We start from the raw sequence: 71267 nt of genomic DNA on the forward strand, positions 1-71267 counted from the left end.
AAGGTGAGCAAGTGGCTGAGGCTGGGATCTGCATCTGTCAAAAGCATCTGGGGTGATCCTGGTACAGGTGGTCCCTTACCTTGAGGAAACATTGTCCTAAGGACCTGGGCATTTCCTTTCTAATAAGTGAAGAGTATTGGCTTGAGCCTGATTTGACCACATTGAGTTCAGTGTTCCCAACCCCCGGCAAGGTGGGTAGCCTGGGCTCAGGGACCCTATATCCTACTCCAGTGCTCACCCTAGCTAGCTGTGTGACTTTGGGTCAGTTATTCGCCTTCTCTGGTCCTTAATTTCTTTATCTGTAAAATGAGACGATTAGGCTAGTCCAGTAATTCTCAAACCTTTTGGGTTTTTTTTTTTGGACTTCACTTCCCCGCAGCACACACATCTTACCAGCACTTTCGCTGCCTCTGTCAGCCTGCATTCTCCTCTCCTCTCTTCTCCTCTCAAAATAAAGTGACTTCAAGAGCCACTAATGAAGGGAGACCCACAGTTTGGAAAACTCTGGACTAAATGATCTCCTGACATTCTGTGAGTCTATAACCCAGGGTCCTGTGCTCAAATCCCCCGGGGCCAGGCTGCTGGGGTTGGGGGAGGGGGAGGGGGTGACCCAGCAGCCGCCGCCCACAGCCAAAGGGTCTGCAATCTTCAGATGCTCTTAAACAAGTCCCAAAATACAATTTTTAAAGTGAAATCCCCTAATTTTTCATTGTTAGCAGTAATAACTTTGGTTTTAGACCAAATGTTAGAAGTTTATTATTTTGGTTTTTAAATACTGTGCAAGCAAAAAAGAAAGAAAGAAAAGAAAACAAAAAGCCTGAAGGGCCAGAAGTTTTAGTTCTCTGTGTAAGAGGTCAATCCTCTTTTTTTTTTTGTTTTTGTCCCCCCACATTTGCTGGCCTGTCCTGAGTCAAATCAATTCAGTGGAATCACACAGAAAAGCCTGGGTGCTAGAACAAGTTGCATGTTTGCTTAATTCACTGCCAGCCCTTCCGCAGCCCCCAGTCTCCTCTGCGAGACAACCTCTCCCCCGTATCCTTGAGTTACTCTGCAACCGTGTACTCACGGGGGAGTATGTGTGGGAGGGGAGAAGCATGCCTTAGGCGGGAGCAAGTAGAAAATGCTCCCTGGGGAGACCTCTCCACCCCATCCCCATCCCTATCCTGAGCATCTGTGGGCACCCAAGGTCTGCCTCCAACGGGCACAGAGGGAACTCCTCCCACACAGCCCAGGTGCTAAAGACAGGCTGGGGCACCCAAAGCCTAAGCAAGAGGCAGGAAGAAGCCAGCAACCGTGGCTTCCCTGGAAGGGGCCCTGCAGCTGTGCACAGCGACCGCTCCCCTTCCGCCTCCATCCCCACCCCCGAACCCTCACACTCCCCTCTGCTTCCTCCTCCGCCTCCGGTCCTGCCCACCTTACAGCGGCTTTTCTAGAGTGAGGCCCACCTACCCTAAATCTCCCAATTGGTCTAATGCTCCAAGCTGGCCACCCACCTTAATCTCCCTAACCCTAGGGTTTGGTCTCAGAAAACTAAAGATGCAATGTAAGAGCACACTATAACCTATTTTTAAAAAATTATTGTGGAAAATTTCAACAGGCACACAATTAGAGAACAGTTCAACAGGCCTCCATGTACCTATTCCTGTGCTTCAACAGTTGCCAATAGTCTATCAATTTTGTAGAATTGTTTAAAATGAGGGGTTCAAATTATGCTTATTGACGGGAAAAGATGTTCCTGATTTATGGAAAAAGGCAGTTTGAAAAGAATTAATAGTCAAGTGTAGCATGATCCCAAACGTGTTAAAATGCAGTTTTTTTTTTGACGTTTGGAACTGCAGATTAGCCACAAGATAAATTTGTCCAACTGACCGCTGCTGAGCCCTTAGTATCTGTGGCCTGTTCTGGTGGCTTCTTTCAAGAAAGCTTGTCCTGCTTAGAGGGACAGGGTGAAGCAACCTCCTGTCCTGGCCAGAGAGAGATGCACAGCTGTATGTCACACTTTTGCAACCCGCTAGGCACCCCCTCAGTGTTGTGTTTCTGGAGCTGAAAAAACATCACAAAGAGAAAAAGCCGCGAGGCCTTCAGTAACACTGCAAATGAAATTCATAAATGACAAGCAGTTACTTAAAGTCGTGGTGTCAAAATCTGAGTAAGATGTTTGTGGTATATTCTTGCTAAGTGAAAAAAAAAAAAAAAGGTGTAATACTGCCAACAGGGTGATCCTCATTTTGATTTGACAAAAGAACAAATGCCTTAAAAAAAAAAATGCCTGGGGGACTTCCCTGGTGGCGCAGTAGTTAAGAATCCGCCTGCCAATGCAGGGGACACAGATTCGAGCCCTGGTCCGGGAAGATCCCACATGCCGCGGAGCAACTAAGCCTGTGCGCCACAACTACTGAGCCTGCGTGCCACAAGTAGAGAAAGCCTGCACGCCTAGAGCCCATGCTCCGCAACAAGAGAAGCCACTGCAATGAGAAGCCCTCACACCGCAACGAAGAGTAGCCCCCGCTCACCGCAACCAGAGAAAGCCCACGTGCAGCAACGAAGACTCAACACAGCCAAAAATAAATAATAAATAAATAAATAAATTTTAAAAAATGTCTGGGAAGGTGGCCTGGAAGGCTGCCTACATATCGGTGATGTGTGGAGGGTGCTTATGGGGGTGTTTTGGATTCTTCTTGCTTATCTGAGGAGTCCACTTTTTTCCCTATGAGATGCATATAGAAAAATAAGCAATTTATTTAAAAGCAATTAAACCACTCAAAATAAATACATTTTTATTTTAGTAATCCCAGTATCATTGCATTTGAAAACAAGAAGTACCACCAAAAAAAAAAAAAAAACTGGACTTCCCTGGTGGTCCAGTGGTTAAGACTCTGTGCTTCCACTGCAGGAGGCATGGGTTCGATCCCTTGTTAAAAAAAAAAAGAAGTACCACCAACTGGGTTCTACATTCAAAGAAAGTTCCAGAGCTGGGAGAACCTGTCTGACAAAGACAGGTTGAGGGAGGGCACTGAAAACTACCTGGTCTCCTCAGGTGTGAACGAGGGTGGAGGTGGGAGATCCAGGTGTAGGAGTTGTATAGAAAAAACAAACAGGACCTGGGGAGACTTTGGACCTCCTGTGTGTGTCAGGGTGGGGGCACTTTGGACAAGTAGCCCTGACCCAGTGCAGCAGGGTTGAAATGAGGGCTTGGCTCCTGATAAAATAAGGTTCTCTTCTTCAAGGAGCCTTTAGGTGATTTGTGCATGAAAAATAAAACAAAGTCCAGAAGTAAAGCCCCGACAGAGCAAAGACAGATGTCTTAGGTAAGGCAAGCAGTGGTCACTGGTAAAAAGATAACTCGTGGCTCTGGAAAGTGTTAGACACTCCTAGACCAGGAGCCTCTGTGGTGCTTCTATACGGAGCAATCCTGTGTGGGCTAAGATTTAAAGAAAAACTGTCCAACTTTAACTGGCTGCAGCCCATGCAGCAGAAGGAAAGGATAATTTTACAGGAAACCTAGATGAATAACACTAATGCTAACAATGTTCCTACCAACAGTAAGAGCACCTGCCATTTATTTATTGAGCTGTTATTATGCACCAGGCACTTTGCATATATTATCTCACTTAACCCTTGTTACCATTAGGAACCATAAAACCGATTGTGTTATTTAACATCAACAACATAGGGCTGAGAAACACCGTTCTCTAAAAATCCATGTACCATGAGAAATTTTACTATGTGAAATCTTTTCCAGGAGAATGGAATGTCCCATTCTTGCCTGAAGGTTCTGAGCTATGCAGGTCACTATAACACATAGCAACTGTGATTTCCAACCTAGGTACAGAGCTTGGGATAAAGGGTTTGGGGATGCAACATCCCACAAGTAGCTTCATTTTGTAGTAAGGAAACCAGGTCCTGTGTTCACTTCCTAGCCCTGGTGGTAGTCAGACAAAGTTTCTAACAGGACCTAAAACAATGTTGCTAAGGGGCCCTGGCCAAGGCCACACAACCCCTGTTCCTTTTGAATCATTATTACTTTCTTACCAATGACACCCTTGTTCCTCCACTGAAGGAAGCTTTCTAAAAAAATAGAAAAAAAAAAAAAGCTAATTCAAAGACTCCTTTCTTGGCAGAGACATTTTAAAAGGAAATAATAAAAATGTTTAAATCTGTGCTGTCCAATATGGTAGCCTCAAGCTACATGCAGCTGTTGAACACTTAAATAAACACAACACTGTACATCAACTATACTCCAATAAAAATTAATTTAAAAAAGATGTGCTGAAGTGTGGAATACACACCAGATTGCCAAGACTAAATTTGGCAAAAATTTTAAATATCACATTAATAATTTTTATATTAATTGCATATTGAAATGATAATATTTTGAAGATACTGAGTTAAATGAAATATATTTTTAAAATTAATTTCACCTGTTTCATTTTACCTTTTAAAAAATGTGGCCACTGGAAAATTTAAAATAATATGTGTGGTTTCCATTTGTGGCTTTCATTATATTTCTATTGAACAGTGTTGGTTTAGATAATCATTGTCATACTGGAGGCAAAAAAGAGGAGAAAAGAAGAGAGGAAGAGAAGGGGAAAGGGAGGAGGAGGGGGTGGGGGAGAGGGAGAGGGAGAAAGGAAGGGAGAAGGAGGGGGAGGGGAGAAGGATGTCTGGTTAAAGATTATCAGAAACCTCCTAGGACTGGTTAAAAGTCTGTAGGCTCCTCCCAAGACCATGGTAGGGTGGTGAGGTTCCAGAAAATGTACTAAAGCCTGTTAATGTCTATCAGAAAATTGCTCAAGTGTTTTATCAAGAATGCAAAATTCTTCTGAGAAAGAACAGCTATTTATACCAGACCAGAGAGTTCCACTCCTGCTTAGATTTGGGACAGTTTCTTCCTCAACCCCCAGAGAATATGATTCCATGGGTCTAAGGAGGGGCCAGAAATTGCATTGTTAAGCAGACCCACCAATGGGGTGACTCTGGTGTTTCTCTGAGTTTGAGAGCTGTTGACTTAGAAGGTGGTTGTATAGACTTGGTGACCCCACTGGAAGGGCTACAGGTGCCACGAGAGGGTCCTGAAATGGGCCTTTGAGAAAAGCCCTGTGCTTCATAGAATGTCACCTGAAGGGAAATGGGGGAGAGGCTTTAGGGTGAGGCCAGGTCTCAGTCTCTCTGGGGGTGGGGTAACTCCCAACACTCACCCTTTTAAATCTAACCCCCTGTGCTCATGTTTTGAGTTCGGTGGCTCAGGCCTGTGGTCTTCCGATCTTACTGTTCATCTAGCCTTTAAACAAACTTTGAAAAGCTATGTACTTTTCCCCACATTTTTAAGTAGGCATCTAAAATCTTTCGTCATCTAGTTAAATAGTTGCAAAGGATGTAATTTCAGGTGTAATTTCAGTATTGACATTTCAAAATGAAACCATTAGATCACTTTTAAATAAATCCATTGGGAGCTGCATATCATTGCAATTTGATACCCATCATGATCCATTTTAATACACAGGAACCAGCTCTTCTAATGGGACAAAAATTTATATCATTCCTTTTCTTCTTGAGCTCACTTCCATTCCACTGCCCCCATAGAATTTTACCCCACTGTAATGTGTTTTTATGTCTGAAAGTATTTTTAAGCACTGCTTCATATTTCTATGCATCAAAATTAGGTGTATAAATAGAAATTTTAAAAAATTTAGTTGCCTGTGATCAAAACAACATAAAATATTACAAATATATTACAAGTTTTGATAGTTATTCCATTTCGAAAGTAATTTTACTGGAAATACATCTCTTAATGGGGTGGATAGGGCTATTTTTTCCATATAACCTTGGATGAATAATATTAATTGCAAGAAAGAGACATCTATACATTTAAGTGCTGAAGAACATTGTTTATACAGACAAGTCGATGGGAATGGGTGGAGTTTTGTTGCCGTAATCCCACTCAGTTTGTGAAATTCCTTCTGAGTTATACATAAAAAACCTTTTTATGAATGATCAAAAATGATGCTTAATGAGGTGTTAGCTGGCAACCTGCTTATGTCCCCCTCCAATTACTCTGAAAGCAAAGGATTGGAAACCATTTGACTCACAAGGGATTTGTAATCCTGTTATTAGACACATCGTTTTTTCGATACCTACCCAATAGTATTTCTAATGATCCCTTCGTTTGATACCTCGGAGGTGCTCCTCTCCCACTGGACAAAAGAAAGTTAACCTCTCACTCATCCGGAATCTTTGTCTAGTGGGAAAGGGGCTATTGGAAAGGAGATGCCTGAACCAACGGGAAAGTTCACAATCAGATCAACTTGGGAAGGAGTTCACATCAAATTGGAGTATTGTCACAGATTGTTAGGATTGCGATCCTAACCCTCAAAGAGGTGGTATTTGGAGGTGGGGCTTGGGGAGATAATTAGGTAACGGGATCGGTGACATTGTAAAGGAGACCCCAATGAGCTCCCTCGTGCCTTCATCCACGTGAAGACACAGTGGGAAGACGGCCGTCTACAAACCAGAAAGAGGGCCCCCATCAGACACCTAATCTGCTGGTGCCTTGATCTTGGACTTCCCAGCCTCCAGAACTGTGAAAAATAAATATTTGTTGTTTACAAGCCACTCAGACTATGGTATTCTGTTATAGCAGCCCACACTATGACAAGGATCTTGAATGGCAGGTGGGCCTCTTAAAATGGAATTTAGTGCCCAGATATCCCTTGGGAAGTCTCGGTGTGTCCCCCCAGGGGTTCACATAGCCCAGGCATTCACACACAGGCAAGCTAGGTGCAATAGCTGCTGCAGCTGAGAACTCGACGTAAACATAACCTCGACTCACCCGCAAGGAGGTGGCAGCTGCTCCCTGGTGTTTTTTGGGGCCCATCACACCCAGAGCTGCCTTTCAGTTCAGCTGGTTTCCCCTCCATGGGAAAGTGGCTTCTTAGCCTCATACACCCCTTTATGTGCATTCTTCTTTCCTTAAACTTCTCTGGGTAAGTCCTTAAATTTTTCTTCAGCACATATCCAATATTTATTGCTTTGTCATGGTAGTAAAAGTTTGAGCTCTCTGAGATAAACAGCTTGAGTTAAAATATTTACTTGTTGTGCATGCAACCTTTGGAAGTTACTTTCAATAAGCCTCATTTTTCTTTTACGAAAACTTGTTTTGTTTTGAGGTTTAAGTGATTTAATGCACACGCGGTCCTGAGCACAGTGTCGGGAGCAGTGAGCACTCAATAAATGCGAGCTAGTATTATTATTGACAGTTGCCCTGCATTCAGCCTATCTTTTAAGTCTTCCTGGAACAGGTGATGCTCATAAAACGCTTTGTGACTCAGAAGAGAAACCACTGCACAGGTCTCAGGCCCTGTTGTTCCATCACGTTAGCTCTGCTCCTCCCTGGCCCCGTTTTCCTGGGGAAGATTGGGGCAGAGAGGCAGAGAGGCAGTGTGTTGAGTTAGGGCTCGGGGAAGTCAGTGTCAGAGCCTCAGAAAGGAAGGGGGGCACCCACAGCGTCTGAGCTCCTCAGCCTGAACTCAGTTTCACCTTCAGCCTCTGCTTGCAGACGCACATTGCTGAACTCTATCCACCCCTCCACTCCATAATGAAGGTGACCTTGGCCGTGGAAAGAGTTTCGACCGACTTGGGTTTGAATCCCCGGCTGTCACTAATAGTTATTGAACTTGGAAAATAGACCTCTTGGGACATAGCTCCTCTCCCATAAAATAGGCTCAGCAATACGCATCTTAGGGTTAATGTGACGGTCAAAGGAGATAAGTCTATGAAAACCCTAGCACAGTGCTGGGCACATAGTAGGCCCCCAATTATTCCTAAATGCTACCGGGTACAGTAGGTAATTATAAGGGCATCTTCCTAGTTAGACATAGTGAGGAAAACAGGCATGACTCAGGCAGACAAGGTGGTTTCACACACCCTCACCCGAGCAGAGCCTGGTGTAGGAAGACAGATAAGCCAGTTTGGCTTGCTCTGGTGGAAGGGTGGTGGGTGGTTGTGAGTTAGATCCAGGGCACACTGGGCCATTTTGAAGTTGAGCTGCTTGTTTGTTCAGCATTGGGGGTGTCAGCCTAGTTTACAATGCCCCTCTTAAACTTCATCCTCATCTATGATGCGGGCTCTCTGATGGCCATGCTTGTGCCGTGGGACATCATTTCCTCCGATTGGACCAGGATACACATCTCCCAAACTGGGCTAATCAGATTTTCCTCTCCAGGGAACTTGGAACTGGGACAAAGAGGTTCCACTCATGCTGGGATCTGCTTGTGGACGGAGGAGATATAAAACCTGGGTGATATGATGTGGCCATCTTCTGCCATATGCATTGAGAGATAGGGAAAGCCAGGCTGCAGGAAGAGAGGAAATGAAGTAAAAACAAAAACAGAAAACAGACAGGAGAAAGGAGACTATAGTCCTGAGTTCTTGACAGTTCCCACTTCCTGTTTCCAGACTACTTCTCAGACCTGGGCACATTCTTGCCCTTGGATTTCATGAGACACTTTCTGAGTCCTCAGTGATGAACCTATCTTTTGCAGCTTGCACTGGATAATGTTGCATGTGAAGCTATTTCATGCTCAAGTTACAGAAGTCAACTTGAGCTAGCTGAAACAAAAAGAGGAAATTAGTGCAAGGTGCTGGGACAGCTCATGAAATTCAGGAGGTTTAAATCCGTTTCAGAAGGTGCCAGCATCAGGGCAGCTCTGGGAATGCCAGCCACAGACTGGGAAGCCGACTTCTTTCCGGCATGCTGCCATTAAGATGCCTCAGGGTGCGGTGTTTCAGCTCAAGACTCCAAATTCCAGGGGTGGAGAGAACCTCATTGATCTGTGATGAGCGTATTAGTGATGCCTGTGGAGTAGCTCCAGGCAGCAGCAATATAACTGCTGAGAGAACTTACTATGAGGACAGGATGTGCTGCTTCCCAAGGACAAGGAGTGGGCACTGACCAGCCAGTGCAAGTGACGTCCTGTGAAAGCTGGTTCCTACAGTTTACGGCTCATGGGGAATCGTTCTTCTCACTGAGTGGGCTGCGAAGGTTTATAAAACAGTGTCTCTGACATCAAAGAATTTATAATCTGCCCACAAATAATAATACTCCAAGGCAGTCTGTGACAGCTGCTAGAGGAGATGTACAAAGATGAAATGCCACAGGAGTTTAGAGACAGGCGAGATGCCTTTGAGCTGTGGGGACTACAGCCCAGACTCCGGGCCATGTCAAGGTTGGCAAATGACTTACTGAATGAAACACTAAAAATACACTTAACGTGCCTTATGATAACAACCAGGAACATGTATTTACAAATAAATGTTAAATGCAATAAAACAAGAATGTGTTTTTGATGGACTAATCCAGAGTATGTGAGCCATGTTGACATATGCAAATGTATAAGGTGAAAAGTAGACACACATCAGCTGGGCCAGGGTCTTGTCTGAATTTGAAGGCAAATAAGTCCTATCCCTATACTTTTGGCCCCAGCCCAGATTGTAAGTTTCTAGTCCGCTAGTCTCCCCAAACCCTCGTCCCCATAGTGTTCATGCTTGGGATTTTATAGGCTGATGGGCTTTTCTCCACTGGTCACTGGAAAGCTCCTTCCAAGACAAACACATTCTTAATCTGTTCACAAAATACTCCCTCCATGTCTTTGTCTCAACAAAAACCTGAGTGGCTTTTTAAATTTTCCTAATCATATATATGGGGATTCCTTTCAACTTGATCTTAGAAACTGCTCTGACCCATATCTGTCTCCTATGCTTCAGACCTATGGGTCCTGCTGCCTGATGGAATCTCCTCCCAGGATGTTCCAACTCAACTAACGTGAGTGAGCGCACGGGCATTACCCCTTCTTCCTGTATCCTCTACTGCACCCACTCTACAGCCTGGAAGTGAAATTTGATTCTTATCGCCCTTACTCTCCATGTCAAATCAATCACCAAGTTGTTATAATTTGCCTCCTCAATATCACTCCCATTTGTCCCCTTCCTTTGCCAGTGCCCCGTCAATCCCATGATTCACTTCATGCACAACTGTTGGTTTTGCCTCACCATGTGTGTTATCTACTGCTATGTGACCAGCTACCCCAAAACTTAATAGTTTGAAACCACAAATATATATTATCTCCCATAGTATCTGAGGATTAGGAATCTGGGAGAGGCTTAGCTGAGTGGTTCTGAGGGTCATTTCTGAGGCTGCCGTCAAGCTGTCTCCTAGGGCTGCAGTCATCTCAAGGCTCGTCGGGCTGGAGGAGCTGCTTCCAGGCTCACTTACGTTGTTGTTGGGAGGCCTCCCTTCCTTTCTGGCTGTTGGCTGGGGGCTTCAGTCAGACTCTCCATAGGTTGCCTGAGGGTCACAATGTGGCAGCTGCCTTCCCCACAAGGGAGTGGGGTGTGTGTGTGTGTGTGTGTGTGTGAGAGAGAGAGAGAGAGAGAGGGAGGGAGGGAGGAGTTCTAGATGGAAGCCATAGTCTTTTTAAAAGCATAATTAAGTTTTTATTTCTCTTTTTTAATTGAAGTATAGTTGATTTACAATATTGTGTTAGTTTCAGGTATACAGCAAAGTGATTCAGTAATATATATATATTTTTCAGATTATTTTCTGTTACGTATAGGTTATTACAAGATGTTGAATATTGTTCCCTGTGTTATACAGTAAATCCTTGTGGTGTTTTTAATTTCTAATTAATGATTTTTTTCTTTTTTTTTTTCCAGCGTTTTGAGGTATAGTTGACATACAGCACCAAATAAGTTTAAGGTGTGCAGCATAATGATTTGACTGACATACATCATGAAATGATTAACATAGTAAGTTTAGTGAATATCCATCATCTCATATAGACACAAAATTAAAGAACTTTATAAAAAGCCATAGTGTTTTTATTTACTTTAAAGCCATCGTCTTTTAAAACTGAATTTCCAACATTTTCACTTCTGCTATATTCTATTGGTCACATAGACCAAACCTGATACATGTGGGAGGCTAGGTGTGGATACCAAGATGTAAGGATCCTTGGGGGTTATCTTGGGAGTTGGCTACCACAACATCCTTTTACCCTTTTTGTTGGGTAAAACAATCTCTTGCTTTTCCTTTGGGGAACCACCCCTCCCCCACTGGTAAGCTATAGTTTGAGTGGAGCTGCCCCACCACCATTTCTGGTGAGGGTCCCCATTTGCGGTATGGATCCTGCTTAGCTAAAGTCCATATCAGTATATTTTGCTATGGATTGAATGTTTGTGTCCCTCTAAGATTCATATGTTGAAACCCTATCCTCCAACGTGATGGTATTTGGAGGGGAAGACTTGGAGTGGTAATTAGGGTTAGATTAGGTCATGAGGGTGGGGCCCTCATGATGGGATTAGTGCCCTAATAAAAACAAGAGGAGACACAGGGTCTCTCTTTTTTTTTTTTTTTTTTTTTTTACATATTTCCATACAAATACAAATATAAGATTTTTAGAAATTTCATGTAATGTCTGAAACATTTATATTAACATATTTCCATACATATTTCCATACAAATACAAATATAAGATTTTTAGAAATTTCATGTAATGTCTGAAACATTTATATTAACATATTTCCATACATATTTCCATACAAATACAAATATAAGATTTTTAGAAATTTCATGTACTGTCTGAAACATTTATATTAACATATTTCCATACATATTTCCATACAAATACAAATATAAGATTTTTAGAAATTTCATGTAATGTCTGAAACATTTATATTAACATATTTCCATACAAATAACCCAATGAAAGTTTAGTATTAGTTGTTTTGTTTGTTTTTTTTATACTGCAGGTTCTTATTAGGCATCAGTTTTATACACATCAGTGTATACATGTCAATCCCAATCGCCCAATTCAGCACATCACCATCCCCACCTCATCGCAGTTTTCCCCCCTTGGTGTCCATATGTCCATTCTCTTCATCTGTGTCTCAACTTCTGCCCTGCAAACTGGCTCATCTGTACCATTTTTCTACGTTCCACATAGATGCATTAACATACGATATTTGTTTTTCTCTTTCTGACTTACTTCACTCTGTATGACAGTCTCTAGATCCATCCACTTCTCAACAAATGACTCAATTTCGTTCCTTTTTATGGCTGAATAATATTCCATCGTATATATGTACCACAACTTCTTTATCCATTCGTCTGTTGATGGGCATTTAGGTTGCTTCCATGACCTGGCTATTGTAAATAGTGCTGCAATGAACATTCGGGTGCACGTGTCTTTTTGAATTACGGTTTTCTCTGGGTATATGCCCAGTAGTGGGATTGCTGGGTCATATGGTAATTCTATTTTTAGTTTTTTAAGGAACCTCCATATTGTTCTCCACAGTGGCTGTATCAATTTACATTCCCACCAACAGTGCAAGAGGGTTCCCTTTTCTCCACACCCTCTCCAGCATTTGTTGTTTGTAGATTTTCTGATGATGCCCATTCTAACAGGAGTGAGGTGATACCTCATTGTAGTTTTGATTTGCATTTCTCTAATAATTAGTGATGTTGAGCATCTTTTCATGTGCTTCGTGGCCGTCTGTATGTCTTCTTTGGAGAAATGTCTATTTAGGTCTTCTGCCCATTTTTGGATTGGGGTGTTTGTTTCCTTGATATTGAGCTGAATGAGCTGTTTATATATTTTGGAGATTAATCCTTTGTCCGTTGATTCATTTGCAAATATTTTCTCCCATTCTGAGGGTTGTCTTTTCGTCTTGTTTATGGTTTCCTTTGCTGTGCAAAAGCTTTGAAGTTTCATTAGGTCCCACTTGTTTATTTTTGTTTTTATTTCCATTACTCTAGGAGGTGGATCGAAAAAGATCTTGCTGTGATTTATGTCAAAGAGTGTTCTTCCTATGTTTTCCTCTAAGAGTTTTATAGTGTCCAGTCTTATATTTAGGTCTCTAATCCATTTTGAGTTTATTTTTGTGTATGGTGTTAGGGAGTATTCTAATTTCATTCTTTTACATGTGGCTGTCCAGTTTTCCCAGCACCACTTATTGAAGAGACTGTCTTTTCTCCATTGTATATCTTTGCCTCCTTTGTCATAGATTAGTTGACCATAGGTGCGTGGGTTAATCTCTGGGCTTTCTATCTTGTTCCATTGATCTATGTTTCTGTTTTTGTGCCAGTACCATATTGTCTTGATTACTGTAGCTTTGTAGTATAGTCTGAAGTCAGGGAGTCTGATTCCTCCAGCTCCATTTTTTTGCCTCAAGACTGCTTTGGCTATTCGGGGTCTTTTGTGTCTCCATACAAATTTTAAGATGATTTGTTCTAGCTCCGTAAAAAATGCCATTGGTAATTTGATAGGGATTGCATTGAATCTGTAGATTGCTTTGGGTAGTATACTCATTTTCACAATGTTGATTCTTCCAATCCAAGAACATGGTATATCTCTCCATCTGTTGGTATCATCTTTAATTTCTTTCACCAGTGTCTTATAGTTTTCTGCATACAGGTCTTTTGTCTCCCTAGGTAGGTTTATTCCTAGGTATTTTATTCTTTTTGTTGCAATGGTAAATGGGAGTGTTTCCATAATTTCTCTTTCAGATTTTTCATCATTAGTGTATAGGAATGCAAGAGATTTCTGTGCATTAATTTTGTAACCTGCAACTTTACCATATTCATTAATTAGCTCTAGCAGTTTTCTGGTGGCAGTTTTAGGATTCTCTATGTATAGTATCATGTCATCCGCAAACAGTGACAGTTTTACTTCTTCTTTTCCAATTTGTATTCCTTTTATTTCTTTTTCTTCTCTGATTGCCGTGGCTAGGACTTCCAGAACTATGTTGAATAATAGTGGTGAGAGTGGACATCCTTGTCTCGTTCCTGATCTTAGAGGAAATGCTTTCAGTTTTTCACCATTGAGAATGATGTTTGCTGTGGGTTTGTCATATATGGCCTTTATTATGTTGAGGTAGGTTCCCTCTATGCCCACTTTCTGGAGAGTTTTTATCATAAATGGGTGTTGAATTTTGTCAAAAGCTTTTTCTGCATCTATTGAGATGATCATATGGTTTTTATTCTTCAATTTGTTAATATGGTGTATCACATTGATTGATTTGCGTATATTGAAGAATCCTTGCATCCCTGGGATAAATCCCACTTGATCGTGGTGTATGATCCTTTTAATGTGTTGTTGGATTCTGTTTGCTAGTATTTTGTTGAGGATTTTTGCATCTATATTCATCAGTGATATTGGTCTGTAATTTTCTTTTTTTGTAGTGTCTTTGTCTGGTTTTGGTATCAGGGTGATGGTGGCCTCATAGAATGAGTTTGGGAGAGTTCCTTCCTCTGCAATTTTTTGGAAGAGTTTGAGAAGGATGGGTGTTAGCTCTTCTCTAAATGTTTGATAGAATTCACCTGTGAAGCCATCTGGTCCTGGACTTTTGTTTGTTGGAAGATTTTTAATCACAGTTTCAATTTCATTACTTGTGATTGGTCTGTTGATATTTTCTGTTTCTTCCTGGTTCAGTCTTGGAAGGTTATACCTTTCTAAGAATTTGTCCATTTCTTCCAGGTTGTCCATTTTATTGGCATAAAGTTGCTTGTAGTAGTCTCTTAGGATGTTTTGTATTTCTGCGGTGTCTGTTGTAACTTCTCCTTTTTCATTTCTGATTTTATTGATTTGAGTCCTCTCCCTCTTTTTCTTGATGAGTCTGGCTAATGGCTTATCAATTTTGTTTATCTTCTCAAAGAACCAACTTTTAGTTTTATTGATCTTTGCTATTGTTTTCTTTGTTTCTATTTCATTTATTTCTGCTCTGATCTTTATGATTTCTTTCCTTCTGCTAACTTTGGGTTTTGTTTGTTCTTCTTTCTCTAGTTTCTTTAGGTGTAAAGTTAGATTGTTTACTTGAGATTTTTCTTGTTTCTTTAGGTAGGCTTGTATAGCTATAAACTTCCCTCTTAGAACCGCTTTTGCTGCATCCCATAGGTTTTGGGTCGTCGTGTTTTCATTGTCATTTGTCTCTAGGTATTTTTTTATTTCCTGTTTGATTTCTTCAGTGATCTCTTGGTTATTTAGTAACGTATTGTTTAGCCTCCATGTGTTTGTCTTTTTTACGTTTTTTTCCCTGTAATTCATTTCTAATCTCATAGCGTTGTGGTCAGAAAAGATGCTTGATATGATTTCAATTTTCTTAAATTTACTGAGGCTTGATTTGTGACCCAAGATGTGATCTATCCTGGAGAATGTTCTGTGTGCACTTGAGAAGAACGTGTAATCTGCCGTTTTTGGATGGAATGTCCTATATATATCAATTAAATCTATCTGGTCTATTGTGTCATTTAAAGCTTCTGTTTCCTTATTTATTTTCATTTTGGATGATCTGTCCATTGGTGTAAGTGAGGTGTTAAAGTCCCCCACTATTATTGTGTTACTGTCGATTTCCTCTTTTATAGCTGTTAGCAGTTGCCTTATGTATTGAGGTGCTCCTATGTTGGGTGCATATATATTTATAATTGTTATATCTTCTTCTTGGATTGATCCCTGGATCATTATGTAGTGTCCTTCCTTGTCTCTTGTAACATTCTTTATTTTAAAGTCTATTTTATCTGATATGAGTATAGCTACTCCAGCTTTCTTTTGATTTCCATTTGCATGGAATATCTTTTTCCATCCCCTCACTTTCAGTCTGTATGTGTCCCTAGGTCTGAAGTGGGTCTCTTGTAGACAGCATATATATGGGTCTTGTTTTTGTATCCATTCAGCCAGTCTATGTCTTTTGGTTGGGGCATTTAATCCATTCACGTTTAAGGTAATTATCGATATGTATGTTCCTATGACCATTTTCTTAATTGTTTTGGGTTTGTTTTTGTAGGTCCTTTTCTTCTCTTGTGTTTCCCACTTAGAGAAGTTCCTTTAGCATTTGTTGTAGAGCTGGTTTGGTGGTGCTGAATTCTCTTAGCTTTTGCTTGTCTGTAAAGCTTTTGATTTCTCCATCAAATCTAAATGAGATCCTTGCTGGGTAGAGTAATCTTGGTTGTAGGTTCTTCCCTTTCATCACTTTAAGTATTTCATGCCACTCCCTTCTGGCTTGCAGAGTTTCTGCTGAGAAATCAGCTGTTAACCTTATGGGGGTTCCCTTGTATGTTATTTGTCGCTTTTCCCTTGCTGCTTTCAATAATTTTTCTTTGTCTTTAATTTTTGCCACTTTGATTACTATGTGTCTCGGCGTGTTTCTCCTTGGGTTTATTCTGTATGGGACTCTCTGCGCTTCCTGGACTTGGGTGGCTATTTCCTTTCCCATGTTAGGGAAGTTTTCGATTATAATCTCTTCAAATATTTTCTCTGGTCCTTTCTCTCTCTCTTCTCCTTCTGGGACCCCTATAATGCGAATGTTGTTGCGTTTAATGTTGTCCCAGAGGTCTCTTAGGCTGTCTTCATTTCTTTTTATTCTTTTTTCTTTAGTCTGTTCCGCAGCAGTGAATTCCACCATTCTGTCTTCCAGGTCACTTATCCGTTCTTCTGCCTCAGTTATTCTGCTATTGATTCCTTCTAGTGTAGTTTTCATTTCAGTTATTGTATTGGTCATCTCTGTTTGTTTGTTCTTTAATTCTTCTAGGTCTTTGTTAATCATTTCTTGCATCTTCTCAATCTTTGCCTCCATTCTTATTCCGAGGTCCTGGATCATCTTCACTATCATTATTCTGAATTCTTTTTCTGGAAGGTTGCCTATCTCCACTTCATTTAGTTGTTTTTCTGGGGTTTTTTCTTGTTCCTTCATCTGGTACATAGCCCTCTGCCTTTTCATCTTCTCTGTCTTTCTGTAACTGTGGTTTTTGGTCCACAGGCTGCAGGATTGTAGTTTTTCTTGCTTCTGTTGTCTGCCCTCTGGTGGTTGAGGCTATCTAAGAGGCTTGATGGGAGGCTCTGGTGGTCCAGGGTCTCTCTTTCTCTGTGCTCACACCAAGGAATGCCCTATGAGGACATAGCAGGAAGAGGGGTCTCACTGAGAACCTGACCATGCTGACACCCTGTTCTTTGACTTCCAACCTCCAGAACTGTGAGAAATGAATATTTGTTGCTTAAGCCACTCAATCTGTGGTCTTCTCTTATAGCAACCCGAACAGACTAAGACCCAGTCACTCTGGCCTTAGTGATAGGGTCAGGGATGAGCAGATGACCCAACTGAAAGGCAGTGAGACATTAGGAAATGTTTGCTAGAGCTTCTGGGAGGATCTGAGTTGCTTCATTGGTAGATCCTGGAAGAGATGCTCTCTCTTCCTCTGACTTTGGAGGTGTGAGGTTGTGAGGCTAGGGCTGCTGGCATCTTGCTAACACAAAACAAGCCTGCCTGGAAATGAAACTGATATTCAGAGGAAGTCGAGCAAAGAGATGGATGCCAGAGCTCTGCTTGAGCTCTGGATAAAACCAAGCCTACAGCTGGGCCTGTCTGTAAATTGCTCAGTTATACGAGCCAATAAATAAACTCATTTTTTTAGATGGTTGTACCAGGGATTCCGTTCCTTGTCATATAAAAAGTCCTGATTTTGGCCACTGTCCTCCTCCCAGCCCTCCCCCTCAAAAGCATAAATCTAATCATATTTTCTTCTTGCATAAAAACTTGCAACACCTACTCAGTGTCCTCTGGATAAAGTCTCAGCTCATTAACATGGTAGATGAGACCCCCCACTCTCCTCTCTGTCTCCACCTCCAGCCCCTTTCCTTGCTTCCATTTTATACAGCACTCAACTATTTATACCATGTGCCCTGCTGTTCTGAACAGGGTCTGGGAGCACATGAGCCTTAATCAGGATTTAGGGTGGTGGAAACCATCAGAGAAGATTAGAGTCAGCCTCATCAAGATCACCTGGAAGCCCCAAACCTCAACCCAGAAGCTGCACTAGTTCGTATGTGCTAATGCTGGAGGTGCTGGGCCTTTCCTGGTCACTGGCTTTCCACCAGGATCCAAGTTTCTGCTGCTCTGGTTCCTAATAATATCTCACTGTGGATGCAACAAGATCTCCACAGAGCTCAACAGGATGGACTAACTGCTTCACCAGCAGGATATCTGACCCCAATTCTCCTTAGGCCAAGGCCATTTGAATTAATACTCAATATCCAAGCTCTTAAATCAGAAGACTGCTTATTTGAGATACAGTGATCAGGAAGAAGCTTCCCATTCCCTTCCACAACCTTTATCTGAGAGTAAGCCATTTCTTCTGGACCAAACTTGGCCCACTTCTGGGTACTCTGATTTATCAAACAGATAAATGTCAGGTATTCTTCACCAGAATGGTCCTGTGTGCCTTGACTCTAATTATACTAGGGAAGGAATCATTGCCAGGACTGGGGCTGATCTGGGGGAGGGGGTCTCTTTCTGGAGGTATGTGTGAGACAGGCTGGGCCCTGGGACCTGGGACCTGGGACACTTGGCTGCAGTCCTTGCACCTGGACAGACATCTCCTCAAGCAACAAAATACAGAGAAACTATAAGGGACTAAAAAGAACTGTATGCATGGGCAGCTGGGGCAAATTATGGACAACAAGATACAAAAAGACCAAAAAGCCCAACTGCCACTTCTGAAGAGCCTGGAGCAAAAGCAGGGTACTGCCCATGCCCCCTGCACACACCACCACCAGAGGGAGGGGCAGACCACCTAAGCCATGCCTCCGGCCCAACCCCTCGACCTGCCCCTACCCTCACCCCGTAAGGAACCAGGTCACTCCCCTCAGCGAGCAAGCAAGCAAGGGAACATGTTGTTTGTTCTCACTCCTTCCTGCTGCAGCAGGGGTCCCAATAAAGTCTTGCCTGAATTTCTTATCTGGCCTCGTATCAATTTCTATTGATTAAGGAGGCCAGGAACCCTGGTTGGTAACATGTGTACCCCACCACAATGGCTCTGTTAGGAATCGGCATATGGAGAATTGATATTCTGAGGCTTCCTTCTTCTTCTACTTCTTTTCTTTTTCTGAGTGGTTAAACAACAAATATTTATTTTTTCACAGTTCTAGAGCTTGGTGCCAGCGCGGTCAGGTTCTGGTGAGACTCTTCCTGGCTTGCTAATGGGGATTTCTTGCTGTGTCCTCACATGGTAGAGAGAGAGCTCTGGTGTCCATTCCTCTCTTATAAATGTACCAGGTCTATTGGATCACAGCTCTGCCCTTATGATGAGGCTTCCCTCTGGATATCAGAGATGGAAAGAGCCTGGTAGTTGGTCAGTCCCCAGTTGCTGACAGCTTGTGGGGTGGAGTAGGTGTAGAGGACAACCAGCATTGAGGGGTACCTCTTGGGTAGAAAAGGCCCTTGTCCAGTTCTTTCTCTCTCTTTTTTATAAATGCCATGAATGGTTTCGCTTTGGAATGTTTGTCTTTTATATTTACCTGCAAAGGATTTGAGGTCATAAAAAAGAAGCTTCCGTGTACTTTAAGTTCCAGTCCTGTTGGTTCCCTTTGTTATAGCAGTTTAACCTCCCCTGTGATTTTTGTCCCTTCTGACTCGAGAGATAGGGCTGCCTGGATCACTCATTAGAGTGGAAATGTGTGGAGTGTGCCAGGCACGGGATCAAATACTTTACATGCATTATCTCACCTAATTCTCATGATAACCCTATGAATTAACTACGATTATTGACCTATTTCTCACATGCGGAAACTGAGGCTTAGAAAGGTCCAGCCCCATACTGAAAGTCATGGATTCTCTCCTTCACAAATGTGGTTGGAGTGCCTGTGATATGCCAGGCCCTGTTTTAGTCTCTGGAGCTTCCCATACTAAGTGTTGAGTCTGAAATTCCAACACACGTCTTATACCAGCTCTGCACGTTTAGGTGATGGGCTCAGCTGCTTCCCCTGTAGATGTCACCTGTAACACAGCCTAGATGCTTCGGTCCTTGCTAGTAAGGGTTAATGCTGAATCCTTTTACACCTTCTAGCCCGCATCTTTGTAACACAGAGACAAAAAAATAGCTAAAGTTTCTTGCCCATGAGGCAAAATTTGCTCTCCTGACTTAAAAAATGCTATAAGGTTTTGACTTCCCCTTTGAGTAAGTCATTTAACTTTGGAAAGAAAATCCTTTAGATCCACAGAGTTGGAAAAGGCACACGGGGTTGAATCAAGGTCCCACCATTTCCAGCTGTGTGACTTTGTGCTTTGGTTTCAACATATTAAAAAAAGAAAAGAGGATATGAACTGACATTGGAGAGTTGTATAAAGGTTGAATTGGCTAATAAATCCAAAGCCCCAAGCACTATGCCTGGCATACAGTAAAGGAAAGATGGGTGGCAGCTTTCATTAAGGAGGATGAAGATTGTAAAGAGGCCACTGGATTCTGCAATTAGGTTAAGGTGAACGTTGAGAGCAGTTCAGTGGAGAGGCGGGGTGGAGGTCCAGCTGTAGGTGAGTGAGAGCTCGAGAAAGTGGCACCTCGGAGTGTAAAAACTACCTGCTCTGTAGCTAAATGTGTTGGCTTAGGAAAGGTGAGATGGGGCAGCTTTGACAAGCGACATAGGTTAAGAGGTGGGTTTTTTTTTTTAAATACAATTTTGCTTACACTTTCACTCTTTTCTTTTTTCTTTTTTTAATTTATTTTATTTTTATTTATTTATGGCTGTGTTGGGTCTTCGTTTCTGAGCAAGGGCTTTCTCTAGTTGTGGCAAGCGGGGGCCACTCTTCATCGCGGTGCGCGGGCCTCTCACTGTCGCGGCCTCTCTTGCTGCGGAGCACAGGCTCCAGACGCACAGGCTCAGTAATTGTGGCTCACGGGCCCAGTTGCTCTGCGGCATGTGGGATCTTCCCAGACCAGGGCTCGAACCCGTGTCCCCTGCATTGGCAGGCAGATTCTCAACCACTGCGCCACCAGGGAAGCCCTTTTTTTTTTTTTTTTAAGTTTTAAAGAGGGAAACTAAGCAGGTTTGACAATTAAGGATTAAAGAGATAGTGGAGAGGTTAGGACTTCAGATAGAAAAAAAAAAAAAAATTGATGGAGCAAGGTCTGGAATCTGGTGCATAAAGGACCAAAGTTTGAAATTTAGCTCCTTCTTTCTTTGAGACAGAGAAGGGGAAGATGGGTGAAGATGTATGTAATTTGAAGGTAGAGGGGAGAGAGACTGAGGCAAAGGCAGCCTGATCAATTCTACTTTCCAGGTGAAGCAGGAAGTATTGTGGTAGTTAGCCTCCGAGATGACCCCCAACCATCCCCCCTTCCTGGTCCTCACAGCCTGTGTACTTCTCTTCCACATTGTACCAAGTTTGGCTGTGTGACCAATAGCATATGGCAGAAGCTATGTGTTATGGGTTGAATTGTGTGCCCCCCAAAAAGGTAAGTTGAAGTTCTAACTCCCAGTACCTCAGATGTGACTTTATCAGGAAGTAGGTCTTTACAAAGGTCATTAAGTTAAAATGAGGTCATTAGGGTGGGCCCTAATCCAATGTGATTGGTGTCCTTATAAAAAGGGGACCACGATGAAGAGTGGCCCCCGCTTGCCACAACTAGAGAAAGCCCTCGCACAGAAACGAAGACACAACACAGCTGTAAATAAAATAAATTAATTAATTAAAAAAATAAAGGGGGAAATTTGGGGAATTCCCTGGCAGTCCAGTGATTAGGACTCTGAGCTTCCGCTGCAGGGGGCAGGGGTTCAATCCCTGGTAGGGGGAACTAAGATCCCGCATGCTGTGCGGCATGGCCAAAACCAACCAACCAACAAAAAACAACAGGAACAAAAAAAGGCGGAAATTTGGACACAAATTCAAAGAAAGACAGACAGGTACAGAAGGTAGATGATGTGAAGACACACAGGAAAAGATGGCCATGTGACTGAAGTGACGCATCTCCAAGCCAGGAACACCAAGAATTGCTGGTGAACACCAGAGACTGGGAAGTAGCAAGGAAGGATCCTCCTCTAGAGCTGTCAGAGGGAGCATGGCCTTGCTGACACCTTGATGTAGGACTTCCAGCCTCCAGAACAGTGACACAATATGTTTCTATTGTTTTAACCCACCCAGGTTTTGGTACGTTGTTATGGCAGCCTAGCAAACTAAAATACTATGGTATGTCATTTCTAAGATCAGGTTATGAAAAGATTGTCGTTTCCATCTTGGATGTACTCTCTCTCTCTCAGGTCATTCCTTCTTAAGATAGCTAGCTGCAGGTTGTGAGGACACTCAGGCAGCTTATGGACAGGCCCACATGGAGAAGAACTGAGGTTTCCAGCCAACAGCCAGCAAGGAACTGAGGCCCATCAATAGTCAGGCGAGTGAGCTTGGAAGGAGATCCCTCTAGTTCAGGTAAGACTGCAGCCCCAATCAACACCAACAGCTTACTGTGGGTTCATTTGAGACTCTAAGCCAGAGCCACACAGTCAAACCAGCCCTGAATTCCTGGCTCACGTTGACTATGAGATAGTAAATATTTGCTGTCTCAAGCTGCTAAATCTGGGGTAACTTGCTACACAGTAATAGATACCCCTGCTAACAATGAAGGAAAAATGGTCACTTGAGAAAAGGAGAGAAAGCATGGGATGGCTGCTGAGATAACAGGAAAGGCAGGAGAAAACCAAAAAATGCGGGTCTGGTTAGTGGTTGCAACTATAGTTGGAAACCACCCGATTAAGGTGCCAGTTAAATATTCAGATTCCTAAGCCTCCAATTCCTGAATCAGGCTCTCTGGGAAAACGGCACGGGGAATCTGCATTTGAAATACAGTAGTGCCCAGATGATTCTTTTTAGGAACCACTGAGTTAGAGGATAATTGAGAGTAGAGGTAAAAGTGGAACAGAAACAGCAACTAAAGCTAGAATTTAAATTGGGTGTTAATTCATAGCACAAACTGATATCAAATAACCACACTGCTATGGACCTGTAAAGAATTTCTAATTTTTGTCAACAAATTCTGAATTAGTGGGAATTACTTTCTATCTCTGCCTTAAAAAATATTCTCAGGAGGTTTTTAAAAATTTTTTTTTAATTTTTATTTTTTTGGCTGTGCTGGGTCTTCGTTTCTGTGTGCGGGCTTTCTCTAGTTGCAGCGAGCGGGGGCTACTCTTCGCTGCAGTGCACGGGCTTCTCATTGTGGTGGCTTCTCTTGTTGTGGAGCACGGGCTCTAGGCGTATGGGCTTCAGCAGTTGCAGCACCCGGGCTCAGTAGTTGCAGCATGCAGGCCCTAGAGCGCGTGGGCTTCAGTAGTTGTGGCGTGTGGGCTTAGTTCCTCAGCGGCATGTGGGATCTTCCCGGACCAGGGATCGAACCCATGTCCCCTGCATTGGCAGGCGGATTCTTAACCACTGCGCCACCAGGGAAGTCCTTCTCAGGAGCTCTTATGCTAACCTTTGCTCCTTCTCTCTAAAAATACTGCCCTATTTCTCCTTCAGTTCAATCCCTATGCAGAGATGCTCTGCCTATTCTAATTTCTACCTCACTCTAAACTTCTCTGGCCTTGGTGGTGAGAACTCTGCAAATTCAGAAGTGTTTCCTGTTTCTGGGATTTCTGGGGCCACCCTACTGCACAGAAAGGTATCCCATGAAGGTCATGCTGCAGCTTTTGTGATCAGGGCTGTGGCAGGAAAATCTGTAAGTGGGATGTTCTGGGCAGAACAGAGCACTAGATTCTCTAAGCCCCAGTTTCCTCATTTAAACAATGTTATAACACCTACATGGAAGGGCTGGCCTGAGGATTGACTGAGATAATGGGAGTAATGTCCTTATCACCATGCCTGGAACATAATAGTGGCTCAGGAAATGGCAGCTGTCAATTTTAAAAGGGATGGTAAGGAGAATATGCTTAGGTGCCCGGAATTTAATCTTGATGTTAGAATGGTTTGTGTCCCAATCAGGGCTCCAGCCACGACCTGAGTGATATATGAGTATTTGGAGCAGGGAAGATGGTTTTTATGGAGAACAAAAAAGGGAGTTCCTGAACCTAGGTCAGTATTAGAGAATACGCCTGGCTGAGGATTAGAATCACCTGCAGCCCTTACTAACAAACTAGGACTCCTCCCCAGGCCAATTAAAGCAGAATTTCTGCCAGTAGGACTCAGGCAGCAGAAAGCTTCAAATACTTCCCAGGTGATTTTAGTATACAGCTGGTGCTAAGAAAGACTCATCTAGGGACTCAAATTAAGGTAGTGGGTTCACAGGTATTTTAATTACTGTGCACTATATTAAACAACAACAACCAAAGCAGGATGTAGCAATAGAAGTCAGATGAGTATGTAGGGGTGAATCTGAGTCAAAAATCAAACATTTGAAAAAAACATAAATTTCCAAGAGAAATTATTTAAGGATACTTATTCTTTTAAAAAAAATTGTTAGTATTATTATCTAGAAGCAAGGAAGTCAACACTTTTAGTGTTGGGAGTTTTGGATAGGAATTTTTAAGCATCTGGTGATATTTAGGACATTTTCAGAAAAACAGAATTGTTGGTCAGAATGAATATTTTTCCTTAGGCATATAGTTGTGTCATATTAAGTGGAAAACAGATAAAAATTTGAATATACACTTTTGATCATAAATATATTAAAGAAACATGGGAAAATGCCCATGATTAAGTTTTATGAATAAAACCCCTCATGATACCATTTCTATATATGAGGATGATTCATATTTTGAAAATACAGTTGTGCTTATAGAAAAACACTAAAGGGAAATTATAAAAAAACCTAAATAGTTATCCCTTAGGGTTGGAAATAAGAATGACCTTTTAAATTCTCATATCTATGTTTTAAAAAATGATGAGGTATTACTTTTGAATTGGAAAAAAAATTAAAGTCAGAAAAAAAGACACACACAAGAAAGAAATACAGCAAAATATAAGCAGAGGTTGATTTGATGAGATGAGATTGTGAGCATTCCCTTCTTTCAATTATTCTTCCTGTTGAACATTTTTGTGACAATGAGTATCTATTTCTTTTTATAATTGGAACAAAAGAAACTATTTAAAAATAAAGATCAAATCCTGTCTCCTTGTTTATGAGTTTACTTTCTGACAAACGGAGTTGGGTGAAGCATTTACAGAGCAGTTTGAAGTTTAGGAATCACTTAGCTCAGGGGTATGCAAACGTTTTCCGAAAAGGGCCAGGTAGTAATTATTCTAGGTTTTTTGGTCTATATGGTCTCTGTCGAAAGTATTCAGCTCTGCTTTTGGGGCAGGACAACAGATATAGACACTAAGCAAATGAACAGGAGTGGCTGTGTTCCAAAAAAACTTTATTGATGGATACTGACCTTTGAATTTTATATAATTTTCATGTGTCATGAAATATTATTCTTCTTTGGATTCCCTTCCCCCCATTATTAAAAATGTAAAATCATCCTCAGGCCATACAAAAACAGTTGAGAGGCTGGATTAGGCCCAAAGGCCATACTTTGCTGACTCCTGAGTTAGATAAAAATCAGGGATGTGATGAAGGAAACTTCCCACAGTTATGCTGAAAGTCTCCCAAAGAGATGGCTTTGATAAACTCTGTTTATTTTAATCTGTAATTTCTTTGCATCTTTTTTCCTTTACTAAAGATTTGCTACTCACTTGGATGTCTTAGGAAAAAGATGCCAAGTCATTTTGTTGAAACATTAATATAGGAACAGGAACACCTGAAAGAAATGCTAATGCAAACCCAGGTGTACAAATACTGAGTCATTTCTGTGCTAGGCATTCCTGGAGACAAAAACATGAATAACACATATCTTTATTATAAGTCAGTGGTGAAGGAATTATAGGGGTGTACACAGAATACTGTAGGATCACATAGAAGGGAGAGTAATTCTGCTCATGGAAGATGACTTTGTGTTTATTGGAGAAGTTGGTAAGAAAATCTGGTAGGGAGACAGGCAGTTTTCACGGAAAAAACAAACACTGCAGAAGACAAGTTGTTTAGAATAGAGTAGATTAAGTCACTAGGAACTACCAATGAACAATTTGTGGAAGTCACAAACTTTTTAACAGTAAATAAATCAAGAGACTTTATTAAAAAATTAATCCTGAAGAAAATCACAACACCTCGGGCTGAGAGCAGCTACTTTTTTTATGGTGTACAGCACCATCATTCTTCTTTTTCACCCCAGAAAATATTTTCCAGATTACTTTCTCTTACTGCAGCAAAAATAATGTTTAGTGAGTGAAATCACAAGATGTTGCTTCCATATTCAACACAGAATGTAGAAAATAATTGGGAGGCTGATTTTTTTTTAATTATGCAGAAAGCAAACAAATGCAATTAAATAAGTACAGGTTTGGAACAATTTGTGCATGATAAAATGCCTATGTTTATCAGGCTAGCAGCTAAAAGTAAGTGTTTTAATTTAACAAATACATATTTTCTTTTAAATCCATCCTTAATTTGCCACACCATAACTAACTTCACAATTTTGCTCTGTACTCTCAGAGGCGCTTTTAAAAATAAATGTACAAATGTATGAATGGATGAGTTCATGCCATACAAACTATCCAAGTTCTAATCCAGACAGAGTTCCCAAGGGCCCTGGAGGTCAGAGTAAGGGCTGGTAGCTCTGCTCTTTCTTGAACTACTTTATTTCTGTGTAACTCTAGTTGCAAGCAGCAACCCTAGATTCTGGGCATCTGTCAAAAATGGGGTTAAATTAAAGAAAAGTAACTTTTTCACCATCATTCTCTTTACTGCCTAAATTTCTAAGCCTGCCAACCTTACTGGGAAAATGCAGAGTTAAGAATGTAAAGGGCTACCGTTTCACACTTACTTTGAAAACACACTTTCTGTTTCTGAAGAATGGTAGACTTTTATGTGTTACATTACAGAAACAGGCACAGGAGTTAACCAAATACCGTTTGGATTTAAAAGTAGCTTGAAACACCTTCTTAGCCAGCACAATCCTAGAGTGTGGAAAAGCAGAAGTCTGCATTCTGGCCTCAATTTCAGATGGCCTTCTAGCCACAGTCCCAATTTCAGTATCTCATGACCCCCAAACCTTCCATTTAAACAATACTGCAGCTCCTTAGACTTCTTACTATAACTAACCCGTAAGTCCGTGATATGGTTAAAATATTCACTTGAGCATCAGGGAGCGCCCTCCAAAGTACAACCGTAAATTGCAAGCAGCAAGGGGTCAGAGATGGCCAGATATTTTTGCAAAGCCTGAGTTTCTTTCACCCAGTATGCTTCAGGGTATTAAAAAAAAACTTCAGATAAAAAAGAGGTGTGGGGACTTCCCTGGTGGTCCAGTGGTTAAGAATCAGGGTTTCCACCGCAGGGGGCACAGGTATGATCCCTGGTCGGGGAACTAAGATCCTGCATGCCGCAGCACGGCGAAAACAAACAAACAAACAAACAAAAGGTGTCATTTGCCTTAGGGTATTTTTATGGGGGAGATAATTATGAACTGAACTTCACGGCCTAAGGGGAACCAGCCAGTCTTCCACCGCGGCCCCTCCGGCGCCGAGAACCTGACGGCCACGCCCATGCCAGGTCCCTCCCCTCGGCCCCGCCCACCGCTAGTGCGGGTCACTTAGGCCGTCACCATAAAGAGGCCCGGCCCCCCGACACCTCTTTCCCCGAGCCAATGGGGCGGTGCCTGGGGCGGTCCCGGAAGTGACGCAGGGACGCGCCCTCCATTTTGTGGGACGCCAGAGCAGCTAAGTGCGTCAGTTGTGGAGAGACGTAGCCGAGTTGAGTCCTGGTCTGCGGGGAGGCTGCCGGCTCCGTCGCAGACTACGGACCTCTCTGCGTCTCAGCTGCCAAAGATCCTGTCCGGTAGGTGAGTGGCTCACTTTGAGGGAAAGGCTTCTCGGATCGAGGCTTCTTCATGGCCGCTCAGATCGCGAGTGGTCAGGGCTGCTCTCTGTGCGGAGGACGGCGTCCAATGAGCGCAGTTTATTCGAGGTGGGCGCTGGGGCACGTCTCCCTTTGGGTATTGTTTGAGGGGACCTGACGGGGGAGGGGCGGTCCTGGTCACGGTCGTTTTTACAGAGGGGTTGTGTGCCCCTCCCTGCCTCCTTACTTCACTCTCCGAACCCGGCGAGTAGTGGGCCGAGACCTTTGCTCGGGGTGTGGTCGGGGCTGTCCCAGGGCGGGTACGGTGACCCGGAGCGGTGGGGTCGGGAGGGGGGGAGGGGACAGGGAGTTTGGCACGCGCGGCTGTCCCCACCGCCGGCTCCGAGGCCGCCATTTTGTGCCTGCTTCGCGGCCGCCCGCCGCCGTCTGCGCAGGCGAGGCGGTGGCGTCGCGAGATTCCGGCTTCCACCCGCTGTGACTCTCCTGGGAGGCGGCGACGCGCGCGCGGCCCGTCGCCATTGGGCTGGCCTTGCGGAGGGGGGGTCGGCTCCGCCCGCACTTCTCGGCCTTTCCTGACTGCGGCAGACGGGAGGGGGCCAGAAGAGCCGGGGAGAGAGTGCGGCTGCGCAGTTCCAGAGGCGGCAGTGGGCGTTGCGGTTGCTGCGGTCTGGGCCCAGGGAAGGATCGTGTTGGGAGCCGAGTTTTAATTTTGTCTGCAAGGGACCTGGCCTAGTTAAGAGGCACTCTTGGCAGTCTTGTTTATAACATCACCGGGTAAACATTTTATTTTATGCCGTTTATGTTTTTGATCCCTTGACCAGGCATTTTTCTGACATTTCACCGGTATTATCTCAATGGAATTATTTCCTGACAGGAGGTACTAGCCGGACATGAGTGGCTGTCGAGTGTTCATCGGGAGGCTAAATCCAGCGGCCCGGGAGAAAGACGTGGAAAGATTCTTCAAGGGGTATGGACGAATACGAGATATTGATCTGAAAAGAGGCTTTGGTTTTGTGGTGAGTATTTAGAACTGGTTGACTTATCTGTTGTTAAGAGGGTAAAGATTGTGGTAAGCAGTGCCTTTGATTTTATTGAGTCCAGGTAGAGTATCTTTAGGAAATGCTTTGCATCCTTAAGGCAGTGAATTTTCTGAAGGGACAAAAGAGTCTTACTACTGGCTGAGAGAAGTCACTGCTGGTCGCTTTTTGATGGGGCTGAGCTGTATGCTGTTGTCATTAAGATACTCTTCCTGGGCTTCACAGGTATTTACTGGTTTTAATGGGTTGTAGAATACACTTTTAAAGCCGTGTGAAGCATTTGGGTTTTTCCACGTTTGTATTTTAGGAATTTGAGGATCCCAGGGATGCAGATGATGCCGTATATGAACTTGATGGAAAAGAACTCTGCAGTGAAAGGTGAGGACCTCGTTTTTAGTTTTATCACTAGTTAGCACCACAGAAATAGAGCAGACGAGGTCAGCTGGGTATTTATTTCTAAATAGGTCTCTTACATAGCTTAAGTGGGTAATGAAGATGTTTCTTCCCTTTCTGTAGGGTTACAATTGAACATGCTCGGGCTCGATCTCGAGGCGGAAGAGGTAGAGGACGCTACTCAGACCGTTTTAGTAGTCGCAGACCTCGAAATGATAGACGGTATGTGATGGATGGTGGATGGCTGCTTTGAACAAGCGTTACTGCAGGAGGAGTCTTTAATGTTTGAAAACCATTAGCGATAAGTGATTTTGCTGTTTATGTTTAATCAGTTCTGTTATGTCCACTGTTCCTGTAAGTGTGTGAGTCATAAAGTAATGCAGAAACTGTTGGCGGAAGTCATTTGAATGACTTGTCATATCTGATTGCTTGAACTTGCCCACAACTGAACACCATAAGTGCACGTTGCTTCATTTCTTCCATTGTGAGCGCTCATTTTCTTCCTCAGAAATGCTCCACCTGTAAGAACAGAAAATCGGCTTATAGTTGAGAATTTATCTTCAAGAGTCAGCTGGCAGGTTTGTTGAAATACAGTTTTGAGATATTTCAATGTGGCTTTTTAAATATTAGTGGGTAGCTAATGTTTTTATTAATGTTTTATTAAAAGTAGTTTTATTTTTAAATTAATGGACTTAATCGTAATTTTAAAATTTTAATTAAATGTAATTGGGGGATATTTCAAACTTTAATATTAGTGATCAAATGTAAATGTTTTGAGGATATATTTTCTTGTTTTTTAAAATCAATTTTAACCAAATATTAAACCCTTTATTTGCCAGCCTATCTGTGTCGTTGGCCTTATGACGAGGAGTGCCTGTGGGTTATCCTAATCGTTGTCTTGGTCACTCTTGGTTGGGCCTGGTTGACTTTGCCAGTCAGCTCCTACAGTGATCAATTGGCCACCTCTAGATCTGTGTTTGCCGGTCTAGACGTAATCGGTGCACTTCCTTGAAGTGCCAGGTTGCAGCGATCCCAGAGCGTTGATAACGTGATCTGATCCCTAAGTTGAGAGCTGTCTTCCTGTAACGCTTCCGAATAAGAGGTCCTGGTCGAAAAGAGTTGAAAGATACGAAATTAGGTGGTCGTTGGAATCCTGATCGCAGTAAAGTGGTCCTTGGTAACTACACAAGAGTAGAACATGTCTGCATCCGCCAGTAGTCCGCTAATAGGGAGGGCTGTGCGATTAAAGGCTTCCATCGATTGGGTAGTGTCCTTCAAGTGGGTGGCGAAGAGCCAGTCGGGCATATGTCATGAAGGTTTCTCCGACCGATTAATGGTTTGCTGCTTGACTAGCCTAGGGAAATAATAATAAAGGTAAAGTAAACTTTTTTAATGACATATGGGGCACAAGATAATTGGTGTCTTGTAAATGTTCTGTTTTTAAATATAAAATTTCTACTTTAGTCTTTACTTTAAAAATATGTATTGTTTCTTTTTGTTTTGTTTTTGTTTTTTGTTTTGTTTTTTTCCTTTTGTATTGAGCTCAGTATAGACTAATACTACTTTAATGTTAAAATCTGAATTTCCTGGCATTTTGCTTAAAAGCAATATGCTATTTGCTTATTTCGTGCCCTGACATACATTATTTTTAAATTCTGATAGAATACAAGTGTGGTGAATACCATGTTTGTACTTTATCTAACATCTTCTCTTTCAGTAGTCTTGTTTTTATACAATGTGGTTGTTTGTGTGTCATGTTTCCTTTTCTCTGCTTAACACAATCGTCTTGTGTTAAGGATCTCAAAGATTTCATGAGACAAGCTGGGGAAGTAACCTTTGCGGATGCACATCGACCTAAATTAAATGAAGGGTGAGTATGTACTGGAGTATGAGAGCCTTTTAAAGTATTCTGAAAGTTTTACTTTGAATGTTTGAGCTCTCAAAATTTGGACATGCTGGAATGTAGCAGTTCTCAATCAGGGTTGAGTTTGCCCCTCAGGGTACCTGTGGCAGTTCTGGAGACATTTTGGTTGTCATGATTGAGGGTGCTGCTGGCATCTTGCGAGAAGAGGTCTGGGATGTTAGTAATCATCCTATAGTGCACAGGAAAGCTTCTCACCCCCAAAGAATCATCTAGCTTAAAATGTCAACGGTTTGGAGGTTGCAAAGTCTTGCTCTCATGCTGTTTTATCTGTAAAGAGATGACTCAATATAGCAATAGCAAAATGAACATTAAAAAGGTACTTAAACTAGACTGATAACATAGTTTGTGAGACTACAAGAAGTATGTAACTTTACAAATGGCATTTTTTTCTTTGTAGGGTAGTTGAGTTTGCCTCTTATGGTGACTTAAAGAATGCTATTGAAAAACTTTCTGGAAAAGAAATAAATGGGAGAAAAATCAAATTAATTGAAGGCAGCAAAAGGCACAGGTATCTCTTTAAATTGTTTTTTAATATAAATTTATTTTTTTAATTTTGGCTGTGTTGGGTCTTCATTGCAGCGCTTGGGCTTTCATAGTTGCGGCGAGTGGGGGCTACTCTTCGTTGCTGTGTGCGGGCTTCTCATTGCAGTGGCTTCTCTTACTGTGGAGCACGGGCTCTAGGTGCTCGGGCGTTAGTAGTTGCAGCACCCGGGCTCACTAGTTGTGGCTCGTGGGCTCTAGAGCACAGGCTCAGTAGTTGTGGCACACGAGCTTAGTTGCTCCGCGGCGTGTGGATTCTTCCTGAACCAGGTATCAAACCCGTTTCCCCTGCATTGGCAGGCGGATTCTTAATCACTGCACTACCAGGGACGTCCTGTTTAAATTTTTAGGTCAAAGTTTTATTTAATGGATTTGTAGGGCCTGGTACTTAGTGTTTTTTGTTTTTTGTTTTCTGTTTTTTTTTTCTTTCCTAGTAGGTCACGAAGCAGGTCTCGTTCCCGGAGCAGGAGTTCCTCGAGGTCTCGTAGCCGATCTCGTTCCCGGAGTCGCAAGTCTTACAGCCGGTCCAGGAGCCGGAGCCGGAGCCGGAGCCGGAGCAAGTCCCGTTCTGTTAGTAGGTCTCCTGTGCCTGAGAAGAGCCAGAAACGTGGTTCTTCAAGTAGATCTAAGTCTCCAGCATCTGTGGATCGCCAGAGGTCCAGGTCCAGGTCCCGGTCAAGGTCCAGATCAGTTGACAGTGGCAATTAAACTGTAAATAACTTGCCCTGGGGGCCTTCTTTTTCTAAAAAAAAAAAAAAAAATCCCAAACCATACTTGCTAAAAATTCTGGTAAGTATGTGCTTTTCTGTGGGGGTGGGATTTGGAGGGGGGTTGGGCTGGGTTGGGCTGGGTATCTTTGTAGATGTGGACCACCAGGGGTTGTTGAAAACTAATTGTATTAAATGTTTTTGATAAGCCTTCTGCTCACATTTTTGTGAATGTCTGAAGTATATAGTTTGTGTATATTGACAGAGCTCTTTTATAACTAAAGCAAATTTAATTTTTTTGTACTAGAAAAAATTTGAACGTTTTAGTTCCTGGTTATTCAAATATGTTAATACAGAATTAGTTTAATGCCTCACTTAAACTAATTAATAGCTTTGGACACTTAAAAGAGCTCTAAATTTGCTTGTACGTAAAGGCTTAATTTGAGTTTTCCTTGTTAGGGTCAAGGGTGTCCATCCACCCACCCTTTAACAGCTGCCTGGCAAAGACGTTAAAGCAGCTGTTTGTTATTGATAATAAAAGATTATAAAACTGCTTTTGTCTGTTTTGTTTGAAGGAAGTACGGCTACATCCTCCTTCCCCATGCACATTTGACACATTTAAAATCCCTGGTAGAGAAGGCTGTAGTAGTAAGGTAGTAAGGTATGGTGAGCCTTTTTTTTTTTTTTTTTAATTAGTACCGTTGACATTTCTTGGCTAGTCAGAAGATGGGCAAAGAAGTGTGAACTGTTCAAAACAGTGATGACTAACAGTTGTTACGACAGTTTCCCTTGTGTGTGATCCTCCTGTCCTTTAACCACCCAATTTTATTTGGCATCACGTTATTTAGGCCTTCCATAGCCAAGAGAAGGACAATTTGGGAAGCAAGATTGTAAAATTTAATGTTTCATGCCTCACTTAAAGGTTGTAATATAATTTTGATGGTCGGAGATGATCACGTAAAACTTTTTTAAAATCACTGCACGTGAATGCTTGAAGGGGCTTTCACATGCTTTTTCTTGTAGTCCTGAGACATGGATGTAACAGTCTGTTAAAGGGAAAACAGTTGGGTAGTGAAAACTGCCTAAGGTTCTACATCCATCTCTATTAAGTGTTAGAGCCCTATACCTATAGGAAATTAGTTTTATTGTTTCTTCTAGGGATTTCATAGACTCATTTGAGTGCTAGTCTAGATAAATACTTGTAAGCATAACAGTGAATAACACATAGTAGCCACTATTAAGTGCCTTGTCGGTGTAGTCACTGAATCCTTAACTATTATATGTAGTATATATGTAATTCCTGGTATTAGAGCCCAGGAAGTCTAGTTCCAGAACCCCCAAACCACTCCACACTCATCTGACCTAACCTTTCAGGGATTTTGAGGAACGCAGAATTAGAAACCCTGGAAAGATTGGGCTTCCCCGAAGTGTGGGGACTGGGTAGTGGGAATCTCCATGTGTGGAGGCTAGGGTTAAAAGTTCTTGGCATGAAGTAAGGCTTACCTGTGTTCGAGACTGCAGGACTCAGGCCATAAAATTGTGAAGCTGATCTTTTTAACGCAAACTCTTCTAGAGAGAGTTTGTGTGGTATACTTGTTTATTCACTTAGATGTGGGGTACTCTGCTTACTAAATGGGAACCTAGGTTTTTTTTCTTTACAATGTATCTGAAATGGAGAGGCACAATTATTTTCCCCCTTGGGCTTTTTAGATACGGTAACAGGGTGGTGTGGTGTATGTTTGACGTTTTACCAGTGACTTTTCACCTATCAAATAGGTAGCATCAGTGGCTTACCACTTTAATAAACAAGGTAAAGCCCTTTCTTTGAACAAATGGCAGAGATGAATAAGTTATTTTGAACTGATAAGTTGGCCTGAATTGCCAGATACAGGACATGAGAAGTAATGAGTGTGGGTATATAATCCTAAGCAAAGTTTTAGGACCAGGTTTTGCAGGGTGTAATGTAACTTGTTTTGTTTTGGGCTGTGCTGCGGGGAGTGTGGGATCTTAGTTCCCAGACCAGGGATCGAACCCGTGCCCCCTGCAGTGGAATCACGGAGTCTTAAGCGCTGGACCGCCAGGGAAGTCCTTGTAACTCGTTTTTTATGTGCAGTTGGCCCTTGAACAACACAGGTTTGATCTTCATGGGTCCACTTATATACAGACTTTTTTCAATAAGTACGCGTTGCCGTATTACATGATCCATGGTTGGTTGAATCAGTTGACGAATTTTAGATACAGAGGGCTGACTAAATTATACCCGAATTTTCAGCAACGTGGAGTTTGGCTTAGTCAACTTAGTCCTCTAAGGAAAGTTTGAGTGTAATATCTCAGGTTCAGCTATACCATCCTCAAAAAGCTGAACTTAACATTTGTTTTGCCTCACCCAGTCTACTAGTAGATGATGTCAGCTAGATATGAGAGAAAACAGTTTGAACAGATATGTAGATGTGGGTAAAATATGTAAGACTGATAGGTGGTAGATCTTCTCACAATTTCTTTTTTAAAACAAATTTGCATTTTTAAGAGGTGGTTAGTGACCCAAGTTATTGGTGTTCTGGTGCTGGGAGTACTGGTAGTTCTGGACATTTGCCAGACTGATGCCCTAAAATTTACTTGTCTTGGTTTCAATTGTACCTAATCACATTAAGTGGTATGAAAATTACAAGGAACTCTAGGCATGGTCAGCTGTTTGCAAGTGTTCTTATTAATCTTTCACCTAGGTTTTTTTTTTTTTAGATTATTTATTTATGGCTGCGTTGGGTCTTCGTTGCTGTGCGTGGGCTTTCTTTAGTTGCGGCCAGCAGGGGCTACTCTTCACTGCAGTGCACGGGCTTCTCATTGCGGTGGCTTTTGTTGCGGAGCACGGGCTCTAGGTACGCGGGCTTCGGTAGTTGTGGCTCGTGGGCTCTAGAGCGCAGGCTCCGTAGTTGTGGCGCACGGGCTTAGTTGCTCCGCGGCATGTGGGTCTTCCTAGACCAGGGCTTGAACCCGTGTACCCTGCATTGGCAGGTGGATTCTTAACCACTGCGCCACCAGGGAAGCCCTGTCACCTAGTTTTTTATGCCTATGAGCCACATGGAAAACGTCTAAATTTCATTGGGGAAAATTTGAAACTTAAGGATTTTAGTTACTTTACTTTGACTTAGCAACCACTAATTTCGGCAATAGCGTACAGTACTCTGAATTTGGAGGGAGCATAATGTGAAAACTACTGATACCTAATGAAGTGATGGGATAGATGATTAGATTAGTGAAACTATTCTGTTGGTATTTGTACTTGTTTTCTGGTTTTTCTTCTTTAAAGTTTTCCTTCTCTTCTGGAATTGTGTTCTTTAAAATGTTCTTTCATTTCATTATAGCTGAGGTTTTGAGTTTGTCTTATCCAACTGTTTTTGCACTTTATTTTGTCTGCTTTTGCGTACTTGGTGTCATGTTCTCAGGAGCTTTAATTCCAGTGACGTCAAAAGGGAAGGAATGGGATCTGAATATTTAAGGTTAGAAAGGACTTCTGAAGTCTATTAATCCTACAGTACTCTGAGCATGTATTTCCCTTTTGGGTCACAAAACTTGGAACAGAATTTGGGTATTTGATTTTAGGGTAAAAACCCATTTATTGACTAGTTCAGAAATTGCTTTTTTATGCCTATCAGGCACTGTTCTAGAGATGCAAGGGCAAAAGGCAGTTTTGGTTCCTGCCTTCGCAGGGCTGTCATTGAATAAGTCTTTTATTTTTTAGACAAGTATCAAGTTCTAAGCTGGGAATAGGTGAGGCTTTTTGGGGTAGACTGCCAGTTTGTCCTCCACGCAAGGCTTGATGATTCTGGTAGTTTATGCTGGGAACGCTAGAGAAAGACTCAGACCCCCCTGATGGTGTTTTATCTTTCTGCTCTGTGTATATTTTGCCACGTTGGCTTTCTGAATTGCCTTCTGACCAGAATCCAGGTCACTGGGGAAGGCTAGGCTGTGTAAGGGGGGCACGCCTCCCCTTTGTGGGTGCCATTTCCCAGAGCTGTTGGAATGGTTTCTTCAGTTGTGTCAGCTTTGTAGATCATTTCTGTTTTATCTGTAAAGTTGAAAAGGGTCATAGGTTAGGAAGAACAAAAGAGTAGTGAAAAAACTTTTTCTATCTGGGAGATAAAAGAATACCAACTTACTCCCAGGTGTCCTGTGTTTTTGTTTTCTCCCCCCATCTCTTTACCACCTCTTCTCCCGTGACTTAAACTGAGGAAAGATTTGCTTTCCCCTCAACATCCCTAATGGTAATACTAGTAACAAAAGATCTAATAAAGAGCACTGACTCTTCATCACTCCATCTCTAACTTCTTAGTACACACAGTACAGATGGGGAGTTGAGTTTATGTAAGCAAAGGTTGACTGTTGCATTCTGGGAGCCAGTGGGGGCAGGGAGGAAAATGCATTAAGTGGCAAGTCTTCCAAGGGGTGTTTCCATGCCCCTATCATTGTGGTGTCGGGTCTACCCCTTTTTCTGCCTGCATGGCGGTGGTGAGGAGCTACGATTATGGTCCCCCTTTCCTGTTCTCCCATCTCTCTAGAAGGGTACAAGGGTCAAAAGCACAAAAACTTGTGACAGATTCTTTAACTTGAGCACTGCTGCTTGGGCCCAGACAGTACAAGAGCTCCAAAGATGTGAGTTATTTGCACTTTGTTTTGCCACAGGGGTCTTGCTACGTACATTGGTTTTGAGAGCCAGAGACTCAGAATATGGCCTCTTGAGGGCATTTCAGGCCTTTCTTGGACTAAAACTGCAAACCTGGGAATCTGCTTTTTTTGTTAAAGAGGGTGGAGTGTTCAATGGGTAACAAATATCTTGAGTTGCTCTCAAGAGAAGTATCAGATTAGATTGTTTTCCACAGCTCCACTGTAGTTTTGAACCAAAGCTTAGTAAAAATGGTTCTGAAGTATGGTTACTTATTTATTGGTTTCTTTTTGGCTGCTTGATAACCAATTCTACATCTTTTAAGTTAATTGTAAGTCTTCATTTGCCACTATAAGATGATAAATTCTACCAGGGTAAGTTGTATCTTTCTCATAGGGTGTAAATCAGTCTCCAGGGTCTAGAAGAGGTCTCCAAGGCATCCTCAAGTTTGTGAGAAATGAGTCAATTGAAGGATTTGAGTGGTTGAGATGAATATACTAATGTTTAGAGTTATAAAATACTGAAATATGTTACCACCTGAGATTTGAGTTTTCTGGTTTGAAGAAAAACCGGAGGGTTTTGATGTTCACTTTGAGGAAGGGACTCAGTGGGCTTTCTTGAGGTTTGATTATATCTTGAAGAGAATGAAATACTCTAAGCATCTTAGAAAGGAGGTGCTATTGGCTAGGAAGTTATTTAATCCAGTGGTAATTACATTAAATCATATTAAATCTAGATTATTTTGATAGTAGTTATTAATAAGCTTATACCTAAGTTTTGTTTACGGTGTAACCAGAGCTGGAATCCTCACTTTTCGATTCAGGATTATTGGGCTGCATTGCTTTCACGGTTTCTCATGTAGGAGTGCCAGTGGTGCTGGGGCTCTGATCTGGCTCCATGGCTTGAGAACCTACTCTTAACATGGAAACTTAGTGACTTCTTGTGAATAGGGCTTTTCACACAACATCGCACAACTATGTCACGTCCAAGACAGTTCTGTCCTATTTCTATACCCTGAGTCCTACATGGTCTCCCCAGTTAAAGCAGCCAAAATCGCCTCTGTTGTATGAGGCAAACTCCACAGCTGATTCTCCCAGCAAAAATGAAGTGCAGTTATTATAGTTAGTCATGGTTCTTTGAAGTCCCTTCCTGCTTATTGGTGCTGCCTGGTTCCTAATGACTTTATGGGTCACAGCCCCATCCAAAAGGTCCTTGCTGGAGACGGTTGCTGGCAGAATCACGTCCGAAATGGGAGCAGAGCTCAAAGGGGAACAGTTCAGTACTTACGCTTGGAAGGCTTGATTTTCTCATAGCACCGAAAGATGGCAATGAGGAGAAGCCCTTCTCCAAGCTGGAAAATCATATAGAGGAGAGGAAAGAAGAAAAGTGGTCCAATGACTTCAGGGGGGAAGGTCACGTTGAGGATGGTGGAGCAGAGTTGAATATTTTGGCATCCAGTCTCCATGCTGACGGTGCGTCTGCACCTGTGTAGGTTAAAAAAACAACCCCATGTGCCCTCAGAGAAGGGATGTGAGGGTGCAACTTCACTCGCTCATCTTTCTCCCAAATACTCTAAGAGAGACTGAGAGTCCAACACAGGAAGATGCAAATGAGCCACATGTGTGGAGTGCACGGTTTTGAGAACAGTCGAGTTGGCCCATCTCTTAAATCACCAATCCAGCCTTGTGGGAGATGGTGACTGTTAGGTTCCTGTGGGGGAGTTTTTATGAGGGAATTTTTGAGTAGCTTGGAAATCTACAATTTGTCACTTGTGGGATTATCAAAGTGAATTTTGGAGAAATGTCTGGTTGGAGGGATAAAAGGAAGATGGGAGCCAGTATCATTCATTGGCATATGTTGGGCTTACATATAGGACAGTTAGAATTTAAATGTAAAGTAGAAGATTGTCTAAATGTCTGGGAACCTTGCCCTGTGGTCCACTTTATGGCTTGGACATCTTTAACTCCGAAACACAATGATTAAATAAAAGCTTGGTTCCATTATCTGTCTTTGGAGCACATTCTCGGTCTTGCTTTCCATTTTATGGATTAAAGAATGGAATGTTTGTTAACATTTAATAAAACATTTTATTCACTGAAGTGCAATTAGTATATTAAAATAGTTCTTTGCTAAAAAAAATCGCCAGCACTGTCTCAGCACGTTTACTATGAAGGAGACTACTGTGATGGCACTTGATGCTGTGGCCATTTATTATGACCTGTATCATTGTCTTTGTGAAAATTCATGAGTGGTCATTGGCAGCCTTTTGACTAGTTTATCGCTGTGTGTTGCATCCTACAGTAATTTGTTCTTTATTAAATTAGCCTGGTTTTTAAAATGGATAATTATTTTAAAATTGTATTTTAAAAACAGCTGTTCGGGGCGTTGTGGTGCGAGGCTGGAGTGCTGCTGTTTAGACTCCTGCGTAAACATCTGTCTGCCATGTGGCTGAAAATAGGAAATCTTGAAATGGGGTACCACTCTGTATAGACAGGGTGCCTAGGGTGCCTGATGTGTCCACACCGGGCACTCAAGCTGACTGTTCCCCTAAAGTAGCAGATGTGTTTGTGAATTAGATTAGGCTATAGCAGAGGTCCGCAACTATTTCAGCTCTGAGTGCCACTTAGCAGAGTTGCCACCCCAAGGTGTTGTGTCAAGACTAAAACCTAGACAGAAAGGGAGGAGAAGTGGGAAAGGGATTGTCAGCGCTTGTCATGAAGACATGGAGCTACTCCACTGCCCTTTGCCACCAGGGAGTTGGGCAGGAGGTGGAATCTAGGCTCTGGAGGGAGCACTTTGCCATGAACTGCTGCCCTTTGGATGATTCGATGCCTTTGGTCTCTGTGTTTTGTTTCTGGGTCTGTGTTATTCATTTAGTACCTTCCCTCCCCAGTATTCCTCAGTCCAGAGTTCCTTGTTCAGTTGATACATTTGAATATATTGCTTGAAAAATGCCTTCCCGAGATCATGGATCTTACCTTTTTCTGAGAGACAAGGATGAGCATGAGACCCGTGGGACAGTGGGACCTAAAATAATACCTACCGTCTGTTAAGGCGGAACAGAGCAGAGAGAATGTAGCCTAGCAGGAAGCCGATGAAAGGCATCAGGGAGGAGGTGGCCAGCAAGTGTGGTGTCATGACAAACAAAATGCTCTTGCCCACATTGAGGACAGAGAGCACTACGACAGCCACACTGCACAAAAGCAGGAGGATCATCCCTCCCTGTGAATAAGGACAAGGAGAAAATGCAATTAGAAGGATACTGGGGATATGGAAGAGCGGAGAGGGCTGGGGAAACACTGGTGGATACTGGAGGCGGAAAACATTTTAACAAATGTATTTGAAGTGGGAGGGAATGTGAAAGACCTTTATCTTTCATCTTTTTGGATTTCTTATCCGTAGCTAGGAAGCTTCCTGGAGGTCATAGGTCTGATTCACACATGTTACTGAAGACTCAGCCAAGCACAGCTTCTGATTGACATCTCTGTATGGCATGTTTTCAGTGAAGTGCTGTGGCTCTGCAGGATGAGCGTATTCAGGCCTCTGGCAAAGTGGATATTGTAAATGAAAGTTCTCTTTCAAAGGCTCTGAAGCCCATCTACATATCCCTACACTACTGCCATTGCTGTGGATATTTTGGAGCTCAGGAGAAGTTATTCTTGGAACCTGTCCTACTTGTCTTGAATACCTCCATTACGGGTAGGGACTTCATCCATCCACTTTATGATGAATTTAACTTCTGGAAATGGCCAAAAGTCATTCGAAGCAAAGCTGGTTAAAGCAGGTAATGAAGTCAGGTAATGCGGTTTTAGATCCTAAATGATGTATAACTGTAAAGGGATGAGCCTATTTTCTTGCGTGACCTGCAGATTGGATGATAAGAAAGTTCCCGAAAGGAGTTTGAAAATGGCTCAGGCAATAATGGCTTCATCAGAAACAGTTCGGGTCCCTGTTGGTGGGAATGTGAATTGATACAGCTGCTGTGGAGAACAGTATGGAGGTTCCTTAAAAAACGAAAAATAGAACTACCATACGACCCAGCAATCTCACTACTGGGCGTATACCCTGAGAAAACCATAATTCAAAAGGACACATGTGCCCCAATGTTCATTGCAGCGCTATTTACAATAGCCAGGACATGGAAACAACCTAAATGTCCAATGACAGATGAATGGATAAAGAACATGTGGTACATACATATAATGGAATACTACTCAGCCATAAAAAGGAGCGAAATTGGGTCATTTGTAGCGAGGTAGATGGACCTAGAGTCTGTCATACAGAGTAAAGTAAGCCGGAAAGAGAAAAATACCGTATATTAACGCACATATGTGGAATCTAGAAAAATGGTACAGATGAACCTATTCGCAGGGCAGGAATAGAGACGTAGACTGGAGAACGGACATGTGGACATGGCGTGAAGGGGAGGGTGGGACGAATTGGGAGATTAGGATTGACATATATACACTACCATGCATAAGATAGCTAGCTAGCAGGAACATGCTATAAAGCACAGGAAGCTCAGCTCGGTGCTCTGTGATGACCTAGATGGGTGGGATGGCGGGGGTGGGAGGGAGGTCCAAGAGGGAGGGGTTATAGGTATACATATATAGCTGACTCACTTCATTGTACAGGAGAAACTAACACAACATTGCAAAGCAATTATACTCCAATAAAAAAAAAAAAAAAAGTGCAAGTCCACCCTGCCTCAGGTAAGTGCTGTGAAAGCAGCTGTCATCGGGAACAATGGTATGTTTTTATTTGTTTTAAAATATATTATTTATAGTTAACATCTGACATACCATTTAAAATTTTCAATAGGCAGATTTATGAAATTAGAATGTTAAGATTTTTCAGCATGTAACAAGGATGCAAGCTTTCAAAGTGTGCTTACATGTCTGTGCATTTTAGAGGATGACACACTAAACTGATGAAATATATGCATACACCTAAGCCTCTGTCCCTCTCATCTTTTGAGTAAAAGGATATATAGCAAACTTCTCTTGAACTTCCCGTGTTGTTTTGTAATGGTTATATGTTTTGGTTCCGTTTCCAGCTCATTCGCACATGTGGCGTTTTATATTTCCTAGTACCATTTTAAAAAATTGCAGTAAAATACATATAACACAAAAGTTGCCATTTTAACCATTTTTGAGTGTATAATTCAGTGGCATTAATTACATTACAATGTTGTCCTAGTGACATTTTAACATTTACTTATATTGCTCTAATTTCAGCTGTACAGTTCTGCATTTCTGTGTTTTTAAAAGCCATGTTGCAACTGATAATGATCATATGAAACATCACCTGTACTGATGGTGGTCCTGTCCCAGGAAAGGAAGGAATCTCACCAGTAACAACATGCTTCAGGTTTCATTGAAAGACTGATGAGCTGCTTAGTTTGCCCTTGCATTTTGAGTTAATTTCTGCCTTTTGGGTTTGTCGTCTACCTAATGTCCAGTTTTTGCCCCTATCAAAAGAGTGTAGTGTATAACATAGGGCGTACTGGGCTGCAGGGATTGTGAATGAATCCAGAAGCCCTCTTTCTCTGTGTGGGTATCACTCTCATCCCCTCACTTTCGTTCTCCCAGTCTTGGGGCCTTTGGAGTGGTTGTGAGCACAGACAATGCTGTGACCCAGGTGTGAAAGCCGTCCTCAAGACGTGTAAACTGGTGAGTCATGCAACCTCTCTTGAGTGAGGTTGACAGCACAGGACCTGGCATATTAGAACCACTGACTAAATTGTAGCTCCTATTACTACTCATAGGGAAAGGAGAGGAATTTAACATCCCAAAGTTTTTTGTCACTCTCAGTCCTGCTATTTGTGGCCATCTCACGTCCATGACCTCCTGCTGAGAAAAGAGGCCATAGGTGGGTGCTTCTTCATAGGTCACCATGTTTTCTACCACCTGCACTGCCCTGTCATCGCTGATTGAAGCTGTGATGAGTGTCCTTTCATGGGTAGCCGACTCAGCTTGCCAGTGATCCAGGAGAAAACCTGGCCCAACTCTTCTCTCATCGGTGACCTAGGCAGGTTGGTGAATGACCTAACTAGTGAGATCCTTCCTCTTGTTTAGGGAGTTTGCAGAGTTACAGAGAGGGAAGCAAGAGCAGAGGCAAGTGTTAAAATTTTGACACGGAGGCCTGGGAGCAGCAGAAGCCACGAGTTGGCAGAAGCTGTGAAACATAGGAGAGTCAGGTCAGTTCATCAGTAGCAGCAGGTATGGGAAAAGCATAGGTAGAGTGGTTGAGTCAGTGTCAGGGCGGGATCCTTATTGAAGAGTGGTGGATGGCTTATGGTAAGAGTGGCTCTTAGACCATGTCATGCTCAGGTTCACCAACTTTCTAACCACGTAGGCTTGAATAAACCCTTGCATGGGTAAGTTAAAGTATTACTTGAATTGCCTTTCCAAATGGGGCATCCCTGAAATTGTATCTTGGCGTGTCTAAATGTGACCTCCTTCTAGGGAATGCAACTGGTTGAGCAGAGTTTGAGCAGATAACCCTAACCTTCTGCCAATGCCAGTTACCAGAAGTTGGATAATTTTGATTTGAAAGTCTCTAGGAGTGTTAGGTGCGCAAAGAGGCTGGGACAATTGCTCATTTTCCAGCTTGTAACTCACTACATTATGAAACAGGAAGATTAAGGATGAGCATAGTCCTCGAAGAAACATAACACAAGGAAACCTCAGCATTTGCATCTTGACCACTTGTTTTTCTCTGCATCCTCACAGGAGTGATTCCTGTTTGGGAGTAATTGATAAACGGAGCTGTTGCCCTTCTGCTTGTCTAACCTTGGAGGTTTGGCCAGCAGCAAAGTGTCCCAAGATACACCTGCATTTATGTGATTCTTTGTTACTGGCCTCTGTCTTTCCAGCCCAAGTATATCTCAGCCCTTTTAATGTTCTCTGGAGTCATTTTGACTCCAGTTTTTGCTGTGGAATTGAGTCACGGATGTGTAACACAAGAGGAACAGGAGACATTCCCTGGGCCTCAGTAATTCTATCTGTAAAATGAGAATAAGGCAGGAGACTGAACTTCATCTTGAAGGCCTTTCTCACTTTAAGATCTGAGATTCTTTTTGCATCCTCAGAAGAACACTTTTTTTTTTTAATTGAAGTGTAGTTGATTTACAATGTTGTGTTAATTTCTGCCATACAGCAAAGTGACTCAGTTATACATGTATATATTTCATATCCTTTTCCATTATGGTTTATCACAGGATATTGAATATAGTTCCCTGTGCTATACAGTAGGACCTTGTTGTCCATCCATTCTATATATAATAGTTTGCATCTGCTAACCCCAAACTTCCACTCCATCCCTTCCCTACCCCCTGCCCCCAGCAACCACAAGTCTTTTCTTTACATCTGTGAGTCTGTTTCATAGATAAGTTCATTTATGTCATATTTTAGATATCACATATAAGTGATATCATATGGTATTTGTCTTTCTCTTCCTGACTTACTTCACTTAGTAGGATAATCTCTAGGTCCATCCATGTTGTGCAAATGTCATTATTTCGTTCTTTTTTATGGCTGAGTAGTATTCCATCGTATATATGTACCACATATTTGTATTTGTCTTTCTCAGAAGAACACTTTATTCTGAGGTAAGGAGACATGTTCTTACATCAGTTGCACTTGGGGTTCTAGTCTTTGGTTTCACCTATAAAGTGGAGGGGGGCAGAGCTGCTTTAAGTGATATCAGGAGTCACTTCACATTTTTATGTTCTGTGATTTTTTTTTCTTTATTCCTATATCCCACAAACTATCTTGAGTAAGTGAAATGATAGACACATGTTTCTGGTTTTTCTGTTTGTTTTTCTGCTAATGTGTGGGAGAGACAGGACTTGCCCTTTATTCCTTTGTTTATTCTCAGGTATTAGCTGTGAGAGTTGAGAAGTCAGTGTTGAGACACAGCCTTAGGATGTTGCTTTTTGCAGGTGGGTGGGGAATAAAAATGGAGTGGGTATTTATAATACAGTATGATACATGCTGCCATGGTGTTGGGTGATAATGGGAGCAAGTAGGACAAGCATCCTGCCCAGGCTTGTGGGTTAAGGAAAACTTCCTAGAGGAGGTGCTAATTGTGTTGAGACTTGAAGGGTGAGTGGGAGTGAGTCCAGTGGGGCATGTGCAAAGAAGAGAGCTGACACTGGAGAGGTTGGTTGAGACCAAATCAAGAAAGTGCTGAGGAGCCACATGACTCCTGGGGGAGTTTAAAGAACCAGTTAAGGCCTTTAAGCAGTGGAGTGACATGATAGTTTCTTTCCAGACTCAGGTTAAAACTGGGTCAGGGAGCCAGGTTAGAAGGCTGAGTTGTCTAGTGAGAGAGGAGAGTGCCTGAATGAAGACAGTAGACACAGGGATGGAGAGACATGGGTTCAAGCAAAAGAAGGCAGAATTGACGATCACTGATGTGTGTGAGTGGGGAGGGAGAGGACGTGGAGAATGACTGTCTGGTTTCCGGCTCAGGCAGTGGGGCACGTTGAATGCCATTCATTGAGATAATCACACAGGACGAGGAGGGGAAGAGCAGGCTTAAGGAGGTGGTTTAAATTTAAGACATACTGAATTTTAAATGCCTGAGGCATATTCAGGTAGAAAGATTTGGCAGTTAATGGATTCAGGAGTCAGGAGAGAGCTGAGAGCTGAAGATACTGTTCTGATAGTCATCAGCTTGCAGGTGGCTGTTGAGATGGACCAGATCTCATGGTGGGGAGGTCCTGGGCTTAGGGAAGAAAAGCAAGAAAAGCAGAAAGCTTGGGCTGAATGCAGAGAAGTAACTTTTACCAGAGGAACTCACAAGGGAGTCTGAAAAGAAGTGCCAGAAACGTGGTAGGAAAGCAGGTGCCCTGTCACTGAAGCTGAGGAAGAAGATTTTTGAGAAGGAGGCAGTGGTCAGCCATACCTAAATCTGCTAAAAGAAGAGTTGAGACATGTCCATTGGATTTGGTGAAGAAAGTAGAGCAGGTGGTCATCAAGATGCTGAGTGGATGGGAGGCCAAGGAGTAGAGACTGTTGAGGCCTGGTCACTGGAGAACAGTCCTGGGGGCCAGTGTGGTGAGAGTGGAAGGTGGGTGGGGGCAACGGGTGACTCCCAGGAGCACGGCTAGGAAGGGGAGGAAAGAGAGGTGTTGGCTGGAGCGAGAAGTAGAGTCCAGTGACTCTACTTAGTAAAAAAAAAAAAAAAAGAGATGTGAACCAGTATCAATGTTGACTGTGAAGAACTAATATGGAGACGTTCTAGAAATGAGAGCAAGGTGGGGAGGAGGCTATGGGGATAGAGGACATGATCAATAAAAGGAGATTTCTGAGAAGTAAGGGTGGAGAGAACGGAAGATGCCGTCCAGAGCAGAGTGGCGTGATGAGCCATTTGGCAGGAGGAGGAATGACTTCACATCTTCAGCAGGTGGGGAGGGGGACTGTGGCCATGGTATTAGGACTACACCGGGACAAGGGCAAAAACTACCCTTGACAATGGTAGTGTGAAAATCAAAAGACCCTGGAAACCTGACCAAACCTCTTTGTTCCAGGCCCAAAGCTGCTGGAAGCCTTGGGCCTCCAAGTAGTATGCCCTGTAGCCCGGCCCAAAGGCATAGATCCAGGGGCAGGGACCAAAACAGGCCTTCAGGAGGCGAGTTTTTCCTGAGGACCAGGATGGAGCCTGGGATCCCGGGCTGAGCAGTGAGCCAGAGGAGAGACTGATGGGAACTGAGCTCCAAGGTCACAAGAGTTGGTAGAGGAACCACTCACTCTACAAGTCTGATTTTTCCAAAGGCAGGGCAGTGGCGTGATGCCCTCACAGCACACCCCTCCACCTGCTGGGGCCAACTCACTCCACTTTCCTCCTATCCCACTCCTAAAGTGCTACAAGTGTGCCTACCACCTCTCCCCCTGGCCTCCTCCCCTCTGGCTTCTCATCCAGTCAGCCATGTTTGCCCGTGGTCTCCCTTGGAACTCCTCTATTCAGGCATCTCCCTAGGCTTACCCAAATCCAACCCTTTCTTCATGGTCTGGCTGAAGCCCCGCCCCCTCCTTCCATCCTCTAAGGAAGCCTTCCTTGACCACCTGGCCCTCACTAACCTCACCTCCTTAACATTCTGCCAATACCTGATTGTACATTGTGTTGGATCTTGTTTCTCATCTATTATTGACTTTCTGCAAACAAACTTCGAGGACAGTGACTCCTCAGAGAGTGTAGCATAAAACTTAGCAGCTACTAGGTACATGATAGAAGTTTAATTTTATTATTAAAAAAATGATTATACCTTACAGTTGTGTGTGGTGTTTTACTGTTTTTCTCCTAACTCTTCAAAAATATTCTCATGTACATTACAATCCCATGAAGTAGGTTGTACCAATAGCAGACTTTTTTTGTTTTTTTTAAACAGGGAAGGAAACTGACATGGAAAAAGCCCAAATGACTTGCCTCAAGCCATTCACTGCGATGATGGTGGTGTTCTCTCTCCCTGCCCAGGCCCCCAGGTTCTTACCTTGGTGACATAACGTACGTATTGTGGCCGTTTGGATTTGAGGATGATGCCTATGGTGCAAGGAATGAGAATCAGGATCAGTGATATGATGATGCCGCCATAGGGCACCTTGTCCTTCAGGGTCCCATCATAGATGCCCCTGGAGTAAATGTACAGGAGGAGGGGCATCATGCCCAGGGCAAAGAAGGTGGAGCAGGTGGTCATCACGATGCTGGGTGGGAGACATAGGAAGAGTGCAGAGAGAGAGAGCCCGTTAATACAGGCATAACCTCATTTTATTGCGTTTTGCAGCTGTGTTTGTTTTGTTTTGTTTTTTTTTTTACAAAGTAAGGGTTTGTGGCAACCCTGCATCAAGCAAGTCTATCGGTGCTATTTTTCCAACAGCATTTGCTCACTTCATGTCTCTGTCACATTTTAGTAAGTCTCGCAATATTTCAAGCTTTTTCGTTATATTTGTTATGGTGATTTTTGATGTTACTATTGTAATTGTTTTGGGGCACTGCGAATCACGCCCATGTAAGACGGTGAACTCAAAGGATATAAATGTTGTGTGTGTTCTGACTGCTCCACCGACTGGCTGTTCCCCCTTCTCTCTCTCTCTCCTGGGGCCTCCTTATTCCCTGAGACACAACAATATTGAAATTAGACCAGTTACTAACTAACCCTACTATGGTGTCTAAGTGTTTAAGTGAAAGGAAGAGTCACATGTCTCTCATGTTTTTAAATCAAAAGCTAGAAATGATTACACTTAGTGAGGAAGGCCTGTGGAAAGCCCAGATAGACTGAAAGCTAGGCCTCTTTCCCCAAACAGTTAGCCAAGTTGTAAATGCAAAGGAAAAGTTCTTGAAGGAAATTAAAAGTGCTACCCTAGTGAACACTCGAATGATAAGAAAGCAAAAAAGCCTTAGTGCTGATACGGAGAAAGTTTGAGTGGTCTGGAGAGAAGATCAAACCAGCCACAACATACACTTAAGCCAAAGACTAATCCAGAGCAAGGCTCGAACTCTCTTCAATTCTAGGAAGGCTGAGAGAGGTGAGGAACCTGCAGAAGAAAAGTTTGAAGCTAGCAGAGGTTGGTTCATGAGGTTAAAGGAAAGACATCATCTCCACAACATGAAAGTGCAAGGTGAAGCAGCAAGCGCTGCTGTAGAAGCTGCAGCAAGTTATCCAGAGATCTAGCTAAGCTCACTAATGAAGGTGGCTCCACGAAACAACAGATTTTCAGTGTAGATGAGACAGCGTTCTATGGGAAGAAGATGCCATCTAGGACTTTCATAGCTAGAGAGGAGAAGTCAATACCCGACTTCAAAGCTTCAAAGGACAGGCTGATTCTCTTATTAGGGGCTCATGCAGCTGGTGACTTTAAGTTGAAGCCAATGCTTATTCCCAAAATCCTAGGGCCCTTAAGAATTATGCTAAATCTACTCTGTGCTCTATAAATGGAGCAACAAATCCTGGATGACAGCACATCTGTTTACAACTTGGTTTACTGAATACTTCACGTTCACTGTTGAGACCAACCGCTCAGAGAAAAGATTCCTTTCAAAATGTTACTGCTTATTGACAATGCACCTGGTCACTCAAGACGTACAAAGAGATTCATGTTGTTTCATGCCTGCTAATACAAAATCCATTCTGCAGCCCATGGATCAAGGAGTAATTTTGGCTTTCAAGTCTTACCATTTAAGAAATACATTTTGTAAGGCTATAGCTGCCATAGATAGTGATTCCTCTGATGGATCTGTGCAAAGTTAGTTGAAAACCTTCTGGAAAGGATTCACTATTCTAGATGCCATTAAGAACATTTGTGATTCGTGGAAAGAGGTCAAAATATCAACATTAACAGGAGTTTAAAAGAAGTTGATTTCAACCCTCAGGGATGACTTTGAGCAGTTCAGTGGAGGAAGTAACTGCAGATGAGGTGAAAATAGCGAGAGAGCTAGAAGTGGCGCCTGAAGATGGCACTGAATTGCTGCCATCTCCTGATAAAACTTGAGTGGATGAGGAGTGCTTCTTACGGATGAGCAAAGAAAGTTGTTTCTTGAGACGGAATCTACTCCTGGAGAAGATGCTGTGAAGATTGTTGAAATGACAACAAAGCATTTAGAATATTACATAAACTTAGTTGATAAAGCGGTGGCAGGGTTTGAAAGGATTGACTTCAATTTTGAAAGAAGTCCTACTCTGGGTAAAATGCTATCAAACTGCAAAATCATTCGTGAAAGGAAGATTCAGTCTTGTCTTATTTTAAGAAATGGTCACAGCCACCCCAGCCTTCAGCATCCACGACCCTGATCAGTCAGCAGCTGTCAGCATGGAGGCAAAACCCTCTACCAGCAAAAACTACAACTTGCTGAAGGCTCAGATGATGGTTAGCATTTTTTAGCAATAAAGTATTTTTAAATTAAGGTATGTAAATTTTTTTAGACACAATGCTGTTGCACACTCAGTAGACCACAGTATAGTTTAAACATAACTTTTATATGCCCTGGGAAACCAAAAAATCCATGTGACTCACTTTATTGTGATATTCTGCTTTATTGCAGTGGTCTGGAATTGAACCTGCAGTATCTCCAAGGTATGCCTGTACAGACTATTTTGTGGAGTGCCTACTATGTGCCAGGCATTGTGCTAAGAACCTTACATACATTGCTTTATTTCCTTTTCCCAGTAGCTTAGGAGGTAAGCATTACTATCTCCTTTTTGCTAATGAGGAAGCTGGGGACTTGAAGAGTTGTGACTTGCCCAGGATCACACAGATAGGAAGGCTGAGGCAGGATTTGAACCCAGGTCTGTCCAACTGCTTCAGTCCCTGTGTGCTTCACTGTGGAAGGAACCATTCTGATCTCCTCTGTAGTAGAACTCTTTTTGCTCTCTATACTTGACATAGCACAGCCCATTTTGAAGAAAGCTGTGTGATCCCATCACTCTGGCTATAGCCCATTGGAACATAGAATAACACCTGACCTACTAAGTTGCTAAGTGCCTGCCTTAGAGCCTAGGGGATGGGTGGACATAGTGATTCTGTCTAACTAAGATAACAAGGATTAAGTACATCAAGAGCATTTTCTCACTTGGGGAGTTTGAATGTGTACACAGTGATAGAGCACTTGGTTTTGGAGAGGCATGGGAGGCATGGTCAGGCAAAAATCAAAAAACATGCAAAGAAAAAGCAGTAAACAGAGGCCAGGATTAGGAGGACTGTAAAAAATAGCAACAAAGCAGTAAAAACAGAATAATGGAAGGACCACAATGGTGGAGCAGTAGAGAAGGCAGCAATAGTTACACATTGTTGAGTAAGTGACAAGATAATCTGGTCATCAGACCTGTTTTTTATCTTGAATAATATTCTAGTCCCCAACACCGATATTCTCATGTTCTTTACTTTCTGGTTTATCCTTAACATTATTTAAGATAAATTGAGTGTGAGTCTCAGATCCTGAATAATAGTGTATCCTCCCAGCTGTAATCTGTATCCTAACTGTCCTAAATGTCCTATTACCATCTTCATTTGGAATCTCATACATGTTAATCGCAGGACCCTGTGTAGGAAGAGGCCTTCCAGAAAGACCAACTGAGAGAAGAAGCTGCTAGGGAACATTCTTGGATTTGTAGACATTCACCTTACAATATATGCTCTGGCTTCCATTCTAGTGGGAAGGTTGTGGATGAGGGCTTGACAAGACCCCAGGAAAACCACACTAAGTGTGTGTCCCTCCTCCCTATAGCCCTATTCACTATATACACTTCTTCATTGTTTCCATAGAGGTCAAATATGGCTTAAATGAATATCAACTACATCCTAGTCCAAAGGGTCCGGAGTATAGCCATCAAGAACACAATAGGTAGAGGTATCACAAGGAATAAGAAGCTGCCAGAGGTGAGGAGAGACCCTCAAGGGATATTGTGGACTGAATAATGGGAAAACCCTCCCTCTACGAACACCTAAGACACCTAAGCACATACTTGAGCTTGTAAGAAACAGGGAGGTTTCCAGGGACTAGAAACAAAGAATGCCAAATATTTAGTGGGTGAACTCGTGCTGAAGCTACAGTGTGTGATGGGGTAGGTGGTGGGGTGTTAGTCTTGGTAATATGGGGCTTAGGTTTTAATGCCCAAGGGAGGGACCAGAATTGAGACTTTAGGCCTATGAAAAAAGAAGAGGTGAAACTGAGACGTCAATAATAAAAGGACTATTGGAAAAATAGAACTTCTAATTCTCTCATGGGTTGAATATGAAATCATAATCAGCATGTAAAATGGTACAGCTGCTCTGGAAAAGTTTGACAGCTCTAAAAAAAGTTAAATATAGAGTTATCATATGTCCCAGCGACTCTACTGCTAGGTATATACCCACAAGAATTGACAGCATGTGTTTACACAAATACTTGTATACAAACGTTCATAGCAGCATTATCTATAATAGCTAAAAAATGGAAAACAAAATATCAACGGATAAGCAAAATATGGTGTATTCATGTAATTGAATATTCTTCAGCCATAAAAAGCAATGAAGTACTGCTATATACTATTACAAAGATGAACCTTGAAAACATTATGGTAAGTGAAAGAATCAGAAACATAAAAGGCTAGCTATTATATGATTCCATTTACCTGAAATCTATAGAGACAGAGAGTAGATTAGTGGTTCCCAAGGTCTGGAGTGAGAGAGGAATGGGAGTGACTGACTGCTAATGGGTATAGGGTTTCATTTAGGGATGATTAAAATGTTCTGGAATTAGATACTTGTGGTAGTTGTATAACCTTGTGAATATACTATAAACTACTGACATATACTTTAAAAAGGTGAATTTTGTGGTATATAAATTATATCTCAAAAAATAATTTTAAAAATCTAGGGAGCAGCTAAATTAATTCTTAGAGGAAAATTTATAGCCTGAAATGTTTATATAGGAAAAGAAGAAAGATTAAAAATTAATGAGCTAAGCATTTCACTCAAGAATTGAAAAGAAAAACAAAGTAAACCTAATGAAAGCAGGAGAAAGAAAATATCAAAGATGAGAGAGTAAACTTTAAAAATTATATAAATTAACTGAGAGAATCAATTAGACCAAGAGCAAGTTCTTTGCAAAGTCTAATAAAATAGACACCGCTGGCGAGACTAACCAAGAAAAAGGAAAGAGGGCACAAATTGATGTTATTATGAATGCAAAAGGAAACATAATTTCAGATACAATAAAGATTTTAGAGAGTCATAGAAGAAATCAAGGACAGTCTTATACTTTCATTTTTCTATTCAGATTGAATGGACAATTTCCTGGGAAATATAATCTACAAAAACTAACTCAAAATGAAGCTGAAAACCTGAGTCAACTTAGAATCACTAAGACATTTAATCAGTAGTTTGAAACCTGTCATCCAAACCCCACACAATGTACATATGGTTTTACAGTAGAGTTCTACTAAACATTCAAAGTACAGATAGCCTCAGTATTATATAGAGAGCAAAAAAAGTGGAAACATGTCCCAAATTATTATATATGAATAATAAAATTTTAGAACCAAAGGTAGAAAATCACATTATGAGAAAGGAAAATTAGGGTCCAGTCTCATTTATGAACACAGAAGCAAAAGTCATAAATAAAATGTTACCAAATGAATCTAGCCATGCCTTTACAAAATAATACAATGGACAAAATGGGTTTATGCCAGCAATATAAAAATGGTTTAACATTAGACAATCTACTGATATACATCACTGTATTATCAGATTAAAGAAAAAATGGTATCATAGATGCAGAAAAGTGCCATTCAACAAAATTCAATGTTCATGCATGATAAAAATTAGCACACTAGCAACAGAATGGAAATTCCTTAACCTGAAAAGGGTTATCTGTCAAAAATCTACAGGAAATAGTAAACCTAATGGTGAAAAATTAGAGGAATAAAGCAAGGACACCTGTTCCCATCACATCACCTATTGTCTATTATACTATATAGGTCTTTTCTAGCACAGCAAAACAAGAAATAGAAAAAACATATGGATGGGAAAGGAAGAAACTAAACTTGCATTATATGCCAATGATAGGACTGTCCACAGAGGAAATCCAAGTGAATTTCCATTATAACTAGTAAATAAGAGAATCCGTGAAATTTTGATTACACTAGCAATAAAAAATAATCGAGTTCTGATATACTACAGAAATAATTAGCAAATGAATTTTTTAAAAAGATACCATTTATAATATTCATAAAAACTATAAAATATTTAGAAATAAATCTAAAAGAGATATGCAAGATCTTTATGAAAGAAGTTATAAAACTTCATAGGTATAAAATAATGATTAATAAAAGAAAATCTGTACCATTTTCATGGATGGGAAGATTCAGTATTATAAAGATATCCTCTAAATTTATCCATAAATTTAATGCAAATTTAACCGAAATTCCAGAAATAGTTTTTGTAGACGTGAGACTTAATCCCAAAATTCAAGTGAAAGAGTAAAGGACCAAGAATAGCTAATGTAATTTTCAAGAACAACAAGGTAGGGCAACTTTCAGATATCAAGATTTATTAAAAGGCTGTAATTAAGAAAGTGTGATATTGGCTCAAGGATAGAGACATAGAACAATAGAACAGAAGAGAGATCCCAGACACAAACTCATGCTTATTTGCGAATTTGGTCAACGAGAGAGATGGAATTAAAAGTTGATGGAGAAAAATTCACTCAGTGGTCCTGGGAATTTTCTCTATTCATATGGAAAAGATAAAATTAGATCACAGCATACATAATAATAAATTCTAAGTTGATCAAAGATCTCCATGTGAAAAGCAAAACTGTAAAACTTTTCAAACATAGGTGAATATCTTTATGACCTTCAAGGCAGTAAAGGATTTCTTAAAGAAACCCCTGAAACATTAACTGTCAAGGAAAAATATTCGTATAGTTGGTTAAGTTAAAATAAACATTCTGTTTTATAAGACATCATTATCAAAACGTAAGGATAACCCCAAAACTGTGAGTAGACTGCTGCAACATGTAAAAACAACAAATAACTGTAAATTAATGAGAAGAAAACACCACAGTCCTATAGAAAAATAGGCAAAGGGCATTACTTTCAGAAGAGGACACCCAAATGGCCAACAGTATTTGAAAAGTTGCTAGACCTCCCATGTAATTAAATTTAAAACCACCGTGACTCATTTCACTCTCACCAGATGACAAAATTTAGAAGTCTGACAATTCCGAATACAGATGAAGACATGGAACAACAGGGATCTTCATACACTTCCCTGGGAAGTGTGAAGTGGAATAACTACTTTGGAGACTTGTTAGTTGAAGATGTGTGAACCTCAAGACCCAGCACTCCTGCGTTCATTATATATGCTCTCACATGTGAGCACAGGGGGAGCATGCATAGGACTTGCTCATGCCACAAAACATGAAATCCATGTAAATGTCTGACAACAGGAGAATGGATAAATGCAAGCAAACTATAATGCAGTTCAAATGCATGAAGTAGCTCTTTTATTTATATACCTATTATCTCAAAAAAACAAGCTGTCAAATGATATGGGCAGTATGATACCATTTATATAAAATTTAAAACCATGTAAATGCAACAGTGTATCTTGTTGATGGATATATACATATATAGTAATAGTATAAAAGGGTCTGTGGAAGTGCTGAAAGTCAAATCCTGGGAGGTGCTCCCTTCGGGGTGGGTAGAGGGGAATGAGACTGGGAAGGGCACACAGAGGGCTACAGTGCTAGCTATTGATTTCTTCTTAGGAGAAAAGCCACACAAAACTTGTGTGCTTGTTCTGATGTCCTTGAACAGAGGAGTCATGCTTACTTTGGCTTGGCATGTCGGGAGCTTTGGAATTTGCTCTGAGACTTGGTGAGCCTCATGTGCTGAGGTGTGTGGGAGCCATGCTCCCAGACCCCCGAACCTCCTCCGCAGGTGCGAGTGCTGGGCACTGGTCCTAACTTTCTGGTATCTGTGACTGTCATGATCCTGTTACCCTGAAGGACAGGGATGGGAGGCAAATTCCTGACTCTAGCTCTGAGACTGGAATCTGTTCCATAGTAACACTGTGGACCTGGATGCTTCTCAGGGGTCCAGGGACCAGGGAGAAAGGAGCACATTTGGTTTTTTCTTTACCCTTCTTGCTTAAGTTCTCGGAACACTGCATACAGCCTGCTTTGGGGCATCGGTACACCCTGCTTGAGGAACAGTTTTTGAACTCCTGTCAATAGAGGCACTGGAGGCGGAAGCTGAGAGAGTTGTGAGGGGACCCATTAGAGTCTCTGTGGTGAAGTGGGAAACTTCTGGGAACCCGGGTAGCTTCTGTCTCCTCCTGCTTAGTCTTCCTCTGTCATGGTGGGAAGAGCTATGGGAATCCTTGGGTTGTCCCCTCAGCCATTGACTCTGGTCTCAGCTGTGAGCTGGCTGGAGGGGAGAGGGGGAGCAGGTGAACTTGAGGGGTGGTAGAGGTGGTCATCAAAGGGGCCCAGTTCCCTCTGGCACTCTCTCCTCTGTCCCCGATGAGGGCACTTTCTCTTTCTCTTGTGGACCGCCTGCCTTTTTTGGAGCATGTCTAGCAGCACCCTTGAGGACGGAGCTGCTGGGCCTGGCTGCCTTGAGAGGTCCACCTGGCGGCCCAGCCTCCGTGAATGTGCCCGACGCCCTGTGACGGCGGCTCCCCCAGCCTCACTCCAGCTGTGAGGCAGAATGACTGGGAAGAGAGAGCCCAGGAATGGCTCCAGACACAACTTGCCCACAGATTCTTGGGGAAGCCTCTGGAAAGTCTCTGGACTTCCGCTTCCTCACGTGTAAAGTGGAATGTGTCCTAAGATTCCTTTCTGCTCTAGATGGGAAATCGTGTGGTGTTGTACGCAGATCTCAAACCCATAGCTTCTGTGTAACATCTGGGCCTCTGTCATGTACTGTTTGGCTTGCACAGTGTTGTAAAAATTTGGAACGAGTTACCAATAATTAAAAATTTGGAGATTTCACATAAAAAGGGGGACTCCATCTTCTCCTGAAGAGCAGGGAGCTGTGCAGGCACTGAGTCCCCGTTCCCACAACACCCATGGCAGAGATGCATGGCATCTGCCCCGTGGAGGGCGGCCCGTGTCTCCAAGGCTGGAGGTCACCCTCCAGCCACTCAGTTTATTTATGTACACACCCGACCCTGAAGATATATGAGTAAAAGCACAGGCTTTGGAGCCTTCAGACCTTGGACAAATGTATTAACCTCTCTAAGTCTCAGTTTCCTCATCTCTAGAATGGGGCTCTTTACAGCACCTCCTCATGGGAAGCTGTATGAGGATCCCATGTAAAGTGCTTGGCCCAGTGCCTGGCTGACTTTTATTATCAGCACCATTATCATTATTATAATACATGTAACAAGTTGTCCCAGATGAATAACTCAATTTGGAATTCGAGGTCTGGCAGCACGTGATGGTGGAGGGTGAGATTCTCACTCCTCCGGTGGGGTCGGAAGCCTGGTTTAACGTGCGTGGGAAGTTTGTCTGCGGGTAGGGGCTTTATGGTAGAAGGTGGCCGTCCTGGCAGAGCATTGTCTCTTGAGGGTCTAGGTGGAAGTGACAGTTTCCAGGTGCCCAGACCAGGAGGCCTAGCAGGAGAGCATGAGTCACTGGGGGCTCTGCTGGTGGAGGCCTAGAGCCTCAGAAACGCAGGTGTTTCAGAAGAGACCTCGTTGGCACCCACTGGCTCAAAAGGCTGGGACATCTGGTCACTCACACTTAGATGCTCCCCCATGATATTTTACGCTGTCCCGCCCAGCTCTGCTGCTTCTACAGAGCCACGAAGCCCTGAGTACCCCTTTCCTGACCTGCAACCCTTCTACATCAGAATTAAGGTATAGTACAAGTTTCTCTGTCCAGAACACAGAGGCTGCAATGGGCCTTGTCCACAGGCTAGATCAAGACCAGGAGCTTGTTTTGCAGCAGGAAGGACTTGGATTAGATAGAGGGAAGAATTTCCTCACCGTGAGGTGGTCGAACATTGGATATGTTCCCATGGGAGACTGTACAAGCCAAGCTCTCTCTCCATCGACCACCTCAGTAAGGGTCAAATCATATGGGTAGAGAGTCCAGAGCTTCTCAGATGGCAGGTCCAGGGAACCCGCAATGATCACTATCATTTTTTCATCTAATAATCAACCCCAGCATCGCTTGGCATCTCCAGGAGGAGGCTTCCGTACCTGGCTAGTTTCCTTAGTAAAGTTCAGCCAGGGACAGGGTACTGACAGGCACAAGCAGATGGACTGTCTGAATTTACTGCCCTGCCCGGCATGGAATAGTGGATCGAACCAGAAGAGAGCGGCTTGAGACGGAGGCTTAGATAAAAGCAAGAGCTTTTATGCTGGTGAGTTTTCTTTAGCCAGCAGGGGCTGCTGTTGCAGCTGGAGCAGGCCTGACATGGCCTCACCCTGGGAGACATTCCAGACCAGAGTCCCACCTGTTTGGAAGGACAGGTGTTCAACCAGCCCCTGCAGGAGGGAGCCCTCGCTGATTTCTGCTGTGATGAGCTGGGTGGGGTTGCTGCTCTTTCCCTCCTACCACTTTGGCCGAGGCAAGGCCCATCAGGACTTGGGATCCCAACCTGGTCCTGGGAAACTCTAGGATCTACCTGGCTGTGTCTTTGCATCGAAGTGTTCCTGCGTCTGACGGGCGGATGGGGGAAGTTCGGAGAAGACAGCCCAGACAGCTGGGGGGAATCTTTGGAAGTTCCTTCCTGCTCTGCAGGAATTGGAGGTGCTCTTTGGTTCCGAGCCACCTTGATCTCCCTGGAGATCTTTGAAACTAATCTGCACTCCCTTTCATATCTCTGGCCTCAAAGCAGACAACTTGCCCTGCCTGGCAGACAGGTAAAAGTTCTCCAGAGGTCCCTTTGCTTTAAGTCAGTACGGTACTCCTTCAGGACAATCCTTGTGCCCCATTCGAGGCAACTCTGGGAGTAAGGGGGCTCTCCAGGGTGCCCCTGGACCAGCTGGGCCCCTTTGGCTTGGTGCTTAAACCAAGATGTACCCCAGGTCCTGTCCCCAGCCCAGTGTGAGCTCTTGACAATCAATGCCTGCCACCCCATGCCCTAGCACCCTCCCAGCCCCCACTCACTCACGCTTCTGGCTTTGGCCCCCCTCTTCGCCTTGATTGTGATCTCCCATGCAACCACCATCCCCAGATTGCTCCTTCTTCACCCCTCGTCCTACCTGAGGTTCATGTCCCCTTTCATGGCCAGAGTGAAGACGTTGGAGAGGTTCCCCCCCGGCGAGCAGCCGCAGATCAGGATGGCCAGTGCCTCGACGTTGTTCAGCTGGAAGACCTTGCCCAGTGCAAAGGCAGTGAGGGGCATGACGCCGTACTGCGCCACCAGGGCGATGGCCAGCCCCTTAGGCTTCCAGAAGTGCACCTTGATCTTGCTGAACTCCATGGTGCAGCCCAGCGAGAGCATGATGGTTAACAGCATGATCACCAGGATGACGCTCAGCGCCCAGTCGGTGGGCCGCTTGCCGAAGTTGTGTGGCAGGGAGAAGTTGAACTGGGCAGACTCATTGAGGGCCTCCATCCTCCTGGACGGCAGTGGTGGAAAAAAGGCTGAAGACCCAGCACGCCCCTTGCTCGCCTGCTGACTCCCTGCCCTGCCCAGTCCTTGCTGGGTGCCTTCCTCAATCACCTCCCAGGGCAGGGAGCTTCAGGACAAAATGTAGATCTGAGCAAATAGAAGGATTATGCAACTGGCCGTGCTTTCTCTGGCTTTGGCCCCAAAGGAGAGAAAGCCCAGAGCCTTATCTGCAGGGCTGTTCCGGCCTCTCCTGAGCTCCTCAGCCTCTGCTGTCTTCCTGGGTGTCACTCACACCCCTCCCTCACCTCTTGGCTGCTTCTGGGACAAGAGGGCTTATATCCCCCCCCATCCCCCCGCTGAGCACGCCCACAGGCATTCTATTTCTTGGGACCAATCCAGGTCCAGCCCCTCTGTTCTCTGCTCAGCCCCTGAGGCCTCAGTTTCTGATTCAGGGGAAGGTGTCTCCCCATGCCCAGGCTGTCACCTGCATCTGCCCCCAAACCCCAGGGAATGACAAGAGTTGAGTTTTACCTTTCCCTCCTGGAAAGGGGGGTGTGGGACAAGGTAGGGGCAGGTGAGTTGCTGGCTTCCAGGAGAAGATGTGTCCATGACCCTTGTCCTGGGAGATGAGAGGTGCCTGCGTCCGTCTCAACTTGTGCTGGGAAAACTTGGTCCTATCCCCAAACCTGACGGCAAGGACCCCAGGGGAGGAACGTGCCCCCACACACCTAACTCCGGGGAAGAGCCTGCTGCCATGGCTGAGGGGCCCTCAGGAGGACTGGGGGCAATTTCCCCAAAGGGCAGCTCTGAAGGAGCCCTGGCTGGGGAGATTTATTTCTGCCCGGGCTCTTTGGCCAGCAGCCCAAGGAGCCCCATTGCTTGGGAAACTTGCTGAGAAGGAAGCAGGAACGCACAGCCTTTTCTTTCCGGTGTCCTGACTGCTCTACTTTGGCTCTGCACCTGTCTGGGAACCAGGCTCTGGCTGAGCGGGTGACAGTGGACAGAGGCAGGCACGCCTGGTGTGTGTGGCATCCCGGGCCTCCTTCCTCCCACCCCAGCCTAGGGAAAGCACCTTCCGAGGAAGGGCAGGGAGCAGCCTTTAGAAGAATTGCGTCTAGGCTGGGCTGGAACCCAAGAGGCCTGAGTGGTGTCTCATAGTTTCACAGTTGCTGAAACAGGAGATTAGGCTTTTTGTGTGGGACTACCGAGGACAGGATGGGGACCAGGGTGCGAACCACTCTGTGGGGTGGGGAGTGGCTTGGTATGAGGAAGCACCCAAAAATAAGAGCTCTCCAACAATGGCCCCAGGGCCTTTAGAATCCTGCATAGATAAGGGCTGGGATAGGATCCACGCATTGCCTGCGCGCTCAAGAAGGCTGCTCTCTGGGGTCCTGCAGGTCACAGGGCTACATCCTGTGGCCCTCAATGACAAGAACTTGAAGCTCCTTTCCCTCTGAGAGTTCTGATATTAAGGATTTCCTGGTGCTTGAATTGATCTGGTCTCAAGGGGAGGGCGGGCCGAGTGGGGTTTACTAGATGCCGATGGGGGTGTGTGGAGCTTGGACTGAGTATGCCTGGAGGGTCAGGGGCAGGCCCAAAAAGGCTGGTCAGAAGAGGCCCCCTAACAGAGTTGCTAAGGGAGAATTATTATGTTTTTTAAAATTTATTTATTTATTTTTGGCTGCGTTGGGTCTTCGTTGCTGCGTGCAGGCTTTCTCTAGTTGTGGCGAGCAGAGGCTACTCTTCGTGGCGGTGCGCGGGCTTCTCATTGCGGTGGCTTCTCTTGTTGCGGAGCACGGGCTCTAGGCGTGTGGGCTTCAGTAGTTGTGGCACGCAGGCTCAGTAGTTGTGGCGCACGGGCTTAGTGGCTCGGCGGCATGTGGGATCTTCCTGGACCAGGGATTGAACCCGTGTCTCCTGCATTGGCAGGCAGATTCTTAACCACTGTGGCACCAGGGAAGTCCCAGGGAGAATTACTGATCATCAACTGAGTGCCAAGCACCTGTGGGAGTATAAAAAATTATGTAATCCATGTTCCCGCCCTTGGGAACCTTGTGGTCCATATGATGGCTCACAATGCAAAGCAAAAAATACTTGAGGGTGGAGTCCAGGCAGGACTGCCATGTACAGTTGTGCAAGCTGTGCACTGAACAACACTAGGGACACCACCCATTCAGACATCCTGTGCAACCAGTTTTTATACATCTGTCTTATGCCCAAGGGGGTGAGGAGTAATCAATCAGTATCTGTTAAAAGATCAGGGGTTTCTGACGTGTCTATTGATCGGATCATGCCCATAGAAAGAGCAGAGTGCCCATTAACACACCTGTAACCTGGATGCTAAGCCATTTAATCTCCTCCAACACTCCCCCCTTGCCCCTTCTCAGAAACCCAAAGTTCTACCTCCTACTGTGGATGTTTCCCTTCAGGAAATCTTCTTGCCCTGGCCTCGCTTCCCTCCCCTCTCTTTCTTTATCCATTCTGTTTGTTCTCAGCAATATGCTTTCACAGATAATGGGAAAATCTCTTCCTGGAAGCTGCTAAACATCATCCTTTTCTCCATGTCTCCTCTGCCCCTACTCTAATGCCGTAAAATTTGGAAGGCAGGAGGATCTTTTGTGTTATATTAACAATAGCTGACAGCTATTGAGCACATGCTATGTGACAGGCACAGTGGTTTCAATTACATTTCTTATTTAGTCTTCATAATAGCCTCATGAGGTAGGTACTATTACTATCCTTATTTTACAGATTAGGAAAGTAAGGCTCAGAGAGGTTAAGCGATCTGCCCAATTTGCACAGCTGTTGATTGGTGGAATTGGTATTCACACGCAGGTCTGAGAGTCTGGGTATTGACACCCAGCCTGGTTCTATGCCCCTAAATGTGGTGCTGTGTTGTGTTCCTTGTTCTGCCTCATCCTACCTCTCTACTTACCCTGCTTTTTGAGACCAGGAAGCTTCAACTGGAAAAGTCCTGGTAATTACATATTTCTATCCAAATTGGACTGGACTGTTTTTTTCACAGACTGGATACACCAAGCAACACAACAGCCCAACAATAAGGGCTGAGGGAATTTGCTTAAGGGACACTGTAGCTTCAGCTCTAGCAAAAGGAGCTGTTTTGCCATGTTCTGAAGTGGCATAAAAATCCTTCAATCAGCCATTGCCCTTGACCCCAAAATTCTACGTGTAGAAAATTATCCTACAGAAATATGTGTTTGAGTGTGGGAAGTTTGGATGTAGAAGGATTTTCACTGCAGCACTGCTTGTAGCAGTGAAATGCTGGAAACAACCTTAATGTCTATTAATAGGTGATTGGTTATGGTGCATTTAAAAGAATGTAGCCATTTAAAAAATATGGTGGTGACATGCTATGAAAGTGGCTGTAGAAATCAGCATTCTCCTCTCTTTTCTTGGAAATCATTCAAAAACAATAAGAAAAATGGAGGGGAAAACCCACAGACAATATTTTTTGGTGAAACTCAGGGACAAATATAATTTGTAGACTGTAAAATATGTGAAAAGGCTGCCAAAGTGCCTAATGTGAGGCAGAAATCCCAAAAAAGAAAGTGAAGGAAGGGGGATGAAATGTGACATGCAGGAGGGCTCCGAGGGCGCAGAGGTGAGACAGCTCCAGAAATATCTACACCTCCTAAAGGTGGAGGATGCAGCCTCAAGCAGTTATGGGAACTGGGTGAGCAAGGCTGAAAGCAGAAACCAAATGTCTAGGTTCACACCACCAGTGGAGGTGGGTGTTTCGGTTATCCATTGCTGTGTAATGAACTTAGTGACTTTTTTTTTTTTTTTTCCTGGCTGCACGGCATGTGGGATCTTAGTTCCCCAACCAGGGATCGAACCCGTGCCCCCTGCATTGGAAGCACGGAGTCTTAACCACTGGACTGCCAGAGAGGTCCCCAAACTTAGTGACTTAGTTAGAACAACAAGTTATTATTGTCTTCCGCAGTTCTGGGATGTGACAGGCTCAGCTGATGGCTTTTGCTGGGGGCTCCTCATACGGTTGCTGTCAGATGGTACCTAAGGATGAGTCATCTGGAGTCTCCTTCACTCACGTGTCTGGTGCCTCGGTTTGTCAGGCCTCTCCCTCCACGTGGCCTCACCATGCAGCCAGCTTGGGTTTCCTCAGAGCATAGTGGTCTCAGGATAGTCAGATTTCTTCTGTGGTAGCCAACTTCCCCCAGAGCAATACCTCCGAGTGGCCTGGGCCAAAGCTGAAGGGCATATTATGAGCTCGTTTGGAAGCTACACAGTGTCACTTTCACCACATTCTATTTGTCAAGCAAATTACTAAGACGTCCCAGATTCGAAGGATGGGAGGAATAGATTCCACCCCTGCATGGATCAGCAAAGAATTTGTGGCCATCTTTAATCGTACATGTGGGGCTGCACAAAGAATCACGTGGATGGGAGGTAGTCATAAGAAGCAGGCCTGTGTCTGTGGCTGATGGAGGTGGGGAAAACCAGCTAGCCTGGAAGGCTACCCTGGCCCCTTCTGCCGGAGCCTCAGGCAAATACCTGGCCCATTCAACGAGTAATATACAGCATCAAACTAAAGTCAAAGAGGAAAAGACTAGCAAGAGTTTCCAACAACTAAAGAATACTCACCAGGAAATGTTGCCACAGAGCAGATGAAAACTGTCCAAACATTATGCCATTGAATTTTTTTTTTGATTTTTATTTATTTATTTATTTATTTTGGCTGCACCAGGTCTTAGTTTGGGTACGAGAGATCTTCTCTGTGGCATGCGGAATCTTTTAGCAGCAGCATGCGGACTTCTTAGTTGTGGCATGCAAACTCTTAGTTGTGGCATGCATGCGGGATCTAGTTCCCCGACCAGGGATCGAATCCGGGCCCCCTGCATTGGGAGCGCGGAGTCTTACCTGCTGGACCACCAGGGAAGTCCCTATGCCATTGAATTTTAAAAAGTGAATGCAGTAATTGCTTCTATGAAGGAGGACTACAAAACAGAAGTACAAGAACACAATTAATTTTTAAAAACTCATCATTTTGGAACCTCTAATGTAATAGTTAATTCAGGTAAGGATCATCAATAGATCCTAAAACCTTTAGGTAAAATGTAATTGGAGAACAGAATATTCATACAGTGATAAAGTATCACCTTACAGTTTAATTAGTAATTATAGAGGGAAGATGCCTACTTTACTTTGGTGAAACCTGGCAGCTAGCCACTTTAACCAAGTGATCAAACTTGGAATTACTAATAGTGAGACAACCAGACATTATGTGCTTCCTGATGGAATGCAATATCAAATGCACAATATAATTACAGCCAAAACTGTTTAATCTGAATCTAACGTCTTTAGACCTAGCTAGCAGTTTATTGGAAATCCAAGTGTTAGAAACACAAATGAACTATAAAGAACTAATCAGACAAATCTAGAATGTGGGACATTTTACAAAATAACTGGCATGTATTCTCTCTCTCTCTCTCTTTTTGTTTTAAAGGATGGAAGAGGTGAGCTTGGGGTGGGAAGTAGGCAGTGCTTTTTTTTTTTTTTGGCCTTGCTGAGAGGCATGTGGGACCTTAGTTCCCTGACCAGGGATTGAATCTGCGCCCCCTGCATTGGAAGCACGGAGTCTTAACCACTGGACTGTCAGGGAAGTCCAAGGCAGTGCTTCTTATGTGACAGTTTTGCACTGCTTCCACACATAAGTTCAGCTTCCAAACTTCTGTTGTTGTTTTTGTTGAAAGGCATGTACTCTTTTTTTTTTTTTAGTATTAGTTGTTTTTTTGTTTGTTTGTTTTTTTATACTGCAGGTTCTTATTAGTCATCAATTCTATACACATCAGTGTATACATGTCAATCCCAATTGCCCAATTCAGAAAGGCATGTACTCTTAAATGAGTAATTGTTGTAACAGAAGTTGGGGGTCTGTTCTACATTAAAAGAGGATAAAGAGGCATAGCAACCAATGCAGTATATGATTGAATACTGGATTTAAAGAATATCTAAAAACATTTTGGGGGTAGTAGAGAAATTTGAATATGGACTATATAATAGATGATATTATGGAATAATTATTAAATTAGTATTGTGGTTATATAGGAGAATGTTCTTGTTTTAGGGGATGCAGGATGATGTTTTTATGGATGAAGTGTCATGATGTATGCAATTCATTTTAAAACGGTTTGTAAAAAGTGTTTGTGTATTGTGTGTATGGAGAGAGAGCAAAAGCAGATATGGCAAAAACGATAACAACTGGTGAATCTATGTGAAGGATATATGGATGCTTATTGTATTATTCTTCCAATGTGTTTGTCAGCTTGCAATTTTTCAAAATAAAAAGTTGGAGAGAAAAAGAACACAGGAAAAGAGATGGTGAGATAACCGGAGGAGATGAAGCATGGGCTGGCAGAGCTCAGGAAAAACTAAGTATCAGAGAGATAAAGATGAAATGGAAGAAATACAAATAATAGGCAATTAAGAAAACCATAATAAGGGACATGGAGGAGAGAAATGAGAAAGGCAAACAAAATAGAACGGAAATGAAGATTTTAAAAAAGAGTAGAGAGAAAATGATAGATATAGAATACAGGAAAAGAAGATTTAATATTATGTATATAATTGGAGTTTCTCTAGAAGAAAACCAAAACAATGGAACTTATCAAATAGGAACATGATTTTTGAAAATATAGAAGACTTTAATTTATATCCTGTATCAGGACAAATTAACCCTGAAGAGTTAACTTAGAGATAATATCCTAGTAAAGTTGTTAGACTTCAAAGATGATCAATCAAGCAAAATGATCAAGTCACCTATAGGGGAGAAAAATCGAGCTTGCCTCAGAGTTCTCTACAGCAACATTCACTGCCAGAAGATGGTGGTGCAATACTTAAAAGATCTTCAAGGAAAAAGTGTTACCCAAGGACTTCATATCCAGCCAAATTGCCCTTCAACTGTAAAGACTACAGATAGTCTTGAACGTGAAAGAATTCAGCGAATATCAACTTTATGAACGTTTCTTAAGGAAATAACCAGAGGATGAATGTCAGCCAACTAAGAGATAATTGAGGAAATTACGGAAAAAGCAAGTTTTGAATACATTTACTGTGAACTAATGCTAAAATAATTCTACACATTAGGGTGATTGAAAAGGATATAAAAATTATGTGTCCTGAGAATATATAAACACTGTAATTAGCGAATATTTGCAGAGGAAGTGAGAGAGTAGGTGAAAAGTAGAATAAGTTTACTGATTGCTACACCTTTAATAACTGGGAGTCAAAAAACATTCCTTAAAGCTGACAAACCAAGTAATAAAATAGCACTTTTAAATACAAAGATAAACTCTGAGAAAGATATTATTGACTAAAATTCACCAGGAGAGGAGAGGACGGAAAGAAGAGGAAATGTGCTTGCTTTGTTTTTAAATTGTTCATAGTAAGGAACTAATAGACATTTGTTAAATAATAGAAAACTAGAGGTGTTAGTTAAAGTTTTCATTGTAAAAGTAACTTCTGAAAACTTCCAAAAGTTGAGAATTACTCACAGCAACAAGGACACAGACTACATAGTAAAAGATTTTTAAAAACTATAAAAATAGAAAGTATAGTATAATATTCACATGCTAGAACTAAGGCTAACATATGTGACATCAATAAATGTTTAAATAGGCTTAACTCACCTATTAAAAGAAAAAATAATTCAGACTGTATTCCTAGGCAAAACCGACCTTATGCTGTTATCAAGCAAATGACCCATCTAGGACAAAGTGTTTTCCAAAGGCTGAAAATGAAAGTATGTTTAACGCTGCATGAGGCAAATGCAAAGAAAAGAAAGCACGAGTCCTAACCTCAATATTGCATCAGGTGAAGATGAAGAGAGGCACTTTATAACATTCAAAGATGCAATTCACAATGAGGTTATAACAGTTATGAATGCCCGTGTACCAAATAACAAAGCACAATATTCATAAAGCTAAAAGTACAGGAGATACGGATAAAACAGACAAGCAAACAAATAGTGGGAGACTTTAATTCACCTCTCTCAATCAGTGATCTAGATTACCTAGAAAAAATAAATCGGGATGTAGAAGACCAAAATATCATATCTGAAGAAACAGATACAGGTTCACAATTTCTTATCCAAAACCCTCTGTAATTTTTCAAAGTTTGGAATGGTGATATAGTACATATATCGTACATTATATAACATCCCAATTGGGGTTTGGGGCAGTACCATAATCAAACACATTGATATTTCTGCAGTAAATCATATGATGAGTTAAATAAAGACTATAAATAGCCTCATATCAGTTCATTATAGGGTTTGCTGTCAAAAGAATTAGAAAAAAACTTTCAGATTTCAGAACATTTTGATTTAGGAAATGCAGAATTGGGAAAGTGAATCTGTATTTGATTCTGTAACCGAGCGAGGGCTTGTGTGCTTGAGGCTCAGAAAGCCAAACTCTGACAGCAGGTGTTTGCAGCAAAGTAAGGATTTTTTTTTTTTTTTTTTTTTTTTTGCAGGGCACTAAGCAAGGAGTGGGAGACAAGTATCAGACCCACTCCATCTTGGTCTTTGAGTTAGGGATGTTTTAAAGGGGAAGAACAAAGAAACTGGAATTAATCATCACCTTGTGACATTTCTGTGATATTTCTTAATCGTGGTTTCGGAGGCAGGATGTCTTTGGTTTACAATTCTCTGGGCAGCTGGTCCATGGCTTGAGGTGTCTGTGAGCTCATCTTGCCCTGGAGAAACAACCTGAGTTTGCACATTAATGGTGATATCTATAATAGCAATTTTAGTACATTAACGATGTTATCAACCACAGCAATCTCAGTCATCTGACTCTGGTTGATTAGTGTTTAGTTAGCACAGGATTGAGGTCAGAGGGGACAAGAAAGGGATTGAGGTCAGAGGAGACAAGCAAGGAAATAAAGTTTTGGATAGAGAGAGTAATCATAAACTCAGTAAGGTAATCTGGTTCTACGGGGCTCAGTTTCAATTCCATATAGGGAAAACTTTTAACCTGTAGCTGTCTAAAAAAGGAATGAAGTATCTTGAAGTGCCTGTCACTGGGGCTGGGGGCAGGTGGGTAGGTGAGGTTCAGGCAGAGATGACCATTTTTCATGAGACTCAAGTATGAAGTATCTATCCAAACAGAGATTCTAGGGTTAGACTGGTTGGGGGAGGGGAATATGTTAGAGAAGGGGGATGAAGAGAAGGGGTTCATACCATTGTAAGCATCGCCTGTTATTTATAAGTCTGTTGTGGTTAAAGCAAAATGGTACCTGCTCAGTGTTGTAACGTGTGGTTGGGAAATGTGTATACAATACAGCAAGCACTGTCTTTCAGACACTCTCAGAGGGCTGATATAATTACAAAGTAAATATGAAATGTGCTGAAAGGTACATGTGGGGTGCTGAAAGAACAGCTATCTGGTCCTCGTGTTTCCTGGAGTAGAGATACCACTGGAGAGAGCGATACCACTCCTGGAGTATTTCTGGTCACTTTCTAGTCAACAAAACACACCTGTAACCGTCTGAACTGGGGGCTTCATAGCTGGGGGCCACAGCAAGCTTTCAGGTAGTCAAGTGACGCTGATAATCAAGGACGTGGCCCACCTCTGTGAGCTCGGAGGTCACGTGGATTCCCTTGAGAGGAGGCAGTGGTGGGTGGAGGGCATTAGGCCTTTGATGGACCGTGATTGGCTGACTTGATGATTATGAGCTAGAACTGGGGGATGAGGAAGACAGCTCCCAGTGTCTTACAACTTTTACCGAAGAAGTTCTTCCATGATCCTCCCAGAATTGCTCAGGCTGTGATTACTGCCACACTCACTGTGGTTCCTACACCACTCAGCCCGGAAAATGGTGAGGCTGGTTGAGTGGAGTTTAGCTTCACCTCCTGAAGCACTCTTACCTACCTGTAAATGTAAGCAAATATTCCGTGGCCAGGAGAGAGCAAAGTGCATGGGAGACTAAAGTCCCTGGGGGCAGAGAGCCGTGGACCCAGAGGGTCAGCAGTCCTTTATAACATTGATTTCTGTTCAGCTTACACAAAATTACACAAGGCACACAGGTGGATTTTAGAGTAGGCAGAAAGTGACGATAAACACAGAGAAGAAAATAAAAGTCTCACCACCTTCAATGAGCATGGTTAATATTTCAGTCTGGTGGCTTCCAGCTGGGTTCCTGGAGGATCCAGGATTCTGTGGAGGTGCTTTTAAGACTCCATAAGTGCTAGTTAGAATTTAATCAAAGACCTAGAAAAATAACCACATAAAAGTTGCAGTAAGCAAACATACAGCAATAACCTCGTGGGGACCACCAACATAGGAATATGTGCGTCCCTCTGCTGGCTCTGGGCATTCGCTCACACTTTGTCATAGACGTGCCCCTGTCGGCAGGCTGGAGCCTGGTGGGAAGGTGCACCTGTGGGAAATCCCACGGGAGCCCAGGCAGCTCACGGTGCAGGTCTGGATTAAAGGTCCCCAGGCTCAGGCCCTTCCCTTTCGCACGTGGATGTTCACCTTTCAGGGAAGTCACGGCTTGTGCAGCAAGAGGTGAATCTGTAACACATCCTGATGCCGTTGCATTGTACGATGGATCATTTTAGCATCGGTCTTTTATGTTTATTATTGAGGCATGGTAAATATCTTTGAACAGAAATAACTTTTAATAAGTGGCAGGATGATAATGCTGAATATCAACCTTCCCCATCCCTAAACCCACACAGTCCTGCATCCTGAGGTCCTTCCCCTGCCTGGCCTTCAGAGGAGGATTTCAGAAATGCAGAGGGAAAGAAGCAAGGGAATACTCGGCTTTTTATTTGAAACTTAGAGAGGAGTCTTGATCGCTTTCAAGAACAAGGTCTGAACAACAGTCTCAGAGGATCTGGGAGTGGGAGGAAAGAGAATCAGAGAGGAAGCCAGAGAGAAATGAAGCCTCCTTGGAAAGGGGTTGCATCCGGTCCCCCCATCCCACTCAGGGTCACGACCCCAGGTTGGGGATGGTCACCTGAATAAATCTGGGGGCTCGGTGGGCAGAGAGGACCTGTGATCTTTCCTGGGCGGGGCCTGGAGGAATCCACTGTGGTCTAGGCAGTGCCCTGCCTGCTGTGGGCACAGGACCCAGGTTTAGAAAAGTGATCCTGAATGAAGGGTGCAGAGGGGCCCTGTATCCTCGTCGGGAGTGGCAGGCCAACCCCAAACCCTGCTGGTTCTTTTCTATTTCTAGTCTGATCTGACCCTCCAACCTCCTGTGAATTCAGTGAAAACCCCTCTTTTCTTCTACCCCCCCCCCCCTTTTTGTTTAAGACCATCAAAGTTTAAAAATTTTTTTTCCTGTGGTTTCCTGGGCACTCTGGCCCACGCAAGATGCAAAAACATTGTTATACTGGATTCCCCTTGTTGGGGGTAGCGGATGGTGAGGGGAGAGATACAGCACACAGGGCCTTAGAGGTAATTGTCAGGGTTCTCTTTCTTGATCTGGAGGATGCATACTGAAGTAGATATTTTATTGTTCATTATATACATACAGTCTGTTCGGTGCAATGCTAGGTCACACTACCAGCCCTGGCAGCCATTTGAAATCAGCTGAAATGCTGAACTCAAATAATCATGGCATAGTATTATCATAGAGGTGATTTATTATCTACATTTTAAATCCTTAAATTTGCCTCTCAGAAAGTTGTCCAATTAGGAATATTGTAAAAGAAAACAGAAGAGGGAAGAAATATAGGAAAGTTGGAAACATTTTGTTTACAAAGTCAGAAAGAAAATTTTTAAGCACTTCTGGACATTGTTTTATATCTGCGTGTTTGTAAATGATCTCTTTCCCTGGTTATGTGTGAATGATTAGAGCTTTATGTGAGTACGTGGAGGAGATTTCTTACTTGAGCATAAGGAATGATACAATTTCTGTTTTTATTAAATAGAGAATCCCTACTCCAACTAAACATATGTTAAAACAGGTTGAGGGGTCGCCAAATTATCATCAACTGCCAGGAACCCAGATGTCTCCATCTGATTGTGGGAAGGAGTGCGGGTGTGTTGGTCCACCCTTACATTCCCTGTAATCCCTAGAGCGCTGTTAAATACATGTTTGCTACAACCGCAATCATATTGCAATGTATAAATGTATCAGCTCAAAATGTTTTACACCTTAAACTTACAGAATGTTCCATGTCAATCATATCTCAATTTAAAAAAAAATGCTTTGTGCAAGCTAGATCTCGTTCTGTCATTTTTACCAGAAAAATCAAACGAA

At 42.9% G+C, this 71267-nt stretch overlaps 2 protein-coding genes across 7 annotated transcripts; one reads left to right on the plus strand and one right to left on the minus strand.

Annotated features, from left to right (window-relative positions):
* The first annotated feature begins 27523 nt into the window (after window positions 1–27523).
* SRSF5 (serine and arginine rich splicing factor 5) lies at window positions 27524–32851 on the plus strand. 6 transcript variants are annotated; one of them, XM_007184367.3, is made up of 8 exons: window positions 27524–27680; window positions 28572–28713; window positions 29042–29112; window positions 29251–29349; window positions 29636–29705; window positions 30924–30997; window positions 31449–31559; window positions 32026–32851. In XM_007184367.3, the coding sequence occupies exons 2-8, from the start codon at window positions 28588–28590 to the stop codon at window positions 32297–32299; spliced, it is 825 nt and encodes a 274-aa protein (XP_007184429.1). In that variant the 5' UTR covers window positions 27524–27680; window positions 28572–28587; the 3' UTR covers window positions 32300–32851. The 6 variants fall into 6 exon arrangements, with proteins under 6 accessions (XP_007184429.1, XP_028022870.1, XP_057400133.1 ...); XM_028167069.2 differs by having other exon boundaries at window positions 32029–32851; XM_007184370.3 differs by having other exon boundaries at window positions 27530–27676.
* A 3406-nt stretch (window positions 32852–36257) lies between these two features.
* SLC10A1 (solute carrier family 10 member 1) lies at window positions 36258–59115 on the minus strand. Its single transcript, XM_007184371.3, has 5 exons — window positions 58660–59115; window positions 47457–47667; window positions 40002–40180; window positions 38246–38442; window positions 36258–36364 (listed from the first exon to the last, which is right to left on the minus strand). The coding sequence occupies exons 1-5, from the start codon at window positions 59013–59015 to the stop codon at window positions 36258–36260; spliced, it is 1050 nt and encodes a 349-aa protein (XP_007184433.2). The 5' UTR covers window positions 59016–59115.
* Window positions 59116–71267: the final 12152 nt, after the last annotated feature.

Source organism: Balaenoptera acutorostrata, chromosome 3, assembly GCF_949987535.1.
Source record: "Balaenoptera acutorostrata chromosome 3, mBalAcu1.1, whole genome shotgun sequence".
Lineage (NCBI taxonomy): Eukaryota > Metazoa > Chordata > Mammalia > Artiodactyla > Balaenopteridae > Balaenoptera > Balaenoptera acutorostrata.

Coding starts and splice junctions, on each gene's coding strand:
- SRSF5 (XM_007184367.3), top strand. CDS start 28,588: ATGAGTGGCTGTCGAGTGTTCATCGGGAGGCTAAATCCAGCGGCCCGG. Junction 29,350..29,635: donor AGACCTCGAAATGATAGACG/GTATGTGATGGA, acceptor TTTCTTCCTCAG/AAATGCTCCACCTGTAAGAA. Junction 29,706..30,923: donor CTTCAAGAGTCAGCTGGCAG/GTTTGTTGAAAT, acceptor TCTTGTGTTAAG/GATCTCAAAGATTTCATGAG.
- SLC10A1 (XM_007184371.3), bottom strand. CDS start 59,015: ATGGAGGCCCTCAATGAGTCTGCCCAGTTCAACTTCTCCCTGCCACAC. Junction 40,181..47,456: donor ACGTACGTTATGTCACCAAG/GTAAGAACCTGG, acceptor CCTTATTCACAG/GGAGGGATGATCCTCCTGCT. Junction 38,443..40,001: donor CTGTTCCGCCTTAACAGACG/GTAGGTATTATT, acceptor TAACCTACACAG/GTGCAGACGCACCGTCAGCA.